This window comes from Phyllobates terribilis, unplaced genomic scaffold (assembly GCF_046119375.1).
Source record: "Phyllobates terribilis strain yellow unplaced genomic scaffold, ASM4611937v1 Scaffold_3__8_contigs__length_932513732, whole genome shotgun sequence".
Taxonomy (NCBI): domain Eukaryota; kingdom Metazoa; phylum Chordata; class Amphibia; order Anura; family Dendrobatidae; genus Phyllobates; species Phyllobates terribilis.
The window spans coordinates 479,101,176-479,173,264 of record NW_027362763.1 but is presented as its reverse complement, the minus strand read 5'-3'; positions in this window follow the sequence as shown (position 1 = coordinate 479,173,264).

Below are 72,089 nucleotides of genomic sequence, written 5' to 3'. Positions count from 1 at the left end.
CATCTGATCCGGTGCCGGGTATTCCCCTCAAAAAGGAATATGTCCCAGGGGGCGCGTCAACTATTCCGGTGATTTACATGCTGGAGCACATGTTAAACAGAATTCGGAGTCAGGTGGTGGCACAAGAGGAGGTGGAGGAAGTAGAGGAGGAGGAGTTGTATGCGGAAGGGCTAACATCTGCAAGGTCCAGACGGTCGGCAGCACCAAGGCGGCAGGCATGTGAGGGTGGGGGAGATGATTTTACCAGGGCGCATGGTAGCAGCCAAACTAGTGAGGAAGGTGCAGGAGCCCAGGAAGAAGTGGAGGACGAACTGATGGAAGACTCATCAGATGAGGGAGACCTTGATCACATTTCTGTTGTGCGAGGTTGGGGGGAGAGGACAGAGGAAGGAAGCATGATTGTTACCTCGCCACCAACACAACAGGGACTTGGTGCTCCTGGATGCGCAACACACATGAGTGCCTTCTTGCTGCACTACCTGCAACATGACCCTCGAATTGTGAGAATTAGAAATAATCCTGACTACTGGGTTGCCACACTGTTAGATCCCCGGTACAAAAGTAAATTTGCAGAAATTATTCCTGCCATAGAAAGGGATGCACGCATGCAGGAGTATCAGCAGAGACTGTTGCAGAATCTTACATGTGCTTTTCCACAAAATACCAGTGGTGCACGTAGTGAATCTCACAGTTCCAACTTGCCAACCGTGGGACCGTCAAGTGTTCAGCACTCAAACCGTAACAGAACCACAGTATCTGCTGGTAACATCAATTTTGCGGAATCATTTCACCAATTTTTTAGCCCATCCTTTGCAAGGCCACAGGAGACAAGAAGTCTGACACATAGTCAACGCCTAGAGACGATGGTACAGGAGTATCTCCAAGTAAACATTGAAGCCACGACTGTGTCACTGGACCCTTGCTTTTTTTGGGCTTCCAATCTGGATAAATGGCCGGAGCTAGCCACTTACGCCTTGGAGATCTTGTCATGCCCCGCAGCCAGCGTTCTGTCTGAACGTGTGTTCAGCGCTGCTGGTGGTGTGCTGACAGATAAGCGCACGCGGCTCTCCACTGATAATGTAGACAGACTCACGTTCATAAAGATGAACAAATCATGGATCCGAAACGACTTTTCTACCCCTGTGTCATCCTGGGGAGAGTAAAAGCTTGATGATTGGTTAAAATCACCCTACCAACCGTTTTAAGCTTTCAAATTACTAATCATGTTTATCTGTATCTTGACTGGAAAATAATTTGGGCTTTGTAGCAGTGTGCAGCACTGATCCTATTAGGCCATCTATAATAAGCTTCACCAGATTTAAAATTAAAAATAATTTTTAGCTGCATCTAGCCCGGAAAATAATTTTGGGGCTCCGAGATGCGCAAGACACATAAGTGCCTTCTTGCTGCACTACCTGCAGCATGACCCTCATATTGTCAGAATTCGAAGTAATCATGACTACTGGGTTGCCACACTCTTAGATCCCCCAAACTTTTCGATCAACCTTTTCATTTTAATAAAGACCAAAAAAATGGTCATTTTTGAAATTATAAGCATTAGCAGGTTGTTAGAAACTGAAATCAAACAGTTTTCAACTCAAAACTTTATTCTAGGTGATGTTACATTTTCACATAGGACCCCTTGTTCGAAAGGAGCTTCTGAACTCTCTCGTCCATTGAATTTGTCAGGTTTTGGATGGTTTCTGCTTCAATTGTTTTGCATGAGGACAGAATACCCTCCCAGAGCTGTTGCTTAGATGTGAACTGCCTCCCGCCATCATAGACACTCCTTTTAATGATGCTCCAAAGGTTCTGAATGGGGTAGAGGTCAGGGGAGCATGGGGGTCACACCATAAGTTTGTCCCCTTTTATGCCCATATCAGCCAGAGATGCAGATGTTTTATGTGCAGCATGAGATGGTGCATTATCATGCAGAAAAATGATCTTGCTGTGAAATACACGGTTCTTCTTCTTGAACCATGGCAGGAAGTGCTGTTTGAGAAAATCCACATACATTATGGAGTTCATCTTTAGCGCCTTCAGGGATCCTAAAGGGGCCGACAATCTCTCTCCCCATGATTCCAGCCCAAAACATTACTCCACCTCCTCCTTGTTGGCGCTGTAGCCGTGTTTGCGTGGGGTGTCCATCAACCAGCCATCCTCCACTCCATTCATCTGGACCATCGAGCGCTGCACGGCACTCATCCGTGAACAAAACAGTTTTGAAATCAGTCTTCATGTAATGTTTGGCCCACTGGAGCCGTTTCTGCTTGTGTGAAGTGGATAGAGGAGGTCGACAGGATGGCGTATGCACAGCTGCAAACCTCTGAAGGACCCTGCATCTTGTTGTTCGGGGGACGTTGGAGGCACAAGCAGCTTCAAAAACTTGTCTGCTGCTATGACAAGGCTTTTTTGCCGCTGCTCTTTCAACCTGACGTAATTGCCTGTAGGAAAGAGTCCTCAATTTGCCCTTATCAGCACGCACACGTGTGTACTGTGAATCAGCTACATACTTCTTGATTGCCAAGACACTTCATCCTGATCATCGCACAATGTTGATTGTAGTCATGCCTTGACCTAAACACTCCACAATTTGTTGCTTCTCAGCAGCCGACACATCCTTTTTCTTTCCCATTTTGGCAGAAAATGTAGGCTGCTTAATAATGTGAGAGAGCCTTCTTAAGTAGTCTTGCCTTTCATTGGACACACCTGCCAAACTAATTAGCACAGGTGTCTGCAATTGCTTACAGTGATATAAAGAGCCCTGACACACATCACCATCAATGAGTTTAACTGACAAACAAACAAATTCTTCCCTTATCACTCCTAAACACTTTTTGCATAATAATTTGGAACGCGGTGTACATGTGCTTTTCCACAAAACACCAGTGGTTCATGTAGTGAATCTTACAGTTCTAACTTGCCAACCGTGGTCTGTATGGAATTGTTCAATAAAGGGCCCAAAATTAAGATAACATAGATGGGAGAGGTCTCTATGAATAGGAATTCCTAAGTATTTGATACCCTGTGAGGGCCAAGCAAAGGGAAAGTTGGACTGGATGGAATCCTATATGGATTTAGGGAGGGAGACATCGAGGGCCTCAGACTTCGCTGCATTGATTTTAAAATTTTACCATGTAACAAAGTGATCTATTTCAGCCATAACAGCAGGGATGGATATATGTGATTGAGTGATATATACTAGGACATCATCAGCAAATAGAGAGCACTTGTACTCGGTGCCTCCCACCTCAATCCACCTAATATTGGGGTTATGGCGAATTGATGAGAGCAGGTGCTCCGTCACTAGGATGTATAAGAGAGGGGACAGAGGACATCCCTGCCTTGTCCCATTGGTGATTGTGAAAGGTGATGAAAATGTTCTGACGCACCCCCTGGGCCTTGGGACACCCGGAGCCGGACCCTTTTTGGTGGATGCTGGTGGTTGTAGTCTTCGTGGCGGCGATCCGGTTCCGTGGCTCAGGGCGGTCAAACCAGTGGCGGAACTATTTATGTGGTTTTGATGTTTAAATGTCCGACTACGCCACCCGTGGATTGCGGTCAGAGTGAACCGCCGCTACAGGGCAGACCGCTAAGGCTGGTGTTGTGGGTGCAGCAGAGCGTAGCATAACTCCCCACGGGAGGAGTATAGCCTCAGGGCAGTGTATGCGGAGGATGGGGGTGATGGTGCAGGGCAGCAGCAGTAACGACACGGAGTCAGTGATGCAGTTCAGGGCCTTTACTCACAGTTCTTATTATCCAGACCACGTCTGCAGGTAACGGCTGCCCACGTCGTACTGTGCTCACCAGGTGAGGGGCTCAGACAACTCCCAGATAACTTTGGAGCGCTTCACAGGACCCCCTTTGTGTGTCCTTTGTCTGGCCTTTCTTACCAACACTTCGGTCCGGCTGCCTCAGGCCTCCTCTTGGTAAACTTGGCGCCAGTTTCCCTGACCCTATGTGGTGCCTTCCTAGCGGGTGGAGCAAGGGGCTGCGCCACATAAAATGTCAGAGCCTCCGGTTTCTAGCTGAGGGTCGTTTCCTGCCTCCACTAGTTCGGGGACCGGTCTCCCCCTTTGGCCTGACCCCTCCACGCAGGTGGATTCGGGCGTGCGGTGGCGACTCGCCCGTCCGCACCCCTGGGATCCCTTCATTCCTCGTTCCTGGAGCCTTCTCCGCTCCTCTTCCTTCCTTCTCCCTCTTGCAGGCCTGGGCCTCTGTTACTAGGCCCGCCTCCGGAGCAGAGCTCATGCAGAGCCCCTGCTCCCTGCCACTTCTGCTCAGACTTCTCTGCACTGAACTAAGATGGTGCCCACCTTTTATACTCCCTTCTCAATGCACCCAGGAACTGCTTCCTCCCTGCTCCTGCACTGCAGGGTTCCCCTTCCTCAGTGTTCCCTCCCCCCACTCCAGCCAGGGACAGGGACTGTCGTGCCCATCTCAGGGGCATATTGGTCGCCCTGCCCCACGGCAATGTGGTGTAATGCATGCAGGTGTCGGGTCCTGATCCACACTCCATCCTTATCTGAGAGTGAGATATCACACCTCTGGGTGAGGTGCAATACGTCTGTAGCAACCGAGCCCTCGGTGCTACAGTTCCATTTATCTTCAGCCTAGGTGACGTATTGTGATACAGGGCCGTGATTTTGGCTATAAAAGGGTCCTCTAGACCCCTACCCCAAGCTTCTTAAGAGAATCATATATGGCGTGCCAGGAGACTCTATGGAATGCTTTCTCAGCATCCAACGAGAGTATCTACTTACAAATTTTTAACTGCATCTAGCCCAGGAAATACTTTGTGCCTAGTAGCAGTGTCTGCTAGTCAGCGGATTATCCCGGCTGTTAAGCAAGCTACATCACCTGTAGTTTGGACACTTAATTTTTTCAAAGGAAATGCTTCGGGACCACGGGATACTCAGTGAAGAGCATCAGGAGGCACCCCAAGGCATAGGGGCTGGGACTGGCACTAGGATGCCTTGCGGTGGACAGCCGAGCTCGATCCTTATGAAAGCTTTTTAACTGCAGCAGCTTTAGTGGACGCTACTGGAGCTGGAATTACGCGGCTGCTGGCATGAGACTTGCCCTCCAATAGATCCTTGTAAATGGATTTAAAGTGTATTCATTCAAATTAGAGGGACAATTTAAATTAAAAAGCTTAGAGCTGCCTCCACCACAGGGGGGCTCTCTCGACCCACCAGCGGACAGGCACCAGTATTGGGAGAGGGGGGCTGGCCGTCAGGGTTCACCGCGGCTCTGGCACAAACCCGGCGACACGGAGGTGGCACGGGCAGGAGCGGACTGGCCGTCTCGGCTTCTCACTTTTTGGATTTTAGAAGGGCATGACATGCCTATATCTGTGTCTCCCCCTCCTTTTACTCCTCCACCTCTTTTCTTTTCGCATGACTATATGTACTTGTCACTTTTCCATGTGTTAGTTGTGTCTTCTGAGCAGTTTGTCAGCTTTTGGACACCTTTGAAGGTGTTTTCTATGTGTTTCTATGTGTTTTTGTTTGCCTGCCATTGGTTTTAACGGTGTTCGAAGGTGTTCGACGAACAGTTCGACGAACAGTTCGGCGAACACACGGGTGTTCGACGAACCGAACCGAACTCGAACACTACGGGGGTGGCTCAACACTAATTATGAGGTTCTTTGAATAATTTATATATCGGTTTTGGGAACGGTGTTTTTTGGAAATTATTTTTTTGGTAAAGTCGTTTAAATATCTTTTAATATCTAGGTATTGAATAATGTCATGGGTGTGTCAGAAGTGACAAACAATCGCCCTGCAGTCGGTTGCAGGAGATCTCTACGTTTGGCATTACAGACATCTTCTTAGAGGCTATCTCTTGGACCCAGTGGCTAACTTCCTCTGGCTAATTAACACCCTGCCTGGGTGTATAAATACTTGCTGTGTTTCAGAGGGAGGTGCGGCGATATTCATTAATACTTGTGAAGGCTATAGCAAGAGAAGTACTTTGTCCTCTCTAGAGCTTGAGGACGTGTGAGCACTTGTCTGGAGTCATCTAAAGCTAAGCAATTTCCCCCGTTTGTGTACCCTTGTTGTCTATAATGTTTAGTGGAGATCGACTAGTGCTCATCTCCTCCCTTCCCTAGACTTAGCCATAGACCAGGGAAAGACAGGGCAAGGCACACGTGCGGCGATTGGTGAAGAGCCAATACAGGGATGTTAGGGAAGACAGGGAGATGCTAGATCAACCTAAGAGGTCTCCACTTCCCCCTTTCCCTAGAGTCTGGACTCCCTTTTCCTCTTCCCTTTGTGTTGCACTCAGTCTTTCCCACACCTTGCGTGACATTATCACCGGCCAAGCACATTTTGAAAAGTTAAAAAAGAACAAAAGACTGACAGTTTCGTTTTTTTTTCCCCCCTTTGTGTATTTTTGAACTTTTGTTTTCCCTTTCTCCCTTGGTAAAGGTACTGTTGCAGAGCTCGCAGAGCAGTTCCACTGTCTGTCCCTGAATGTGAATGACTTTGTGTGGTTGTCTACCAGGAATATAAGATTGAAAGTTCCTTCTTGGAAGCTGTGACCTAGCTTTATTGGTCCCTATAAAATAACCGCCGTCATTAACGAAGCAGTGTTTCGTCTTGAACTTCCTCAGGCCCTTAAGGTCCACAACGTGTTCCACAGGTCCTTACTCAAAAAGTATGTGGAACCTCTTGAGCCCTCACCTCTACCACTGCCCCCAGTAATGGTTGATGGTAATTTGGAGTTCCAAATTTCGAGGATTCTAGATTCTCATCTCCAACAAACGTTCTCTACAATACTTGGTACACTGGAAAGGCTATGGTCCAGAGGAGAGGATGTGGATTTCAGCGGTGAACGCTCCCAGGTTGGTTCGCTCATTCCACACCTCTTATCCTGAGAAACCCGTTCCTGAGTGTCCGGAGGCCACTCGTAGAGGGGGATTACTGTCATGGATGTGTCAGAAGTGACTGACAGTCGCCCTGCAGTTGGTTGCAGGAGATCTCTAAGTTTGGCATTACAGACATTTTCCTAGAGGCTGTCTCTATGACCCACCGGCTACCTTCCTTTGACTAATTAACACCCTGCCTGGATGCATAAATACCTGCTGTGTTTCAGAGGGAGGTGCCGGCAATATTCATTACTACTTGTGAAGGCTTTAGCAAGAGAAGTGTTTCGTCCTCTCTGGAGCTTGAGGATGTGTGCGCATTTGTCTGGAGTCGTCTAAAGCTAAGCCATTTCCCCTTGTTTGGGTCCCCTTGTTGTCTATAATGTTTAGTGGAGATCGACTAGTGCTCATCTCCTCCCTTCCATAGCCTTAGCCATATGCCAGGGAAAGACAGGGTGAGGCATGCATGCGGCGATTGGTGAAGAGTCAATACAGGGATGTTAGGGGAGACAGGGTGACACTAGATCAACCTAGGAGGTCTCCACTTTCCCCCTTTCCCTAGAGTCTTGTCTCCCTTTCCCTCTTCACTTTGTGTTGCACTCAGTCTTTCTCACACCTTGCGTGACAAATAAATTCAATGTCATTAAGATTGTATTTCTCCTGAAGTAGATAGAATGGGGATAATACTTTATCGTTATCGAGGAACAGATTGGATATCAATTTAGTGCCATTTTTTTCCAATCTTGCGTTTAAGTAAGGAATGATTACCTCTAAAATTTCAATTGGAATAGCCAAATCATGACTAAAAGGGTCTGATTTCAATGACTTGTATTGGGATTTCCAGGCTTGAATAGTGGCACTCATAATTGGTGAGATAGGTAGAGGAAGTTTATTGTCGATAAGATGTGCTATTATAAGGTTTTTTTAAGGGGATGTTTTTGTTTAAGGATCTTTCAATGAGCAATCAACCTGTAGTGTTGTTGGATATGAACCAATGATGACTCTGTCTACTTAAATCTGACAGATAGTAATTGGAGAGATTTGGGATCCCCAAACCACAATTTAGCTTCCTCTTCTGGAGTGTTGTTTTACCTACCCTTGGTCTCTTGCTTTTTCAAATGAAATGAGATACTTGGGGTTGGAATCTAGCCAACCAAACTTTTGATACATAGAGAGGTAACACACTGAGTACATATAGGAATTTTGCTAGTACAAAAATCTTATTTGATAGCATCCTTCCCAGCCATGATATTTCATGTTTCATGATAAGATTTTATTATGTAGAGAGGCGGAAGGATTATCTTGATGTACAGCTCTTAAAGTTTGGATGTTTTTAGTAATATCCTCTATTTTTTTTTATTTTTCCCCTTCCTAAATCTAGCCAAGATCTGAATCAGTGTGCCCCCAAGACTGCCTTATGGGCATTCCAAAGGATTTGTGGGTAAATGTTATCCTTATCATTTTCCAAACAGTAATTTAGACCTTTTTCGATAATGTCTCTATTTCTTGTTGTTACATTTCCAACTTGCTGCGCTGTGGGAATTGTTCGCTGGTTCTAGTTTGAATGTAACTAGGGCATGGTCAGAACAGGTGATTGTTCCTATTTTAACTTCTGTCATTCTTGAAGAGAATAGATGTCTGCTAGAACTAAGTCAATTTGTGAGAAAGATTTGTGGCTGTCTAAGTAAAAGGAGTAGTCTCTAGAAGAAGAGTTTAACCATGAAAAGCATCATAAAGATTCGCCCCAATTATCCAACTGTTTAGATTTAATTTTGGGTGTTTAGGTATGGTTGTGGAGTCCAGTTTGCCATCTGGTGTCATACTAAAGTCTCCAAAAATTACGAAGTCACCTCTTTTAATTGGTTCAGAAAGATAAAGAACTTTCCTTAAAAAGGAAATTGATATTTGTTGGGTGCAAAAACATTTATTAAGGTGAGATCAGAGTTGTTTATTTTACATGTTAATATGATGCATCTTCCTTCATGATCAATAATTTGTTCTATTGGTTGGAAACTAACAGTATTTTTAATTAGAAGTACAACTCCAGCTTTCTTTTTTTGGCTTTTTGCCAATATAATGTATGGTAAGTTGGGGTTACTGAATTTAGGGCTATTATTTTGTGCAAATTTAGTCTTTTGTAAGCAAACGATGTCAGCATGTTTTTTTTTTCATTTCTTTCCATACCGAGAACCTTTTACGTAGATAGTTTACACCTTTAACATTTAGAGAGAGAATACTGGTTTCCATGTCAAGAAATACCTCTTAGAAGTCCGGACACAATGGCGTATAAATGCAAATGAACTTTGTATGTTAGGAATAGTCTGCGAAAATAAACTAAAGTGATACAATCACATAAAGAATAAATTACAAAGCCAAAAACAAATCTAAATATTATAAAAACAGTTAAATACATATATGTAACAGCTCCAGGTGCTGCCGAAGGTGGCAAATCGGCAAACGACCGTTTAGGGAAAGTTCAGTCTTAAGCCCATCAAGGAGAATGATAAAGAGTAAAATGAAAGAAAAAAAAAACCCACCTATATTGGATTTCTTCTCTTCTGAGAAACGCCATCACTTCTCCAAAGGGCTTCCGTATGGACTTGGTTTCCTTTGAGAAATCTGAGAAAACTTTGACATTCTCAAAGGGGAACGGTAATTTAAGATTGTCACTCATTAAATTAGTGAGTCTTTCTTTGATCTGAAAGAAATGAAGTCTTAGAATCACATTTCTTGGGAGGTCTTAGGACTGTTTTTGGGCTTGGGTAACCTATGGATTCTGTCAATGATGGCTTCTTTGTGTTGGAGATCTGGAATAGCTGATTTTATAAGGTCATGTACATATGGTAGAAGAGTATTTTAGGTTTTATTTTACAAAATTCCCCTGAATTTCACTTTATTATTTCTACTCCTGTCTTCCAGATCTGCCACCTTTGTTCTTAAGTAATAAAGTTCTTCTCTCATGTCCCTGTGTATGTCAACAATTTCAACGTTAGAATATTCAAGCCATTCATTTCTTTTACCATAGTCATCAATTTTGTGGTTAATACCCTCAATTAACATTTACAGGGTATTAAATTGTCTATCCATATTAAGTTGTAATGTCAGGCTAAAGACTTGGAACATTTCCTTTAAGAACTCAGGGGAAATTATGTTGTCTTTAAGTGGAGTAATATTTGCCCACACTTCCTCCGAGAATGGTGGTGGATGTGAAAGCGAAGTGTGAGATTTTATTGCAGGGGGTTATTCATAATCCCTTCTGAATCTCTGTTGGCTGCTGAAATGGATGGTGGAAGCAGAAGAATATTCTGAAATCTCTCCCTCATGTTAAGAAAAAAAAGATAATACTGTCTCTTTAAGAGGATTTTTTTTCTGTCATCAGAGAGTTTACGTTTTTTTCAGATAGGGTGGAAGCTTGAGTTTCCATTGTAAAGACGCCATCACATGAAGGGGCTCTATACAAGCCACCCATCATATTTATAGAGGGAGGATTTAAACATTACTTGGGGCAAAAAGCATTATGGAGCTGTGATCTTTAATACGCATTGTTTTCACACTGATAGAAGTGTCCTTAGGCTGATCGCATTGTGTGCTCAGCTCCTGCACTGTGGAGGATGACGTCACTCCACATGCTTCCCCTACAGCCGCTGGCGCCATTGCGCTTTGTTCTCCTGCACATATTCAGGAGTACACATTCAGGAGTTGTGTGCCACAACTTGGAGGTCTGGCAGGGAGCCGATTTAAACCCCAGGGGATCGCCAAGGGGTCTGGCCGTGCTCCCTCTCATGCCCGTTGACCTTGAGACTTTAGGGACCCCGAGATCCGACAAAGATCGTGGAGGTGTCAGAAACTTAGGAGAGACACTCATAATTCCCTGGGCAGTCAGTTTAAGGGGGAATTTAGAGTCCTTTGGGGCATATGCTGCTTACCCTGCTGGTGAGAGAGGCTGCTGGTCTCCAGCTTCTTAGGGGAATCCTTCATGAATTTAGGGTCCCTGGAGCTCATGTCACAGGCAGATGAATTCAGAGGTATCCAGTAAATCAAAATAATGCCGATTTTTTTTCTTCTTTTTTTCTTGTTTTTCGTCACTTTTCTGATCTTCAGAAGGAGCTCAGTGAATCTGTGTCTACAGCCACTGCGTGCAGGCTACAACCCCCTAGGTCTTTCTTTGCAAACTCATGCTGTCTGTGGGTCAAAATCTACTGTACCAGTTCAATATATTTCTTGTTTGTCTGTTTACCAGTTCATACAGTACTGTGTCACAGTAAATGGTGGATTTCAATTCACCAAGAAAAGCAGAATCAGTAAAAAAGTGTCTAGGCAGTTATTGTACCGGTATACATATTAAAAAACAGATCTATGATATTCACAAATGAGGTACAGCTATGAATAAATTATAAAGTACTTCTCTTGTTTTTAACCTTTTGTGATATTTGATACAATTAATAAAGATATACGTTTATAATTTATTCATGACTATACATTATTTGTGAATAAGTCTTTTTCAATGCTACTGTATTTATAGTCACATTTATAATAAAAAGTAAAACGTTTCCAGGGTATCATTATTGATACTGCAGTATACACTGCCTATACTCTAATCACATGATACTTTTAAACTGTATATAAGAAGGATTTTTGTCTTCCTAAAGCACCTCTCTGGTGTCTGAATTTTGTCAATGTAAAAAAGTAAATAGTTCCATAGCATTTGGCTCTACGCGGTGTCTGGAAGCCCGGGCTCATAAGCGGAGTTATACTGGTACCCAATCTGTTTTTGAGAGCTGCAGTGCAATGCAACTGGAATCGCGAAGAACCTGACAGTGACACAGATCTGTGTGTGAGAGCCCATCCACCATCGGCACTTGCCAACTTTAATTGTTTGGGGTATGGTGAGTGTGATTCTTTTGGGGATGTCTGCTTTCTATTGGGGTGTCCGCTTTCCTTAATGAAGGGTCCTGCTGTATTTTTTAACTTTTTTAGCTGCCTGTACACTTTTTTATTGAATTGTAACTAGAGCTTATAGTTCAAACATACTCCAAATTCTGAAAAATCATGCTAGGGCTTATTTTCAGGGTAAATCTTATTTTTTGGGAAACAATGTATGTATGTATATATATATATATACAGTGGAGAAAAAAAGTATTTAGTCAGCCACCAAGTGTGCAAGTTTTCCCACTTAAAAAGATGAGAGGCCTGTAATTGACAACATAGGTAGACCTCAACTATGAGATACAAAATGAGAAAACAAATCCTGAAAATCACATTGTCTGATTTGGAAAGACATTTTTTTAAAATTTGGTGGATAATAAGTATTTGGTCAATTACAAACAAGCAAGATTTCTGGCTCTCACAGACTTGTAATTTCATCTTTAAGAGGCTCCTCTGTCCTCCACTCATTACCTGTAGTACTGGCACCTGTTTGAACTTGTTATCAGTATAAAAGACACCTGTCCACAACCTCAAACAGTCACACTCCAAATTCCACTATAATGGAGACCAAAGAGCTGTCGAAGGACATCAGAAATAAAATTGTAGCCCTGCACCAGGCTGGGAAGACTGAATCTGCAATAGGCAAGTAGCTTGGTGTGAAGAAATCAACTGTGGGAGCAATAATTAGAAAATGGAAGACATTCAAGACCACTGATAATCTCCCTTGATCGGGGGCTCCACAAAAGATCTCACCCCATGGGGTCAAAATTATCTCAAGAACGGTGAGCAAAAATCCCAGAACCACACGGGGGGACCTAGTGAATGACCTGCAGAGAGCTGGAACCAACTGTAAAACCAGGATACCATCAGTAACATACTATGCCGCCAGGGACTCAGATCCTGCAGTGCCAGATGTGTCCCCCTGCTTAAGCCATTACATGTCCGTACCAGTCTGAAGTTTGCTAGAGAAAATTTGGATGATCCGGAAGAGTATTGAGGGAATGTAATATGGTCAGATGAAACCAAAGTAGAACTGTTTGGTAGAAACACAACTCGTCGTGTTTGGAGGAGAAAGAATGCTGAGTTGCATCCAATGGACACCATACCTACTGTAAAGCATGGGGGTGGCAAGATCATGCTTTGGGGCTGTTTCTCTGCCAAGGGACCAGGACGACTGATCTGTGTACATGAAAGAATGAATGGGGCCATGTATCCATCAGCAAGGCAATTGAAGATGAAACATAGCTGGGTCTTTCAGCATGACAATGATCCCATGCACACCGTTTACATACCCCGGCAAAATTTTTCCTTTCTTGGCCTTGTTTCAGAGAATATGAATGATAACAAAAAAACTTTTTCTCCACTTATGGTTATTGGTTGGGTGAAGCCATTTATTGTCAAACTACTGTGTTTTCTCTTTTTAAATCTTAATGACAATCAAAAACATCCAAATGACCCTGATCAAAAGTTCACATACCGTGGTGATTTTGGCCTGATAACATGCACAGAATTTGACACAAATGGGTTTGAATGGCTACTAAGGGTAACATCCTCACCTGTGACCTGTTTGCTTGTAATCAGTGTGTGCATAAAAGCTGAGTGAGTTTCTAGGATCCAGACAGACTCTTGCATCTTTCATCCAGCCACTGACGTTTCTGGATTGTGAGTCATGGGGAAAGCAAAAGAATTGTCAACGGATCTACGGGAAAAGGTAGTTGAACTGTATAACACAGGAAGGGGATACAAAAAAATATCCAAGTAATTAATAATGCCAGTCAGCAGCGTTCAAACTGTGATTACTGTATATGTACTGTATATATACACTACCGTTCAAAAGTTTGGGGTCATTTATAAATGTCATTATTTTTGAAAGAAAAGTAAATTTTTTTTCAATGAATCAGAAATACACTCTGTACATTGTTAATGTGGTAAATGACTATTCTAGCTGCAAACGTCTTGTTTTTATTGCAATATCTACATAGGTGTATAGAGGCCCATTTCCAACAACCACCACTCCTGTGTTTTAATGGTACATTGTGTTTGCTAACTGTGTAAGAAGGCTAATGGATGTTTAGAAAACCTTTGCACAAGTACAGTATGTTAGCCCAGCTGAAAACGGTTTGGCTGATTCGAGAAACTATAAAATTGACCTTCCATTGAGCGAGTTGAGAATCTGGAGCATTACATTTGCTTGTTCTATGAAACTCTCAAAACGGGCAGCAAAAGAGAACTTTCATGTGAAACTCGACAGTCTATTCTTGTTCGTAGAAATGAAGGCTATTCCATGCGAGAGATTGCCAAGAAACTGAAGATTTCCAACAACGGTGTGTACTACTCCCTTCAGAGGAGAGCACAAACAGGCTCTAACTAGAGTAGAAAGAGAATTGGACAACTGAGCAACAAGACAAGAACATTAGAGTCTCTAGTTTGAGAAATCGACGCCTCATAGCTTCTCAACTGGCAGCTTCATTAAATAGTACACTCAAAATGCCAGTGTCAATGTCTACAGTGAAGAGTTGACTCCAGGATGCTGGCCTTCTGGGCAAAGTGACAAAGAAAAAGCCATATCTGAGACTGGCTAATAAAAGGAAAAGATTAATATGGGCAAAAGAACACAGACATTGGACAGAGGAAGATTGGAAAAAAGTTTTATGGACAGACGAATCAAAGTTTGAGGTGTTTGGATCAAACAGAAGAACATTTGTGAGACGCAGAACAACTGAAAAGATGCTGGAAGAGTGCCTGACGCCATCTGTCAAGCATGGTGGAGGTAATGTGATGGTCTGGGGTTGCTTTGGTGCTGGTAAAGTGGGAGATTTGTACAAGCTAAATGGGATTTTGAATAAGGAAGGCTATCACTCCATTTTGCAACGCCATGCCATACCCTGTGGACAGCGCTTGATTGGAGCCAATTTCATCCTACAACAGGACAATGACCAAAAGCACACCTCCAAATTATGCATGGACTATTTAGGGAAGAAGCAGGCAGCTGGTATTCTATCTGTAATGGAGTGGCCAGCGCAGTCACCCGATCTCAACCCCATTGAGCTGTTGTGGGAGCAGCTTGACCGTATGGTACGCAAAAATTGCCCATCAAGCCAATCCAACTTGTGGGAGGGGCTTCATGAAGCATGGGGTGAAATTTCTCAAGATTACCTCAGCAAATTAACAGCTAGAATGCCAAATGTCTGCAATGCTGGAATTGCTGCAAAGGGAGCATTCTTTCACGAAAGCATTTATTCTTTCAAATAAAAATCATTATTTCTAACCTTGTCAATGTCTGGACTATATTTTCTAATCATTTTGCAACTCATTTGATAAATAAAAGTATGAGTTTTCATGGAAAACACAAAATTGTCTGGGTGACCCCAAACTTTGGAACGGTAGTGTATATGTACTGTGTATATACACAGTCATGGCCGAAAGTGTTGGCGCCCTTGATATTGCTCCAGAAAATGAAGTATTTCTCTCAGAAAATTATTGCAATTACACATGTTTTGTTATACCCGTTTATTTCCTTTGTGTATATTGGAACAATACAAAAAACAGAGAAAAAAAGGCAAATTGGACATCATTTCACACAAAACCCTAAAGATGGGCTGAACAAAATTGTTGGCACCCTCAACTCAATATTTGTGTCAAGCCCGCAGGTGGCACATGTGGTTCATGGAACCACTGTGCCACGGACCTGACTTACCCTGGAGGGGCGTAACTAAGCAGCTACCTTGGTATTCACTTGAGGCTCTAGTGATGAGGTCAGGCTTGTGCGGCAGGTAGCTGCCAGGTGCCACGCCAGGGTGGGCGTCCGGCAGTAGCAGCTGAACCCAAGAGTCAGAGACGTTAATTCAGATTCCTAAACAGGCAGGATGGCTACTTGGGACAGGAATAGATTGTGCAGACAGGACGGTCACTGAAACAGGTTCAGACTGTGAAAATAGGACAGCCACTTGGGCAGGTTCAGACTATGCAGACAGGATGGCCACTGGGACAAGTTCAGACTATGCAGACTGGGCGGCCACTTGAGAAACAGTTCCGGTACCGCCAATGCAGCCACTTGGTACAGATACCAGGGACACAGTTTCAGGGAAACAAATAACCTAGACACAACTACAGGGACAGTGCAGGATAGAAAGGGGCTGGAAGCAAGGGAAGCTGGATGGAAGCCCCACATGACCGGGATGGGCCACGAGGGTGCAATTTTTGAGATAAAGGATCTGGATTGGGTATTAGAGCAGAGGGGCGGGCAGTTGGTGGTGGGAAGGTGAGTATATCAAGAAAAAGTGCGGGAAATTAGTCAGTCCGGCAGGGAAGTTACAGTAGAAAGGAGGAACAGGTTAAACGGTGGAACACGGGTTGGCCGTACACGGTCAAGGGAACACTGTATAAATGGGCAAACATGCCTCTCTTGGGCTAGAAGCCTACAAATTTAAGTGGGCAGGTAGAAACCAACACTAATTAAAAGCACTCTTGGGCTCATAGGTGGAGTGCAGAGTCAGAAAAGGAGGCAGTCAAAACCTCCATAGTAAATTGCAAAGAACAAAAAACCTGACCAGCACCTCCATATAGTGTGAATAGGTGCACTCTGCAATGACTGCATAACACACAAAAAGAAAGCACCGCAGCACTCTGTAAAGGCCAAAATATATGCAAACACTTAGAACATAAGATCTAAACTGAATTATTGCTAAATAAAATGTACTTACAAAAAATGAAGACTTTTAGCGCATAAATTGGCCAATTCGTGTATGCCCATCAACCACGACAAGGTAGTCCCCGCATCATGGGTAAATAACCTCCTAAACATGCCTCTCTTAGGCTATAAGCCTACAGTATAAATGGGCAAGCATGTCTCTCTTGCGCTGGAAGCCTACAAATTTAAGTGGGCAGGTAGAAACCAACTCTAATTAAAAGCACCCTTGGGCTGATGGGTGGAGTGCAGAGTAAGCAAAAGAGGCAGTCAAAACCTCTATAATAAACTGCAAAGAACAAAAAACCTGACCAGCACCTCCATATAGTATGAACAGGTGCACGCTACAATGACTGCATAACAAACAATAAGAAAGCACAGCAGTACACTGTAAGGGCCAATACATATGCAGACACTGAGAACATAAGAGCTAAACTGCATTATTGCTAAATAAAATGTACTTACAAAAAATGAAGGCTCTTAGCACATAAATTGGCCAATTCATGTATGCCCATCAACCATGACAAGGTAGCCTCTGCATGATGAGTAACTAACCTCCTAAACATGCCTCTTATTGTATATTATGCAGTCATTGTATTGTGCTCCTGTTCACACTATATGGAGGTGCTGGTCAGGTTTTTTGTTCTTTGCAGTTTACTGTGGAGGTTTTGACTGCCTCCTTTTTTGACTCTGCACTCCACCCATCAGCCCAAGGGTGCTTTTAATTTGTGTTGGTTTCTACCTGCCCACTTAAATTTGTAGGTTACTAGCCCAAAAGAGGCATGTTTGCCCATTTATACTGTAGGCTTATAGCCCAAGAGAGGCATGTTTAGGAGGTTAGTTACCCATCATGCAGAGGCTACCTTGAGGTTACCTCATGCAGAGGTTACATGTGCGCGTGCTGTCCCTTTAAGAGTAGGGGAGTGCACTTGTGCACTAAGCGAACCTCCGTGACGCAGTGCGACGTAGATAGGAGATGACAGGGATGCGTATACGTGCTCCCAGCCGGCGTGCTACCGGTCTGAAGAATATCTCTCCACGTGGCTTGCAGGCGGTGCCGGGAATACGGCGTCTGAAGACTGCTCGGGGTGTATGGCGACCCCTTTGTCAGAGCCAGACTGTCAGACGAAGCTACCTGCCTCCCTCCTTCTAAGGCTGCCTATCCCCCACTAAACCTGCCTGACAGAAGCTAAAGCACATGTGGAGCCCAAACGACCAAGCGTCCACACAATTACACCATCATAGCTCAATGATCAGAGCGCGCCACCATGTTTGTGGGTGGGCTATTTAAGGATTAAGCCCTGCCCACCATCGCATTATTGGTGACATCACCCGTGACCAATCAGGCGATGCCTGATCAGCTGACTCCCAAACCACCAATCACGGTCCGCCATGTCACGGGCATGCTCAGTGCAGTGTATCCTGGACTTCGGCTGTAGCAGCCCTGTTTCCCTCCGCAATCTACGCTTCATGTTGCTAGGAACAAAGACCCAAGAGACAACCTGTACATCTCGTGTACCAGCTAGGCGTTGGGACCACTGATGATGCTGAGCAACATCATCCCTGGCTGGACCAGAATGGGAGACCACAGAATCCACTGATGGTTCTGAACCCATTTCAGAGCCAGCAAACACCTAACACCCTGCATGAAGGGGGAAGGAGACACCATGCAGAGGTGCCAGCCATGATGTACAGTTTGGTTCCACACCCTTTGGAATTAATGACTACTATCAACAAGCTTTTTATAACTCTTAACTGGATTTTTTGACCATTCTTCTTTTGCAAACTGCTCCAGGTCTCTCATATTTGAAGGGTGCCTTCTCCCAACAGCAATTTTAAGATCTCTCCACAGGTGTTTAATGGAATTTAGATCCAGACTCATTGCTGGCCACTTCAGAACTCTCCAGCAATGAGTCTGGATCTAAATCATATTAAACACCTGGAGCCGGGAACTCTGATTAGTATTGACATCAGTACCTGGCGCCTGTGAATAGCAGTAACTGAATTTACTGCTATTCACAGTTGCGGATCGAGATTCCGGGAACCCCATGTACTAAGTTGGACCTGTGTGCGAACAATTTTATCTAATAAATTGGTGAACAAGGGACTGTCTCTTGTTTTTGTTTATGTCTTTTTATATTTGTCAGTTATTCTTTTCTGTACTACTTCGGATTTGATGGATTACTTTGGACCTTTCATTATAATCCTGTCTGTAATGATTAATTAGACTACTGACTAGATTTCTGTACTGAACAGGAAGTATGAGTCAAATATTAGGCCTAATGAATAGTGTGAAAATTACAAGATTTCAGATTGTTTTTAAGTCCCGTCTCTTCATGTCACGTACAGGTCCATCTCACGAGATAGGTGCCAGTACAGCCATACAAGAAAGGTAGCGGCTGTTTTATACAGTCAGTACCTGACTCTAACAGCAAGGACTAAAGTTTATTTTCATTATGGACAAAGGCGACAATAGACCTATAGATTAATCCAATTTATTCCTAACAGCAGGAATCAAAGCCTAGTGTTTAAACACTTGCCACTGTCAATCTCTGATAGTGGCATTTAAGAGGTGCCTATAATCACTGTTTTGGTGCCTATTTGGTGCCTTTCAAATTCGGCACGAACATTGCACATTCGGATTAGTGTTCGGGTTCCAGAGCTTTTTGCGGAAAAATCAGCAAAAGTCTACCCCAAACACAACATCCCTGATTTCCCACGCTGTCATCTGCGTGACAGTGCGGGAATCAGGGGCTGTGATCGGCGGTAACATAGCTACCACTGGTCACAGAGCTGCGGGATCATGCTGTCAGTTGTCAGCATGAACCCCCAGCTGTGTAAAAAGCTTACCGTGGGTCATAGGCGCCGGCTGATAGGACTACTACCCCATCATCCGGCGCCTTCTGTCACTGTACACAAGCAGCGCAAGCCCCGCTGAGAGGAGGAGTAATCTCTCATCAGTGGTGCTTGAGCAGTGAAAGTAAAAAAAAAAAGTTATAAATAATTATTTAAATAAAAATAATAAACACATTATTCTCACCTACACCTTGTCCCCGATGTTCTTGTCCCCTGTAAAAAATAAAAAACACCATATACTCACCTTAATGCCTAATCCCCGAAGCCATTGTTTCCTGAAATAAAGAAAAAATAATAAACCACCATAATCATCACCTATCTACCGTAGTCCATATAATAGCGAGTGTCCCACGTCAATGTCACTGATAGCAAAGCCACAGGAGCGCGTTCGCTGCCAGCACTGAGGTCACTGGAGTTCATCAGCTGAAGATCAGCTGAGCGCTCCAGTGCTCTCACTTAAGGCATCAGTGCTGCGTGAAAATGTTCCCATGCAAAACTAATGTCATGAGGTCACCGGAGCTGATCAGCTGATCTTCAGCTGTTTGAACTCCAGTGACCTCACTCCTGCAGCACAGTGCTATACACTGACAGGAGTGATTTTACAAGGGTTAAAAGTTGACCAGCGATTTCTCATTTTTCCACAAAATTTACAAAAACATTTTTTAGGGACCACATCATATTTGAAGTCACTTTGAGGGGTCTTTATGACAGAAAATACCCAAAAGTGACACAATTCTAAAAACTGCACCCCTCAAGGTGCTCAAAACCACATTCAAGAACTTTAATAACCCTTCAGGTGCTTCACAGGAATTTTTGGAATGTGGAAGAAAAAAATTAACATTTAACTTTTTTCACAAAAATGTTACTTTAGACCCAATTTTTTTTATTTTCACAGGGGTAACAGGAAAAATGGACCCCAAAATTTTTTGTGCAATTTCTCTTGAGCGCGCTGATACCCCTAACAAAAAAAAAATTTTGGTTCCAAAATTGTGCTGATGTAAAGTAGACATGTGGGAAATGTTATTTATTAACTATTTTGTGTGACATATCTCTCTGATTTAAGGGCATGTAAATTCAAAATTTGAAAGTTGCAAAATTTTCAAAATTTTCGCCAAATTTCCGATTTTTTCACAAATAAACGCAAGTGATATCGAAGAAATTTTACCACTATCATGAAGTACAATATGTCACGAAAAAACAATCTCAGAATCAGGGGGATCCGTTGAAGCGTTCCTGATTAATTACTTCATAAAGTGACAGTGGTCAGAATTGAAAAAATTGGCCCGGTCACGAAGGCAAAAACAGGCTCTGGTGCGAAGTGGTTTAATAAAGTATTAAAACCATGTGGAATTTTATTTAAAGAAAATACTTTATTCTGGCTGTGTCTTAATTTAAAAAATGTTAAATACCTTACTAAGGGGTTAGTAAGGTTTTTGACATTTCTAACCTGGGCTTCATGTCAGTCGCTAATTCTGTGCAAATGAGAATAAAACTGATCCCTCTACACTGTGACAGCCCTTGAGATATTTGTAGACAGCTATTAAGTCTCCTCTCAGTCTTCTCTTTTGCAAGCTAAACGTTCCCAAATACTCTAACCATTCCTCATAGGACATTGTTGCAGACCGGTCACCATTCTGGTCACTCTTCTCTGAACTTACTCCAGTTTCTTCATGTTTTATTTTAAGATGTGGTGCCCAAAACTGGACACAGTATTCCAGATGAGGCCTGACCAAAGAGGAGTAGAGGGGGATAATTACTTTGTGATCTAGACTGTATACTTCTGTTAATTCATCCCAGAATTGTGTTTGCCTTTTTTTTGCTGCTGCATCACACTCTTGACTCATGTTCAGTCTGTGATCTATTAGTATACCCAAGTCTTTTTCATATGTGCTTTTTCTTAGCCCTATTCCTCCTATTCTGTATATGTTATTTCCATTTTTTGAGCTCAGATGTAGGACTTTGCATTTCTCGTTAAAAAAACATTCAATTAGTTGCTGCCAAATGCAATGTAAAGTCATCAAAACGTCATATCTATCCCAAAATGGTATTAATAAAACAATAACTAGTCCCTCAAAAAAACAAGCTCTTACCCAGCTCCATTAACAAAAAAATGAAAATATTATGGTTCACGGAAAATGCCAACACAAGTATAAAACATTTTTTTTTCAAATATCCATTTTTTTCACCACTAAAATAATAATATTAATAATATTATTAATAATAATAATAATAATAAAAAAGGACAGGTTTGGAATTGCCAGGACCGGGAAAATCTGGAAGCCATGTCATTTTTACCACACAATGTACACTATAAAAACAATTCTCAAAAAATAATGTCAGAGTTGTCTATTTTTTTAAATTTCACCACACTTCTATTTTTTTCCCCGTTATCCAGTACATTATGAGGTGAAATTAATGGTGACAAAAAAAAGTACAACAAACCTTCATACGGTTATGTGGATGGAAAATAAAAAATGACGGCTCATGAAAAAGTGAAAACACGGCAAATGAACTTGTCGAAAAGGGGCTAAAAACAGTCCAGTCTTATAACATGTACTAATTAGGGATCACCGATTCACTATCAATATTTGTGTGCCACTGCCCAGGTTCCCCGTCAGTCTCAATGTTTCCTGTTCCAGGGAAAACTGCTATGGAACTGAATGGCTTCAGGTTCAATTTATAATTCTACTTATTTTTCCCAGTAAACTGGAATAACTTTTTTTTTATGTCCTTTAAGCCTGGGCGGGCATCTCTCTTAAATGTATAAGTTTTTTTTATGATAGCATTATTTCACTATGGTTACATTTACATTGTGATCCCTTTTGTATTCAATGCTTCTTATACCTATTCTTTTTTTATATTTTTGGCCAATAATCCCAAGTTTGCCAGGACAATCCCTTAAACCAGATGGCAAACTATGTTGAAAAGGAGCTAATTTTTGCCTTTGCTTAAATGACTTGAATTTGGTATTGACTGTGGCACTATTCTTGCTGAAAAAATACCAGAACCCACAAATAAAACAGTCAGACTCCTTTTAATTAAGGCAACATTATCCATTATATGAAACATTATCCATTATATGAAATTGAAAGCAACAATCAATGGGAAAAAATATGATTCCAAATATACATCATAAAAGAATTGTGCTTCATGTATTACAATATACAGTGGGTACGGAAAGTATTCAGACCCCTTTAAATTTGTCACGCTTTGTTTCATTGCAGCTATTTGGTGAATTCTAAAAAGTTTGTTTTTTTTCTCATTAAAGTGAACTCTGCACCCCATCTTGAGAGAAAAAAAACAGAAATGTAGAAATTTTTGCAAATTTATTAGAAAAGAAAAACTGAAATATCACATGGTTATACAGTAAGTATTCAGACCCTTTTCTCAGTATTGAGTAGAAACACCCTTTTGAGCTAGTACGGCCATGAGTCTTCTTGGGAATGATGCAACAAGTTTTTCACACCTGGATTTGGGGATCCTCTGCCTTTCTTCCTTGCAGATCCTCTCCAGTTCCATCAGGTTGGATGGTGAACGTTGGTGAACAGCCATTTTCAGGTCTCTACAGAGATGCACAATTGGGTTTAGCTCAGGGATTTGGCTGGACCAGTCAAGAATGGTCACAGAGTTGTTCTCAAACCAATGTTTTGTTATTTTAGCTGTGTTCTTAGGGTCATTGTCTTGTTGGAAGGTGAACCTTCGGCCAAGTCTGAGGTCCAGAGCACTCTGGAAGAGGTTTTCATCCCGGATATCTCTGTACTTGGCCGCTTTAATGTTTCCTTCAATTGCAACCAGTCATCCTTTCCCTGCCGCTGAAAAACACCCCCATAGCATGATGCTGCCACCACCATGTTTCACTGTTGGGATTGTATTGGGCAGGTGATGAGCAGTGCCTCGTTTTCTCCACACATACCGCTTAGAATTATCACCAAAAATTTCTATCTTTGTCTCATCAGACCAGAGAATCTTATTTTTCATAGTCTGGGAGTCCTTCATGTGTTTTTGAGCAAACTCTATGCGGGCTTTCATATGTCTTGCACTGAGGAGAGGCTTCTGTCGGGCCACTCTGCAATAAGGGCCCGACTGGTGGAGAGCTGCAGTGATAGTTGACTTTGTGGAACTTTCTCCCATCTCCCTACTGCATCTCTGGAGCTCAGCCACAGTGATCTTGGGGTTCTTCTTTTCCTCTCTCACCAAGGCTCTTCTCCCACGACAGCTCAACATGGCTGGACGGCCAGTTCTAGGAAGACTTCTGGTGGTCCAAAACTTCTTCCATTTAAGGGTTATGGAGGCCATTGTACTCTTAGGAACTTCGATTAATGCAGAAATTCTTTTATAACCTTAACCAGATCTGTACCTTGCCACAATTCTATCTCTGAGCTCCTTGGGCAGTTCCTTTGAGCTCATGATTCTCATTTGGTCTGACATGCACTGTGAGCTGTGAGGTCTTATATAGACAGGTGTGTGCCTTTCCAAATCAAGTCCTATCAGTTTAATTAAACACAGCTCGACTCCAATGAAGGAGTAGAACCATCTCAAGGAGGATCACAAGGAAATGGACATAATGTGACATAAGTATGAGTGTCTGAGTAAAGTGTCCGAATACTTATGACCATGTGATATTTCAGTTTTTCTTTTTTAATATTTTTTTTTAAAATTTCTACATTTCTGTAGAAATTTCATTTTTTTAGTCAAGATGGGGTGTAGAGTACACTTTAATGAGAAAAAAATGAACTTTTTAGAATTTACCAAATGGCTGCAATGAAACAAAGAGTGAAAAATTTAAAGGGGTCTGAATACTTTCCATACCGACTGTAGTTCTTATATTTTTGCAGTTTGTGGATACTATCCCACATGTTTATAACTTTTTGTTAACTGGTTTTCCATACTTTAGTAGCAATTGGAATATGTAGATATAAGAAATATTTTAGTATCTGTGTAATATTAAAAACTGTATTCATTTTAGCTTGGAAAACATCAGATTAGCTCATTCAGGAATAACATGAGAATCAAGACACCATGATAATTTGGCAGAATTACTTAAAGGCAAGTCATCCTTTGAAAATGTACTAAAACAGATGGGAGAACAGCACTGTGACTCCCATTTAGCTATAATACACCTGTTATTTGGCCACAGTAAAATGTGAAATCTAGCGAAAATTGGGTCTGTTAAGAAGCTTAAACAAGCATTTGCAACAGAATTGTTAAAGAGGCTTTCCAAAAAGTAGAAAATTAGTTACTTTTATTTGGGACAAGCCATCAATATCATATTCATGGGGTCTGATCTTTGCTGACACCTCTTTATCGAGGTTTGGACCCCCTTCTTTGGTTACCAGGCACAGCTTCACACTTTTTTGTAGCAGAGGTGGGTAGGACTGACTTGCAGTGAGCTGCTCTTCCAAGCTTACCACTACGTAAATAAACAGCATGTGCAGCAATAAAGGCACCCCTAATTAATACTTGGTTGCACACCCTTTGGAGTTGCTGACAGCCTACAAATATTTCTTGTAGACATTGTTAAGCTTCTTGCACTTCTCAGCTGGAATTTTCTCCCACTCTTCAGTTTGTTGAAGCTTTTGAATGTTTGCAGGGTTCTTTTTCCCAATGGCAGATTTCAGCTCACCCAAAATATTTTCAATGGGATTGAGGTCAGGATTCATTGCTGGCCATTTTAAAACAGTCCATTTTTTTCTTTTTCAACCATTCCTGTGTACTTTTGGATGTGTGCTTTGGGTAATTATCTTGCTGGAGGACCCATGATCTTTGACTCAAACCATGTTTTCTTACACTGGATAGAATATTTCACTCTAAAATCTCTTAATAATTCTCTGATTTCATGATTCCTGTGATACGGTCAATGCCTCCAGTACCAGATGCAGCAAAGCATCCCCACAACATTATGACTTTATGGATCCTCCACCATGCTTAACTGTTGATAAGGTGTTCTTTTCCTCATTAGCTTCATTGCACTGTCTATAAACTGTTGCTTTGCATTGCCAAAAAGCTACATTTTTGTTTCATCTGTCCACAGAATATTTTCCCAGAAATATTGTGGTTTGTCAAGGTACTCTTTGGCAAAGATCAGCCTTTTTATGTCTTTTCTTCAGCAATGGTTTATTCCTTAGCCTTCGCCCATAAAGCTCTGCTTGGTTTAGTGTGCTATGTATGGTACTTGTTGAAACCATGACTCCAGACTGTTGCAAGTTGGCCTTCAGATCTCTAGATGTTTGACATGGTGTTTTTTGCATCATTTGCACCAACCTTCAACGACATCTCTTGTCAATTTTCCTCTCTTCCCCATGTACAGGGAGGATCTTGACGGTTCCATGCTTGGCAAACTTCTTAATAACATTGCTCAATGTTGAAACTGGGATGCCAAGGTCTTTGGAGAAGGCATTATACCCTTTGCAAGTCTTGTATTTGCTAATAATAGCAGTTCTGATGTCCTCAGACAGCTCCTTTGTCTTCACCATTGTGATAAAGCAACAGGGCCTACCATGTGGTTTTTTAAAACTTTGAAGTCATCATTCATTGGCTTATTCATTAATTCATAAGTCATTCATATATATATATATACATACATATATATATATATATATATATATATATATATATATGTGCAGCGATGCAGCGAAGATGCAAATCCAGTTCAGACCTCAACCAGGTCTGCAAGAGATAATAACCAAAAAATGTAGCACTCCACCAGGCTTTCAAGGCTTTAAAAAGGTTCCAGGGAAAATTGAATGTTGCTTTTGGATATGCACTAATAAAGGCACCTTATTTTTTCTATGGGAATACAGAAAAAGGGATAGTTATGGTGACGCTGTAGTGGCGAGAGATTTTGGTGCTGTGAGGGTTAGGCGCACATGCATCCTGAAGGAGCTGGTAGCAGTACCATTTAAAAGTCAGTTCAGGAGTTGAATGGGTTAATTGTGATTGATATAGTAGGGGGATACTGGTGCTTTGTCAGAAAAGACTGTCATGGGCTTCAGAAGAGGCTTCCTTCTTGGATGACAACCATGTATGCCATTCCTCTGCAGTGTACACCGTATTGAGTCACGGGAAACATTCACCATGGTTTGGCTTTCTACCTCTTTAGCTAACTGCAGTGAACTTGCATTTAAATTTTTTTCAACCCTTATTATCAGTAAACAATTCCATTTAGGTGTTAACTTCTGTGATTAACCTGGGCGTGTCTGTGAGATGGTTGCAGTTCCATCTTTGTTACATTTTTGTATCACTTTTGTCACAATCAATTGTCTGCTGGACACCTGCTTAATGAATAATCAGGCTTATCTGTGGTAAAATTCTTGCTTTTTAGAATTTTGTAGTCTAAACTTTAGCTGTGCTCCTAAGACTTTCATTTTCATTTTTGCAACATGATCTTGAATTCATTTGTTTGGAAGATTACTTTTTGGGGTGTGCAAAATTATAAATCTTGTTTGCGATCAATGGCCCTTGTTTATGAGAGTATTTTGCAGTATGATATCCCATAGAAAATGTTGATTCTGAAAGGAAATTACAGGTTTTCTAAGAAATCTGTTGTGGAGTGTACACATTTATGTGAAACAATATTCTTGCCGCACCAATATTATGATCTTGGTTTATTGGGGGTAAGTTGTACACGTTGTGTGTGGCAGCTTTAATTTTCACATACAGATGATTCTTTGGCTATCTGCAGTCTCTGCAAGAGGAAAATAGGCCAATGAAGTCCAGGCTTGCATACGCTAAGAACTATGATTTTCCATCAGCACATGATGCAGCATCATTTACTCATTTGGAAAAAGCATGGTGGCAGCAATAAGAGTAAGCTTCAAATTTTCCTCCTCCCCCTTTTTTTTAACCCTCATCTTTCTGTCAACCAAGTGGGACCCTTGTGTAGTACCTTGTTGATGTCATCATAAACATCATCATCATCATCATCACTCCAACTACGCTTCCTCCTTCTTCTGCATCACACTGGCAAAAATCCAACACTGTTTGTGTGTCTAGGAAACAGACTTACACTTCAAGTGATCCTCTGATTTGCCAGCTAAACTCTCATCTGGTAAACTTGTTGTTGGTGCAGTCGCTGCTACACTATCTTGTCGGGTGGCTGTCTTTTGAGAAATGATGGTGTGGGACATGCCTCACTGCAAGATACAAAGCCACCATTATTTCTAATATAAAGGGTAACCTCTCTCTGCTCTCATGTGCAGGAGACTGTAGGCCACTTTCTTGACTTGACTTTGAGGTCCTAAGTGCACTGCAGTATAGACATCTGAATTAGCCGCTTTAGCAGGGACAATACATGAGTTTCACAGCTCACTATGTAAATGTTTGTAGCGGCAGCAATGCACTACAGCAACTGAGACAGGTAGTGAAGTCTACATGACAATAACATATGTCTGTTTCCACTGCCAGGCAGCAGTTATCTACCCCCTCGAACAACTTTTCTGGATATATAACCCCATCCAGAACAGCCTTGTGGTACAGCATTGATTCTGCCCACTGACCTTACTCATTTTGCTCATGAAAGGTGAAATGCTGCCAAGTAGTTTACACTTTGGAAAGCCAAGGGAACAAAACCCATCAAGCGGCAACTCTCACACTGGCTAACTCTCTGTGAACTGCAGCTGGAAATTGTAATGAGCGACAATGTCCAGAACATTCTAGCTGTCTTGTGGTTGAGCAAAGTAATTCACGTTCTTGGCCCATGTCTTGAATTTAATAGTGAAACATTTCTTTCAGGAATATACCACTTGTGGAGGGTGGTGGCTATGTGCAGGAAAGTGTCAGCTCATTTCAACCATTCTTATGTAGCAAAGCATGCCCTTTTGGCTTTGTAGACATGAATGAATACATTATCAGAACAATCATCAGTATAGAAATACATGACCTGAACCACCATTAGTACAGAAATACATCCCCAGAACCACCAACAGAACAGAAATACATAACCAGAACCACCAACAGTACATGAATACATCACCAGAGTCAGCATTAATGCAGGAATACAGCACTAGAACAACCATGCCTACATGAATATGTCACCAGAACCATCATTACTACAAGAATACGTCAACAGAACTACCATCGGTAGAGGACTGCTGCACAAGAACGACTATTAGTACAGGAATTTGGCACCAGAACCACCATCAGCTTTTTTGAAAGGTGTATTTGTCGAATGATGACCACAAACACCATCACACGTATCCCATTATCTATAGTGGGGTCTGATTGGTTTCCATTAGGGAATTCATTTTCTGGACACCTTAATTAAAACTAAATCACCCCTATTATAGTTAAACTATATCAGTTTCTAAGACTGTCCTGATATTGTGTAAATGGTGATTAAATCAACTATACAATTTCTCTGCCTGGTTGTCCATTGTTTGTATTCTAAATCCTTCTGCTGCCGCAAGTGCTGATTGCCTATTTTCAGGCAATCATGTACTCCCTGTCTATTATGTTGTCTATACTATAGTACTGCTGCTGCCAGGGCTGCATTTGTTGGATCTAGACTGAAAGACATCTCCTTGCCTGCCCCGTCCTAATATGGATATGGAATCATGTGAATTCTGCAGCCGCCACTGTCACTGCACTGCAGATTTATGTCAGCCACATATTTCCTGACTGCCTACTGTGTTTTATAGTTATGGACTGTACTTTTAATCTGAAATGTACTCTCTTAAGTGTACACAAACATGAAACAGCTCATAACATAGGGCTTATTTTTTAAATGTTTGTTGACAATAAGCCATAACTTCTTCACTCTGATAACACGTAGCCTGTTAATACTTCCTAAAATGGGATAATTTTTGCTAGGCCTAATAAAAAATCTTTTGATTTGTTTACTCATTTTGAGAATAACAAACCTGTTGTGGCTTTTGTGAATGGGATAATTTTTTTCAATATAAGCCTTTACTTATTATTTATTTATTTATTATGCTTTGCTTATAAACTGTTATCATATCAGTACTTTAGAGGCATTATCATCGCATCCCACATTGGGACTCACAATCTAAATTCCCTATCAGTTTGTCTTTGGAGTGTGGGAGGAAATCGGAGAAATCGAAGTAAACTCACACAAATACATAGAGAACATACAAACTCCTTGCAGATGTTGTCCTTGGTGGGATTTGAACCCAGCACTTCAAAGCAACAGTGCTAACCACTGAGCCACCTTGCTTCTACTTCTTTACTTTCAAAAGTACTGAGCTTATTTGTTATTACTTCTACTTTTTAAATTAAGCTATAATATTTGGACACCGGTGTATCTACAATATAAGTGTGTTGTTTAATAGACTCTTATTTACCACCATTAGCCATGTTAAGAGGTCACCTTGATATTATTAAGGATGTGTTTGTGTTAAAGCGCTAAAAAAGGTTTCAATACAGACCTAGAAGACATCCTAGTGCTATATACTTATTTTCAAGACAATTAAAGTATTAGAAACGTTGAGATTTGAAGCTAATTTATTCGTCGGCAATCACATTTTTTATGAAAATTTAGTGAAGTCAAAAGAATCAGCAAAAGAGAAATCTAAATCAAATCAATATTTGGCTAGGATTTCTAAGCAAACTGGGATTTTATGATGTGGTGTTCAAGCCTTTTTGAAGAAACACCAAGATATGGGCACCATTGAAACACAGTGGTTGAGCAAGGAAATTTTATGCAGCAGAAGAAATGTACATCATGCCTATTTCCTTTCTAAATTGGAAAATTATCCAGCAGTGCCATCACCTCATGACTGGAAGCGACCAGTGGGACCCTTCTGCACCCATCAACTGTTTGGAAAAGTTTTTCCAGAAGTGGTCTTCATGGAAGAATTGCAGCCAAAAACCTATATCTTTGACATTGAAACAAGGCCAAGAGACTCAACTGTCCACTAAAACATATGAACTGGGGTACATAAAATGGCAGCAGGTGCTCTGGACTGATGAGTCAAAATTTAAAATATTTTGCTATAACTTCACATACCAGTATGCAGTAAAAGCGTCATACTGTTCAGTTCACAAATCATGAACTTAAAAAATGTTAATTAAATCTATAAACAGTTAAAATATATAAAAGCATGTAATTAATACTTGCAATGAAAGTGCACAATGAAAGATCTAGGGAACCAGGGAAATATAGTTGACCAGTGAGTAAATGACATAGCAGCTAGACCTTTAAATCAGTAACAGCATTTTTAGGGGAGGAAGTTACTACATGTATGGATTCAGATTTCATATTTTACACAAGACACTGTAGTATGAAGTTTATGCAATGTGTCCAAAATCACATATTATTTTATGAAGTAATGGAGACCATGGTATAAGGATCATTATGGCAATATAGGGGTTAAGCAGAAGGATTAAAGGGTAGAAACAGCATCTGCTTGCTGATTCATCCATTTTTCTCAATGTTACCTGGCAGAGATTCCTATCAGGTGTGCAGGAAACGGGTAGACAAGAGCGACAGTCAGCACAATAGAAGTGAACAAAGCGTTGTAGAGAAAAAAACATGCTATGTGCTGAGCTGAGTAAATGCGATATGTGAGTTATGGAGGAAAGGCTTTGGAAAAGGCTGACATAGAACAAAACATACATAAATCCGCTTGTCTCATCAGTTCTTTCTCAGTGAGTAAAATACAGCTATGTGTCTAAATCCCATATCAGGTTCAAAGTAATATAATATCAATGGAAGGCAGATCTGCATATTCCCAAAAAAATGTAAAAAAATTAAAATTAGACTTTAATATAAATTATTAAAAGATTAACAATGCAGAGTGTACAGACTGACTTATATTTACTAGAGCAAAAATAGTGGATAACCACAATGTATTATCCCTTATAGTATGATATTATATTAATATTAGAAAACAATTTTTAAATATTGGAGCAAAGTGTATACTTTTGTAAATTTTTCTGTTATGTAATCTATAATATAAGAAATGGCTGAAGTGCTCCCTCAAGTTGCAATAATAATTTGTTTTGGGAAGATAATTGTCAGCTTGAGACCAAACTAGTAATTAGTTTCAAAGCCTTGAAAAAAAAAAAACCTAAGATAACTAAAATAAAATGGAGGTCACGGTGGCCTCGCCGGCCGGTGGGCTATCCTCAGCAGAATAAAAATGGGAATGTTCTGTAAGGGATGCAGGATCAGCCCATCTCAATCCGCAATGTCCAGACCTCAGGTGCAAGAGGAAAAAAAACTTGCTTTTACTGGAGCAGTTGATGATGATTATTACAGCCCTCCACAGTTATTCATGATTTCGTAATGTGTGACTATAGGCCCGTTGTGCCCATTGAAACCCTTCAACTTATCTATTAAATAAAAACACAACACACTGTGTGACGCTGGAATGTTAAGGCCGCAGCAGCCTTGTTTATTCAATAAACTATAATAACAACATTGTTAAATAACCAGCAAAAGGAGGGGGGGAGTTGAAGGTTGAATCCCCATTTAAAATGTGATGCAACGACAGCTATTCCCCACCGCCCCCAGCCGCACCGCACTAGCTCAGGGCACCCAGCTGTCTACTGCCCGAACCAAGTTGTCACGCTGGGACCTAGTGTAAAAGTGAGGAAGGATGTAACCTTCCTTTGGCACTGAAGTAGTTAAAGAAAATGTTCCCGTAGTTAGACCTCTCTGAACTGTTGTTAGGCCAAGCTAAGGGGTTAGCTGCAGTGGTCCAGTCTGTAGAGTAGATGGGGAACTTGGTGCCATGGTCAGACATTGAGTATGTCTACTGTAGAGTTTAGGTTAACCTAATTCCTTGTGGGCTGCAGTACTTGTAACCAGCCACAAGATGCCACTGTTGGGTACAGCTGTTAGTGACGCGCCCCCTGGGCCTGTGTTGTGTAGCGTTGCGCACGCGGGGAATACCCGGAGCCGGATCTGTCGGGGTTAGTAGTCCTCGTGGCGGTGACCCGGTCCGTGCCCAGGGTGTCAAACTAAGTGGCGGAATTTAGCAGAAGATGTTTTAGTGTTCGACTACGCCACCCGTTGAATGCGGTTATGAAGCCGCCGCTGCAGGGCAGACCACTGAGGCCGGTGGTACAGTTGTGCAGTGTGGGTAGTATAACCCCCAACGGGAGGGGTATGGCCTCAGGGCAGCAGACGTGGATGATGGGGATAGCAGAATTGCACGCAGGCACCAGGAACCACTCAGAGACGGTGCGGTGTAGTTCAGGGTCTTTACTGGTGGCAAAGGTAGACCCTCCCGGGAGTACTGGCTAGCGATCGGGGCCTGGTCAGTCCGTGAGCAGATAGGATCTCCCCCGGCCAGGCGGAGTTGTAGGCCTCCCCAACTAATTGTACTCTTCCTGGCTACCTTGCTAGAAGCGGGTAAAAGTAGCCCACGTCCCTGAGTGTACCGTGTGGTGCTCACCCGTATGGCCGGTGACTCGGGGCCTTCTGGTAGCCTCCGCTCCACGACGGCGGTGCTGGTCCCTTGCGTGTGACCGTGCCTTCGGGTTTCTTGGCCAGAGGACCTGAAATCCCCTGCCGGACGGTTTCTGCTGCTGGGTATGGAACAGTCCCCACAGCCTCGGACTCCGTGTCCGGTGAGATCTCTTCAGTCAGGACGAGCTCTACAGCTTCCAGTCCTGGACCCCTTTTATCACTGCTCCCACAGAGCTCCTGATCTTGCTCTCCCTGCATCTGCTCCACTCCAGACCAGACTGTGTCTCTGTCTGGGACTCCTCTTCTTCTCTTCTTTTTTTTTTTCCTAACCCCACCTCAGCCCCAGTTTATATAGGGGAAGTTCTTCCCCTCCCAGGACTGGGCAGGAGGTGTGGCATGCTTAGGGTTCCTGACCAGGAGACCTCCCACCTGCTCACAGACGTAATATTGCTATTACTGTGGTAACCAGAACCCTGGGGTGCCACATTCCCGCTTAGTAAAATTTAGTACTCCGGGACTAAACATATTTTTGAAAACATAACAGGGTATAAACAGGAACAATACAATAAGGAAAAACACGTTAGGGTGGTCAGAAGGGCCTGCAACCGGGTGCAATTTTTGAAGCAAAAAGTGGGGCCAATTTAACCAGAGAACGGGGAGCCGTAACCAGGTAGGGGTCTGTCCTGCCCCGAGTCTTTAACAGTCTATTGTCCGTTCCTGGGTTACGCTCCAAACATATATACAACAGAGTTCCGGTTAATCCACAAAAGACACCTATAAAATAACTGGAAAAACATAATTATTTACAAGCAACAGTAAACAGGTAAATACCAATAAGACAGTCTGAACACTTTAGATCCTCCAACGTATGGGCAACTGGCCTCTATTGGCCCTAGTAGACCTACGGAGCTTACTGACCGGTCCTGAGCTACAGGGTGTAGGAGCTGTCAAAGGTAAGCTGGGCAGCTGTCTACGGACTCTTTGGCTCACTAGGGGCACGGCAGGCTCACTATAAGCAGAGGGTCGATTCTCCTGGTCTGCTTGTGTGGGGTCTTCTGCCTCCTGGACCGGCTGCTCTTCCAGCTCTACCTGTTTTTCCGTAGGCACTTGGGATGCTGGCTGGAGGAAGGTGAGGACGGGTACCACAACAGCGCCATTTACCTGTGTCCAAGACCGAGGGAAGTCTCCGAGTACAGTACTGACCATCTCTTCCCTTTCCTCTGCGGGTCGAGGGTTTTCTTGATCTTCTTCAGGGTTTCGTAGCTGCTCGGGACACTTCTTCAGGTGATCTCGGGAGACAATGGCTGTGGTTTCTCCTCCATCCTTACTGATTGTGCAGATTTTTGGGTTTTCATGGCTTGATGGCAGTACGGTGTACGGGTCCTTCTCCCACTGGTCGTCCAACTTGTGGAGCCGTCTTTTCCTCTTCAAGACCTGCTCTCCAGGTACCAGGGGAACAGCGGGAGCACACTGGTTGTAAGTCTTCTCCTGTCTTTCTCTTGCTTGACGGAGACTTCGCTCAACGCTCTCCTGTACTTTCCGGTACTGCTGCTGCCTCTCTGTGTCCCAGTCTGCTTCTGGTGAAGTGTCCTCTGGTGTCAGGACTCCCATATCCAGATCAACAGGCAGCTTACCAGGTCTTGCTCTCATTAGGTAAGCCGGGGTACAGTTGGTAGAACCTACAGGGATGTGGTTGTATAGGTCCACCAGATCAGGCAGTTTCTCAGGCCACAGACTGCGTTCTTCCAGGGGCAATGTTTTCAGAAGGTCTATCACCACCTGGTTCATCTTCTCGCAAAGTCCATTGGTTTGCGGATGATAGGGTGTTGTTCTTATCTTCCGGCAGCCATACAGAGTGCAGAACTCTTGGAAGACTTCCGCTTCAAAGGCAGGTCCTTGGTCCGTCAGCACCTGCTCTGGGTATCCGTGTGGACGACAGAAGTGCTGCTGGAAGGCTCTAGCTGCTGTTTGAGCCGTTAAGTCCTTGACGGGGACTACAACCAAGAACCGGGAGTAGTGATCCACGATGGTTAACGCATAGACGTAGCCACTTCTGCTGGGGGTCAGTTTTACATGGTCCAAGGCTACCAGTTCCAACGGCTGCCTGGTGACGATGGACTGCAGGGGAGTCTTCTGGCTGGCACGGTCCTTCCTTCTTAGGTTGCATGGGCCACAGTCTCTGCACCACCTCTCGATGGTCCCTCTCATGCCTACCCAGTGGAACCGCCCGCGCAGCAGGAACTCCAGCTTCTTCCATCCGAAGTGCCCAGCTCCGTCGTGGTATGCCTCCAGTACCATAGCTGCGTCTCTTCTTGGCACCACTACTTGCCAGATCAGTTCGTGCATCCGGGAGTTAACCATTCTGCGGCACAACTTCCCCTTGTAAAGAAACAGTCGACTCTTCTCAGCCCACAGTTGCTTGGTCTCCTCCGGAGCGTCTGGGTCAAGGTGGGCATCTGGCCGAGTCAGCATCTCCTTCAATAGTCGGACGGCGGGGTCACTGTCTTGTGTTTCCGCCCAGTGGTAATGAGGTAAGGGGTTGAACGTAGCGGATTGCTTACCCCTTACACGGTGGGAATACTGGGTAGTCCCATGACGGTGAAACGCGGGGAGTTCAACTTCTTCCAGTTCCTCTGGATCTTCCCCTACGTCCGGTAGGTTTGGCATTCTGGACAAGGCATCCGCGTTGGTATTGGAGCGTCCTGCCCGGTATTTGATCGTGAACTCATAGTTGGACAGGCGGGCCATCCATCTCTGCTCCAGGGCACCGAGTCTTGCAGTGTCCAGGTGTGTCAACGGGTTGTTATCCGTGTACACAGTGAACCGGGAAGAGGCGAGGTAGTGCTTAAAGCGTTCGGTGACTGCCCACACCACTGCCAGGAACTCTAGCTTGAATGAGCTGTAATTCTCAGGGTTTCTTTCAGTAGGTCGCAGTTTTCGGCTGGCATAAGCAATTACCCGTTCTCTCCCCTGCTGGATCTGGGACAGTACGGCTCCTAGCCCGATGTTACTTGTGTCGGTGTAGAGGATAAAGGGCTGGCTGTAATCAGGGTACGCCAGGATTTCATCCCCCGTGAGGGCCATCTTCAGCTGGCGGAAGGACTCTTCTTCCAGCTTCTCCCATCTGAAGGGCGGCTTCTGGTTCTTGGCCTTCCTGGACTGGCCTATCAGGAGGTCCTGCATAGGAGCTGCCTTTTTGGTGAAACCGGGAATGAATCTTCGGTAGTAGCCTACCAACCCGAGGAACTGCCGCACTTCCTTTACGCTGGAGGGTCTTGGCCATTCCTTAATCGCGGTGATCTTATCAGGGTCGGGAGCCACTCCGTCAGCACTCACCACGTGTCCCAGGTACTGCACTTTTGGTTTTAGCAGGTGACACTTCGACGGTTTCACCTTCAGACTGTAGTTTGCCAGGGCTTCGAACACTTCCGCCAGGTGTTTCAGGTGGTCCTCGTAGGTTTTGGAATAAACTATAACATCGTCCAGGTACAGCAGGACCGTCTCAAAGTTCCGGTGTCCCAGACAGCATTCCATCAATCGTTGGAAGGTTCCTGGTGCGTTGCAGAGTCCGAACGGCATGCAGGTAAACTCGCTAAGTCCCATCGGGGTGGTGAATGCGGTCTTCTCCCGGTCCGCCTCTGCGACAGGAACCTGCCAGTACCCGCTAGTGAGATCCAAAGTGGAGAAGAAGTTAGCAGATTTTAAAGCAGCCAAAGACTCCTCTATCCTTGGTAAGGGGTACGCATCTTTGTGTGTGATACGGTTGATTTTCCGGTAATCTACACACATTCTCATGGTGTTGTCTTTTTTTTTAACCAAGACTAGTGGAGCTGCCCAGGGGCTACAGCTATCCCTGATTACCCCAGCCTCCTTCATGTCTCTAAGCATCCCCTTGGCGTGTTGGTAGTGTGCAGGGGGTACGGGACGATACCTTTCCTTTATGGGAGGATGATCTCCCGTGGGGATGTGATGTTCCACTCCCTTTACTCGCCCGAAGTCCAGCGGGTGTTTACTGAACACTCTCTCGTATTCCTGGATCACCCGGTAGACTCCCTGCTTTTGGTGAGCAGGTGTGGAGTCAGTACCCAAATGCAGTTGCTGACACCAGTCCTCCATTTGTTGCTTAGAGCCGTTACCTTCCTCTGGATGAGATGGAGGCAAGGGTTCCACGGACTGTACAGAATTTTGGTTGATGGTATACAATTTGGCTAGCGTAGAATACCGGGGCAGGTACACTTCCCTCTTCCCGATATTTATTATGCGAACGGGCACCCTCCCATGGCGTACATCAACTACCCCCCGTGCTGTCAAAATGGTGGGCCTACTATCTGAGTAGACTGGTTCTACCATTGCCTGGTAATCTCTACCTCTCAGACCAATAGCTGCCCGGCACCAAATCATCATTTCACTTTTCGGGGGCATGGCAATAGGGAAAGGGTCACACATTCTCACGCTACCAATCTCACCACCGGAGAGTTCCACTTGTTGCCGTCGCATCAGTGCCCGGATCTCTTTTTGGAGCACTCGCTGCTGGCCGGAGCTGGCGTTCTTGGCAACCTGCTGTAAAATGAGAATCACCTCTGCAAGACAATTTTCACATTAGTTCCTAGAGTTATCTTTGGGTGACTCTCGCGCTTGTCAATGTCCACAATGATCAGTCCCTGTGCTGCCAGTTCGACTTTACCGATTTTAATGGTCATCTCTTTAAATCCGATCTGTGGCACGGGCTGACCATTGCTGGCGATGATACTCAAGTCGTCGTCTGGGTAGCGGGTTATATCCGAGTCATTCCAGTACTGCTTGAAGAGCACGTACGGGATGGTGGTGACCTGTGACCCGGTGTCAAGTAGGGCACTCATAGGAATGCCATCCAGTACTACAGGCAAGACTGGACGTCCTCCCACGTATTTGTCACGCCAGTTCGATGGGCCTGGTGATCTTATTCCTAGGGGTTGGCCCTCTACCCCAGGTTGTGCCAGTTTAAAGGACAGTACCTTGCCATATGTCCGGGTTGATTGCAGCGGCGGCAGATGGGTTGTCCGTCCTCGTTGTATCGGTCACTGGGTCTTCCTCTGGCCGGTGGGGTCCTCCTTGGTCGGCGCCACGGGATATCCTCCGGTCCGGATGCCAGCTGGATCTTCCCTGGAGTAGAAACCTGTAAAGACTGCACAGTTCGGGTTAGCGCGGTAACGCTTTTAGTTAGCTCTTGGACCTGATGGTGCAGGTCTGTAGCCGGGTCATTGTTTAAAGCCTGCGCATCAGCTCCCACAGGCCCTGCCGACAAGGGCGCCGTCTCCTGGTGGTAAGTGGTAGTAGGGCGTTTGTTGGTCACAGCGCTACCTGGTGCTGGTTCTCGGAGCACCCGGATGGCTCTGTCCTTGAACTGTGCAAAGTCCAGATGAGGGTCCTGTACGGCCATTGCCCGCAACTGGGTTCGGTGGGCATTGCAATGTAGACCCTCTATAAATTGTTCAGTCAACAGCTTGTCTTCGTTCCCTACGCCGTCAGGGTCGGCCTGCTTAATGGCTCTCAGGGCCTCTTGTAGGTTTAGTGCATAGTCCCTTATATTCTCATGTGCTCGCTGCTTGCACCCGTAGAATCTAAGCTTGATCTCGGCTGAGGTACGGGTATCAAAGGTGTCCTTCAGCAGGGCTAGTATCTCTGCGACAGTCCTCCTCCTCCCAAGTGGCCAGGACTTTACCTCCCTTTGGGCTGCCCCTGTTAATTGAGCCACCAGGATGCTCACTTTTTGCTCTTCTGTGAGGGGGTACACCTGGAAGAGGCTATCCAGCCTTTCTCTGAAGTCATTTAGGGTATGGGACTCCCCTGAGTACTGGGGTAGCCAGGCTGCCCCCGGGATGTAGGGCATGGTGAAAGGCATGACCGCAGCAGCGGTGGTGCTGGCGGTGGCTGTGGCAGTGAAGCTCTCCTCCGTATCCGACATCCTCCTCCCCCCCTAGTGGACCGTGGCCTACCTTGCGATGATCCTCTTCCGTAGGCCGCGGCTCCGCAGTGGATCGTCAGGGTTGAGGACCTTCCGTCGCGCTCCTGTGACGTCGGCATCTGCTGGGCTCCTTCCAGGACCTTACGCAACGTCCGGACGTGAGGCGGGGCTTCAGTTCTCGCGCGCTTTCGGAGTCCACGCCCCTCTTCTTCCCACGCGGCGTCCCCGAGATGGCGTCCAATGGCGGGAAAACTCCACGGATGGCGGGAAGAAGGCAAAAGATGGCGTCGGATGGCGGGAAAACTCCACGGATGGCGGGAAGAAGGCAAAAGATGGCGTCGGATGGCGGGAATCTTCACCACAGGTAAGTTTAACAGTCTTTTTCAGGCACGCAGTACCCGGTGGTTGCGGGCACGAGATCCTGCCGACTACGCCAAAGTTGACGCGCCCCCTGGGCCTGTGTTGTGTAGCGTTGCGCACGCGGGGAATACCCGGAGCCGGATCTGTCGGGGTTAGTAGTCCTCGTGGCGGTGACCCGGTCCGTGCCCAGGGTGTCAAACTAAGTGGCGGAATTTAGCAGAAGATGTTATAGTGTTCGACTACGCCACCCGTTGAATGCGGTTATGAAGCCGCCGCTGCAGGGCAGACCGCTGAGGTCGGTGGTACAGTTGTGCAGCGTGGGTAGTATAACCCCCAACGGGAGGGGTATGGCCTCAGGGCAGCAGACGTGGATGATGGGGATAGCAGAATTGCACGCAGGCACCAGGAACCACTCAGAGACGGTGCGGTGTAGTTCAGGGTCTTTACTGGTGGCAAAGGTAGACCCTCCCGGGAGTACTGGCTAGCGATCGGGGCCTGGTCAGTCTGTGAGCAGATAGGATCTCCCCCGGCCAGGCGGAGTTGTAGGCCTCCCCAACTAATTGTACTCTTCCTGGCTACCTTGCTAGAAGCGGGAAAAAGTAGCCCACGTCCCTGAGTGTACCGTGTGGTGCTCACCCGTATGGCCGGTGACTCGGGGCCTTCTGGTAGCCTCCGCTCCACGACAGCGGTGCTGGTCCCTTGCGTGTGACCGTGCCTTCGGGTTTCTTGGCCAGAGGACCTGAAATCCCCTGCCGGACGGTTTCTGCTGCTGGGTATGGAACAGTCCCCACAGCCTCGGACTCCGTGTCCGGTGAGATCTCTTCAGTCAGGACGAGCTCTACAGCTTCCAGTCCTGGACCCCTTTTATCACTGCTCCCACAGAGCTCCTGATCTTGCTCTCCCTGCATCTGCTCCACTCCAGACCAGACTGTGTCTCTGTCTGGGACTCCTCTTCTTCTCTTCTTTTTCTTTTTTCCTAACCCCACCTCAGCCCCAGTTTATATAGGGGAAGTTCTTCCCCTCCCAGGACTGGGCAGGAGGTGTGGCATGCTTAGGGTTCCTGACCAGGAGACCTCCCACCTGCTCACAGACGTAATATTGCTATTACTGTGGTAACCAGAACCCTGGGGTGCCACATTAGTAAGAGTCTGCTAGCAGGGTGATAGTGAGGAGTTAATTGAGTAAAAGGACAGCTCATAGAGGGTGGGAGCTCTAGGAAAAACCTGTGGTGTTTTCAGAAAGAACTCAGTGAGAGTTTGGACAGAGAACTGTATGGGCAGCCTAATTATATGGTGGCTGCTAGGGTAGACTGGAAGTCCGTTCCCCAGACAGTAGGATCACCAGTGTGAAGGTCTCCCTACGCAAGAGTCCTGTTAGCCTGCCAGAGAAAATCAACAGAGGTATTGAGGACCCGGGGCACTTTCAGTCTGCAGGCAGCAGAGGAAGATAGGACTCCAGGCTAAGACGTGGGGGAGATATAGGATCCGGATACACTGTCGATTGAGAGGAAGAGTCTCTTGGGCTAGAGATTAGAGTCACAGAGATGCTTCACTTAAAGAGTGAACCAGGGCTGAAGATGTAGCCAGCACTTGTGAGGGAGATGATAACCTGTCGGACCTTATCCATTATATCTGCCTGTAAATATTGTACATATTCCTCTTCCCCAAGTAAAGTCCAACTTATGGTTAAGAACTTTGTGTCCTCTGAAATTATTACTGCCCTGGTCCCAGAAGAGAAATGTCTGGAGACAGCGGCGACCAGATGGTGTGAAGTAAGTGAAGAATGTCACATGCACAGCCACACATCAGAGGGAGGACACGAATTGTCTGTAAGGTACCAAAGCGAGCAGGGGCCACAACTCGCCCACGACTACCTTGCTGGGGCACCTTACACCAGCCCAGTAGGGACCCGCCTCCACTTTAAACCTTCCAACATCTCGGGAATCAATCCCGGCACTGGACTTCCACCGTCCTTCAGTGCAGCCATCTCCTTCAAAATCCCCCTCCTTTTACACCGATTGCTGTGACAATTAAAATGCAATTGCATTAACCAAAACATATGATAGGGGTGGGAGGGCGGAATGTTTCACCTCTGAGCACCACAGAGAAATGGCCATCCCCCAAGGGCACCCCCTTTTATCTAGATCCCTGCAGGACCACCTACCAGTCTATCACGTAAGCCTAATTCAAACAGCTACCTACTGCTCCTCCTCCCAAACACTCCCCCACAAACCCCACTCTAGACACTTTAACCCCTAACTGCCAACTATTTGGGCCTTGCAGCCCTATTAAGTCATGTGGCTCTCCCCTCTAGCCCCTTGATAAAGGGCGCAGTCCGGGCCTTTACTTGACTTTTTAATGTGTGACTATAGGCCCGTTGTGCCCATTGAAACCCTTCAACTTATCTATTAAATAAAAACACAACACATTGCGTGACGTTGGAATGTTAAGGCCACAGCAGCCTCTTTTATTCAATAAACTAAAATAACAACATTCTTAAATAGCCAGCAAAAGGAGGGGGGAGTTGAAGGTTGAATCCCCATTTAAAACATGATGCAACGACAGCTATTCCCCACCGCCCCCAGCCACACTGCACCGCACCGGCTCAGGGGCACCCAGCTGTCTGCTGCCAGAACCAAGTTGTCCGGCTGGGACCTAGCTCTGTAGGGACCCGCCTCCACTTCAAACCTTCCAACATCTCGGGAATCAATCCCGGCACTGGACTTCCACCGTCCTTCAGTGCAGCCACCTCCTTCAAAACCCCACTCCTTTTACGCCACAACAAGCAAGCATGAAACCTTATGCGTGCGAGTCCCGCCACACCAAAACCTCTTTTTCGACTCCTTCCATCAAGGCAAGGGCCCACATATCGATCCCAATAGTATTCAAGTGAACACCATCCGGTCTAAGGAACTCCCATGAAGGAACTTCCATCTCCCGATGTCGAACCATGACGCCACCATTCCTTGCAATGAACCGAGAAACTTCTCTATTAACTTTACTCCGTGCTCTATTAATCCTTTCTACTGAGCTCGCATTTCTCCAAGCCAGCCGTGCCACAATCTCAGACCATACGATAATCAAACCAGGGTAAGTTGCCAATAATCTAAGGCAATCATACTTTATGTCCCGAATCAACTCCCGTGATGCCCTGGCGCCCAGATCATTACCTCCAGCATGTATAACCAAAACAGTCTATCCAAACTCACATGAAAATGTAGTTTAGGCATTACCCTGCTCCATTGCAAACCCCTGATACCGATCCATCAGACCACTGCAGATTCCTTTGCTAACTCCAACTGGCGGCCCAATGGTCTCGCGTCTGCACGAATAGCTCCCCAATAGACATAGGAATGTCCTAACACCCATACCAAAACGGGGTTTCCTGCAACGATGATAATAGGTGATAACTAGTGTTGATCGAACATGCTCGACACTGCTCGGTACTCGCCCGAGCATCACGCTACTCGGGATGTTCGGTGAGCACCGAGCATTTCCGGGTTACTCGGGCGGGAACTCGGGTCTCCGCCCTGCATGTTTGGTGCTCTTTACAGAGCCAATGAACATGCAGGGATTGCCAGCCAGTCACTGTAATGCCGCAGCCATGTTGGTTGTGGGCATTACATTGATTGGCTGGCCGCACAGCGTCACCTCGAGTATTTAAAACCGGGCGTCGCCATCTTGGACACAGATGTCCGGGATTAGCTAGTGTAGGGAAAGTGCTGCAGAGCTAGGGAGAGATTTATACTGCGAAATAGGTAGTGTAGGGTCTCTAAAGGCTGCCAGATCAAACAAACAGTCCTTCTCAGGACTAATATCCATCCCAGATATCAGGCAGGCAGGCAGGCAGGCTGTATAGGAGACACAGTGGTTATACCAGCAAACGCTGCATTACAGTCCTGTGTGCTCCTGTTGCTGAAATTTCTGGACTTAGCTCCAGGTCTGGGGGCCAGGAAAAATCCTTTTGTTCTCATCTAAATCCTCTTTTTTTTTTCTCCTTCACGCTGTACAAATACCTGTCTTATTAACCTTTTGGTGCCCCCCCAAAAAAAAATAAAAAAGTGTGTCTGTGACAGTTCAGACACAAATATATCTGTTTAAAAGAGTCTGGTGTAGGCCAGAGAAATAGAAGTGTGGTTTTGCAGTTCCACGGTTCAAACCTCTGTATTATCCACTTTTGGGCCATTTTTACCAAAAAAAAAACAGTTTGAGTGTGTCACTCACTGTTCAGCCGCAAATATATCTATTTAAAAAAGTCTGGTATACAACAGTAAATTATAACTGTGGTTTAGCCGTTCCACGGTGAAAAATCTCTATTATCCTGCTTTTGGCATTTTTTGCCGTAAAGAAAAACAGTAATAGTGTCTCCTGATTGTTCAGACACAAATATATCTGTTGAAAATAGTCTAGTGAAGGCCAGAGAAATAGAAGTGTAGTTTTGCAGTTCCACGGTTCAAACCTCTGTATTATCCACTTTTGGGCCATTTTTATAAAAAAAAAAAAAAATCAGTTTGAGTGTGTCTCTCACTGTTCAGCCGCAAATATATCTATTTAAAAAAGTCTGGTATACACCAGTAAATTATAACTGTGGTTTAGCCGTTCCAAGGTGAAAAATCTCTATTATCCTGCATTTGGCATTTTTTGCCGTAAAGAAAAACAGTACTAGTGTCTCCTGATTGTTCAGACACAAATATATCTGTTGAAAATAGTCTGGTGTAGGCCCGAGAAATAGAAGTGTGGTTTTTCAGTTCCACGGTTCAAACCTCTGTATTATCCTGCTTTTGGCATTTTTTGCCGTAAAGAAAAACAGTAATAGTGTCTCCTGATTGTTCAGACACCAATATATCTGTTTAAAAGACTCTGGTATACACCAGTAAATTATAACTGTGCTTTTGCCGTCCCACTGTAAAAAATCTCTATTATCCAGCTTTTGGTATTTTTTCCGTAAAGAAAAACAGTAATAGTGTCTCCTGATTGTTCAGACACAAATATATCTGTTGAAAATAGTCTGGTGTAGGCCCGAGAAATAGAAGTGTGGTTTTGCAGTTCCACGGTTCAAACCTCTGTAGTATCCTGCTTTTGGCATTTTTTGCCATCAAGAAAAACAGTAATAGTGTCTCCTGATTGTTCAGACACAAATATATCTGTTGAAAATAGTCTAGTGAAGGCCAGAGAAGTAGAAGTGTGATTTTGCAGTTCCACGGTTCAAACCTCTGTATTATCCACTTTTGGGCCATTTTTATAAAAAAAAAAAAAAAAACAGTTTGAGTGTGTCTTTCACTGTTCAGCCGCAAATATATCTATTTAAAAAAGTCTGGTATACACTAGTAAATTATAACTGTGGTTTAGCCGTTCCACGGTGAAAAATCTCTATTATCCTGCTTTTGGCATTTTTTGCCGTAAAGAAAAACAGTACTAGTGTCTAGAGATGAGTGTTGTTCGACTCGAACTGTTCGCCAATCTCAAATTCGAGCTGTTTTGGGCGGTGTTCGAGCCGTTCAGCGAACACGAACGATTTGAGAAAAATTCGGCTGTTCGAGGTTATGTTCGATAACTGTTCGTGCACCAAAATCATAACTGGATTTTTTCTCAGTAATGATGAAAATTAATGTTAATACGCAGTTTGAGTGTACAGCGGGGTGGGGGGAGGGGCAGGGGATGGATCTCTGCAGGAATAATGAAGATCTCCATTTTTTTTTCTCTTTCCCGCATTTACAGTGGGGAGGTGCAATCTGTCAGCCTATCAGCAGCGCACACACGGAGCGAAGTGCTTTTTTTCACACAAGCAAGGGCATGTGTCATTGGCAGTGTATGTCACATGTCCTTGCCCTATAAGACCAAGCCATTTTCCCCGTCGCCACCATTTTCTCACTGCTGCAGCTGCGTGTTAGACGGCACCGCTGTTGCTGTGTGCGCTATACCTTGTTAATTTCAAGCCAATTTTCGCACAAATCTACAGATAGCTTGGGAGTAGGGAATAGTTGTGATTGCAGTCCTTTTAAGGACTAGGTTACAGCATTTCCTACGACTTTTATCAGGCAGGTCTGTGCTCTTAAATAGATAGATTGTGGGAGTAAAGACTAATTGTAATTGCAGTCCTTTTCAGGACTAGGTTACATCAGTTCCTATCAGTTTTTGCCAGGCAGGTCTGTGCCAGTGCTGTGCAAGTTTTTTTCACAGCATTTCCCTGAATCTAGCAAAGCTAATCCTTTTTGGCCTATTGCAGAGTGTGTTAGTCAGTGGAGTAGCCTATCTGTGTTGCAAGATATACAACCTGTGTATAGAATACCAATTTTTTTACTGCACCTAGTGAAGTAAAATCTTTTGGGCATAGCATCATTCTATTAGTCCATCTATACTGACCTCCATCAGGTTGCAAATTGAATATATTTTTTTTCTGCATCTAGCTCTGAAAAAATATTTGGGCTTCTAGCAGTGTGTGGGACTTGTTCTATTAGTCCATCTATACTGACCTCCATCAGGTTGCAAACTGAATAAAATTTTTTCTGCATCTAGCTCTGAAAAAATATTTGGCCTTCTAGCAGTGTGTGGGACTTGTTCTATTAGTCCATCTATACTGATCTCCATCAGGTTGCAAATTAAAAATAATTTTTATCTGCATCTAGCTCTGAAAAAATATTTGGCCTTCTAGCAGTGTGTGGGACTTTCTCTATTAGTCCATCTATACTGACCTCCATCAGGTTGCAAATTAAAAATAATTTATATCTGCATCTAGCTCTGAAAAAATATTTGGCCTTCTAGCAGTGTGTGGGACTTTCTCTATTAGTCCATCTATACTGACCTTCATCAGGTTGCAAATTAAAAATAATTTTTTGTCTGCATCTAGCTCTGAAAAAATATTTGGCCTTCTAGCAGTGTGTGGGACTTTCTCTATTAGTCCATCTACACTGACCTCCATCAGGTTGCAAATTCAAAATAATTTTTTGTCTGCATCTAGCTCTGAAAAAATATTTAGCCTTCTAGCAGTGTGTGGGACTTTCTCTATTAGTCCATCTATACTGACCTCCATCAGGTTGCAAATTAAAAATAATTTTTTGTCTGCATCTAGCTCTGAAAAAATATTTGGCCTTCTAGCAGTGTGTGGGACTTTCTCTATTAGTCCATCTATACTGACCTCCATCAGGTTGCAAATTAAAAATAATTTATATCTGCATCTAGCACTGAAAAAATATTTGGCCTTCTAGCAGTGTGTGGGACTTTCTCTATTAGTCCATCTATACTGACCTTCATCAGGTTGCAAATTAAAAATAATTTTTTGTCTGCATCTAGCTCTGAAAAAATATTTGGCCTTCTAGCAGTGTGTGGGACTTTCTCTATTAGTCCATCTACACTGACCTCCATCAGGTTGCAAATTCAAAATAATTTTTTGTCTGCATCTAGCTCTGAAAAAATATTTAGCCTTCTAGCAGTGTGTGGGACTTTCTCTATTAGTCCATCTATACTGACCTCCATCAGGTTGCAAATTAAAAATAATTTTTTGTCTGCATCTAGCTCTGAAAAAATATTTGGCCTTCTAGCAGTGTGTGGGACTTTCTCTATTAGTCCATCTATACTGACCTCCATCAGGTTGCAAACTGAATATATTTTTTTTCTGCATCTACCAATGAAAAAATATTGGGCTTCTAGCTGTGTGTGGGACTTGTTCTATTAATCCATCTATACAGACCTCCATCAGGTTGCAAACTGAATATAATTTTTTTCTGCATCTACCTCTGAAAAAATATTTGGGCTTCTAGCTGTGTGTGGGACTTGTTCTATTAGTCCATCTATACTGACCTCCATCAGGTTGCAAACTGAATATAATTTTTTTCTGCATCTAGCTCTGAAAAAATATTTGGCCTTCTAGCAGTGTGTGGGACTTTCTCTATTAGTCCATCTATACTGACCTCCATCAGGTTGCAAATTAAAAATAATTTATATCTGCATCTAGCTCTGAAAAAATATTTGGCCTTCTAGCAGTGTGTGGGACTTTCTCTATTAGTCCATCTATACTGACCTTCATCAGGTTGCAAATTAAAAATAATTTTTTGTCTGCATCTAGCTCTGAAAAAATATTTGGCCTTCTAGCAGTGTGTGGGACTTTCTCTATTAGTCCATCTACACTGACCTCCATCAGGTTGCAAATTCAAAATAATTTTTTGTCTGCATCTAGCTCTGAAAAAATATTTAGCCTTCTAGCAGTGAGTGGGACTTTCTCTATTAGTCCATCTATACTGACCTCCATCAGGTTGCAAACTGAATATATTTTTTTTCTGCATCTACCAATGAAAAAATATTGGGCTTCTAGCTGTGTGTGGGACTTGTTCTATTAATCCATCTATACAGACCTCCATCAGGTTGCAAACTGAATATAATTTTTTTCTGCATCTACCTCTGAAAAAATATTTGGGCTTCTAGCTGTGTGTGGGACTTGTTCTATTAGTCCATCTATACTGACCTCCATCAGGTTGCAAACTGAATATAATTTTTTTCTGCATCTAGCTCTGAAAAAATATTTGGCCTTCTAGCAGTGTGTGGGACTTTCTCTATTAGTCCATCTATACTGACCTCCATCAGGTTGCAAATTAAAAATAATTTATATCTGCATCTAGCTCTGAAAAAATATTTGGCCTTCTAGCAGTGTGTGGGACTTTCTCTATTAGTCCATCTATACTGACCTCCATCAGGTTGCAAATTAAAAATAATTTTTTGTCTGCATCTAGCTCTGAAAAAATATTTGGCCTTCTAGCAGTGTGTGGGACTTTCTCTATTTGTCCATCTATACTGACCTCCATCAGGTTGCAAACTGAATATATTTTTTTTCTGCATCTACCTCTGAAAAAATATTGGGCTTCTAGCTGTGTGTGGGACTTGTTCTACTAATCCATCTATACAGACCTCCATCAGGTTGCAAACTAAATATAATTTTTTTCTGCATCTAGCTCTGAAAAAATATTTGGCCTTCTAGCAGTGTGTGGGACTTGTTCTATTAATCCATCTATACTGACCTCCATCAGGTTGCCAATTAAAAATAATTTTTATCTGCATCTAGCTCAAAAAAATATTTGGCCTTCTAGCAGTGTGTGGGACTTTCTCTATTAGTCCATCTATACTGACCTCCATCAGGTTGCAAATTAAAAATAATTTTTTGTCTGCATCTAGCTCTGAAAAAATATTTGGCCTTCTAGCAGTGTGTGGGACTTTCTCTATTAGTGCATCTATACTGACCTCCATCAGGCTGCAAATTAAAAATAATTTTTATCTGCATCTACCTCTGAAAAAATATTTGGCCTTCTAGCTGTGTGTGGGACTTGTTCTATTAGTCCATCTATACTGACCTCCATCAGGTTGCAAACTGAATATAATTTTTTTCTGCATCTAGCTCTGAAAAAATATTTGGCCTTCTAGCAGTGTGTGGGACTTTCTCTATTAGTCCATCTATACTGACCTCCATCAGGTTGCAAATTAAAAATAATTTTTTGTCTGCATCTAGCTCTGAAAAAATATTTGGCCTTCTAGCAGTGTGTGGGACTTTCTCTATTAGTCCATCTATACTGACCTCCATCAGGTTGCAAACTGAATATATTTTTTTTCTGCATCTACCTCTGAAAAAATATTTGGGCTTCTAGCTGTATGTAGGACTTGTTCTATTAGTCCATCTATACTGACCTCCATCAGGTTGCAAACTGAATACAATTTTTTTCTGCATCTACCTCTGAAAAAATATTTGGCCTTCTAGCTGTGTGTGGGACTTGTTCTATTAGTCCATCTATACTGACCTCCATCAGGTTGCAAATTGAATATAATTTTTTTCTGCATCTAACCCAGCCAATAATTTTGGCCTAATACCACAGTTTGGTCACTCAGCTCTGCTCGGTTCCCATCCATTGTTTTTTTGTGCAAACAACTCCAGAGTTGTGAATTAGTTAACCACCAAAATGAGTGGAAAAAGGCCTGCTGCTGGTGGAAAGGGGAATAGGCGTGTTGGGAAGGGGAAAAAAGGTTGTGTCCGTGGGGTAGGTGTTAAAGCAACAGTAACATCTGCAGAAGAAAGACCATCTTCCAGCCAAACTAAAATGTCTACTTCTTTTAGCGGACAATGTGATAAGATCCCTTTCTTACTGCCACGCCAATCGCTACAAATTCCAGATGAGGCACAAAAACAGCAGGTGCTTCAACGGATATCAAGTGCTCCTTTAAGTGGGCTCTCCTCCACATCAACTTCAACATCACAAATACTCCAGTCCTCAAAGGTGTCACCCCAATCGCACTTGCTTCCTCACAGCTCCCAAATCTCCAGCTGCCCGTCTGAGTATGAGGTAGAACAGATGGTTGAGTCTGCAGAGCTGTTTACTCATACTATAGCCTGGGAATCAGAGGTCGACTCCAGCACTTCTGTGAATCCAGACGAGGAAATGATCTGCACTGATGCCCAGAAGCTTTATGAGTCGGATCCAGGACCAGACGCAGAAGGTTCTGACCATAATGTAGACCCTCATTCCCAAACTGTAACTCCTGTTGGTGGAGACAATGAGGAAGACGATGATGAGACTCAAATACCTGATTGGAGCGACAACTTTAGTTTTTTTGTCAGGGCAGGAACAGGTTGGCTCTGAGGACGACGGGTGTGATAACGCACAGGGCGATGATGATGAGGTTGGAGACCCCACTTACTGTCAACCCACAGTCAGCCAAGAGATGAGGTCAGCAGAGGAGGTGGAGGAAGATGCTAGTGACGACGAGGTCAGGTTGCGCCTTACTGGACAGAGACGTAGTACTGGAAGCACGTCAACAACTGCATCCTCAAACACAACTCTGCCTCTCACCACAAGTCGTGGTGGCTCTTCAGGTCGCATGGGTGCTAAGCCTTGCATAGCCTGGGCATTTTTTCTGATCGATAAAGATGACCCAACTCGTGTTATCTGTAACATTTGTCAGCAAAAGCTAAGTAGAGGCCAAAAAAATACATAGTTTGAGTACTTCATGCATGAACCGGCACATGGACATGAAGCATAAGTTGCAGTGTGCTACAATGCGGCCTAGCCGGCCGGGCCAACCACCGTCTGCCATGTCTTGTGCATCCGCGGCCTCTTCATCCTCTGTGACTGGGGGGACAGCAGTCACACCTGTTTTGGGGCGCAGACCTGCCACCTCTTTACCCGCAACAGCCAGCGTGATTGGCAGGTCATCATTTTCTTTGGAGGTGGTAACACCAGCTGGTGTTGAGCGCTGTCCGACATCGATAGCACCACCTTTGGATCAAGGCAACCTAACATGTCCGCCTGCATCTTCCTCACAGACCGGCAGTTTGCCGGGGACACCCTTATCAACCCCGTCTAAGCACAATAGCCAGCCCTCGGTCCCTCAGATGTGGACAAGTAAAAGACCATTTCCTCCTAGCCATGAGAAAGCTAAGAGGTTGAATTTCACCATCTGCAAGCTCTTGGCTACAGAAATGCTGCCTTTCCGCCTGGTGGACACAGAGGATTTTCGAGACCTTATGTCCGTCGCAGTGCCCCAGTACCAGATGCCCAGTCGGCACTACTTCTCAAAGAAAGGTGTGCCTGCGCTCCACCAGCATGTCGCACACAACATCACCGCTTCTTTGAGAAACTCTGTGTGTGACAGGGTGCATTGCACCACAGACACTTGGACGAGTAGGCATGGACAGGGGCGTTACATGTCGCTGACTGGGCACTGGGTAACTATGGTGACAGCAGGACAAGGGGCTGCTGTCCAAGTCTTGCCATCCCCACGAGTTGTGCGTCAATCCTCTTTATGTCAAAGTTCCTCCACTGCTTCTGCCTCCTCAACCTCCTCTCGGTCTTCCACCTGCACCCAAAGCCTGTCTGGTCATGCCACAAGCTTTCTAACTGCGCAGAAGGGATACTGCACACCTCCTTACTATGCTGGCAGTAGGGCTCAACGTCATCAGGCGGTTTTTACTTTGAAATGTCTGGGAAATGTGAGTCACACAGCTGAGGAGTTGTGGTCAGCTCTGGAGAACCAATTTCATGAATGGTTGTCTCCACTGGACCTGAAACCAGGGAAGGCCGTGTGCGACAATGCTGCAAACCTGGGTGTGGCCCTTCGCCGGGGCAATGTCACACACGTGCCTTGTATGGCTCACGTGTTGAACCTGGTTGTCCAGCAATTTTTAGCCCACTATCCCAGACTAGATGGCCTTCTGCAGAGGGCACGGTCGCTGTGTGCTCACTTCCGCCGTTCGCATCCCGCAGCTCAGCGACTTACATCTCTACAGAAGTCGTTGGGCCTGCCACTTCACCAGCTAAAATGCGATGTGCCTACCCGGTGGAATTCAACTCTGCACATGTTGCAGCGACTGTGGCAGCACCGACAAGCCCTGGTGCAATACGTTCTGACGTATAGCCTGGGCCAACGAGATCCAGAGGTGGGGCAAATCACGCTGGAGGAGTGGTCTCAGATCAGGGACCTATGCACCCTTCTGCACAGTTTTGAAATGGCGACGAAGATGTTTAGTGCTGACGATGCCATTATCAGCATGACTATTCCGGTGATTTACATGCTGGAGCACATGTTAAACAGAATTCGGAGTCAGGTGGTGGCACAAGAGGAGGTGGAGGAAGTAGAGGAGGAGGAGTTGTATGCGGAAGGGCTAACATCTGCAAGGTCCAGACGGTCGGCAGCACCAAGGCGGCAGGCATGTGAGGGTGGGGGAGATGGTTTTACCAGGGCGCATGGTAGCAGCCAAACTAGTGAGGAAGGTGCAGGAGCCCAGGAAGAAGTGGAGGACAAACTGATGGAAGACTCATCAGATGAGGGAGACCTTGATCACATTTCTGTTGTGCGAGGTTGGGGGGAGAGGACAGAGGAAGGAAGCATGATTGTTACCTCGCCACCAACACAACAGGGACTTGGTGCTCCTGGATGCGCAACACACATGAGTGCCTTCTTGCTGCACTACCTGCAACATGACCCTCGAATTGTGAGAATTAGAAATAATCCTGACTACTGGGTTGCCACACTGTTAGATCCCCGGTACAAAAGTAAATTTGCAGAAATTATTCCTGCCATAGAAAGGGATGCACGCATGCAGGAGTATCAGCAGAGACTGTTGCAGAATCTTACATGTGCTTTTCCACAAAATACCAGTGGTGCACGTAGTGAATCTCACAGTTCCAACTTGCCAACCGTGGGACCGTCAAGTGTTCAGCACTCAAACCGTAACAGAAACACAGTATCTGCTGGTAACATCAATTTTGCGGAATCATTTCACCACTTTTTTAGCCCATCCTTTGCAAGGCCACAGGAGACAAGAAGTCTGACACATAGTCAACGCCTAGAGACGATGGTCCAGGAGTATCTCCAAGTAAACATTGAAGCCATGACTGTGTCACTGGACCCTTGCTCTTTTTGGGCTTCCAATCTGGATAAATGGCCGGAGCTAGCCACTTACGCCTTGGAGATCTTGTCATGCCCCGCAGCCAGCGTTCTGTCTGAACGTGTGTTCAGCGCTGCTGGTGGTGTGCTGACAGATAAGCGCACGCGGCTCTCCACTGATAATGTAGACAGACTCACGTTCATAAAGATGAACAAATCATGGTTCCGAAACGACTTTTCTACCCCTGTGTCATCCTGGGGAGAGTAAAAGCTTGATGATTGGTTAAAATCACCCTACCAACCGTTTTAAGCTTTCAAATTACTAATCATGTTTATCTGTATCTTGGCTGGAAAATAATTTGGGCTTTGTAGCAGTGTGCAGCACTGATTCTATTAGGCCATCTATAATAAGCTCCACCAGATTTAAAATTACTAATCATGTTTATCTGTATCTTGACTGGAAAATAATTTGGGCTTTGTAGCAGTGTGCAGCACTGATCCTATTAGGCCATCTATACTAAGCTCCACCAGATTTAAAATTAATAATAATTTTTAGCTGCATCTAGCCCGGAAAATAATTTTGGGGCTCCGAGATGCGCAAGACACATAAGTGCCTTCTTGCTGCACTACCTGCAACATGACCCTCATATTGTCAGAATTCGAAGTAATCATGACTACTGGGTTGCCACACTCTTAGATCCCCCAAACTTTTCGATCAACCTTTTCATTTTAATAAAGACCAAAAAAATGGTCATTTTTGAAATTATAAGCATTAGCAGGTTATTTGAAACTGAAATCAAACAGTTTTCAACTCAAAACTTTATTCTAGGTGATGTTACATTTTCACATAGGACCCCTTGTTCGAAAGGAGCTTCTGAACTCTCTCGTCCATTGAATTTGTCAGGTTTTGGATGGTTTCTGCTTCAATTGTTTTGCATGAGGACAGAATACCCTCCCAGAGCTGTTGCTTAGATGTGAACTGCCTCCCGCCATCATAGACACTCCTTTTGATGATGCTCCAGAGGTTCTGAATGGGGTAGTCGTCAGGGGAGCATGGGGGTCACACCATAAGTTTGTCCCCTTTTATGCCCATATCAGCCAGAGATGCAGATGTTTTATGTGCAGCATGAGATGGTGCATTATCATGCAAAAAAATGATCTTGCTGTGAAATACACGGTTCTTCTTCTTGAACCATGGCAGGAAGTGCTGTTTGAGAAAATCCACATACATTATGGAGTTCATCTTTAGCGCCTTCAGGGATCCTAAAGGGGCCGACAATCTCTCTCCCCATGATTCCAGCCCAAATCATTACTCCACCTCCTCCTTGTTGGCGCTGTAGCCGTGTTTGCGTGGGGTGTCCATCAACCAGCCATCCTCCACTCCATCCATCTGGACCATCAAGCGCTGCACGGCACTCATCCATGAACAAAACAGTTTTGAAATCAGTCTTCATGTAATGTTTGGCCCACTGGAGCCGTTTCTGCTTGTGTGAAGTGGATAGAGGAGGTCGACAGGATGGCGTATGCACAGCTGCAGACCTCTGAAGGACCCTGCATCTTGTTGTTCGGGGGACGTTGGAGGCACCAGCAGCTTCAAAAACTTGTCTGCTGCTATGACAAGGTTTTTTTGCCGCTGCTCTTTTAACCTGACGTAATTGCCTGTAGGAAAGAGTCCTCAATTTGCCCTTATCAGCACGCACACGTGTGTACTGTGAATCAGCTACATACTTCTTGATTGCCAAGACACTTCATCCTGATCATCGCACAATGTTGATTGTAGTCATGCCTTGACCTAAACACTCCACAATTTGTTGCTTCTCAGCAGCCGACACATCCTTTTTCTTTCCCATTTTGGCAGAAAATGTAGGCTGCTTAATAATGTGAGACAGCCTTCTTAAGTAGTCTTGCCTTTTATTGGACACACCTGCCAAACTAATTAGCACAGGTGTCTGCAAATGCTTACAGTGATATAAAGAGCCCTGACACACATCACCATCAATGAGTTTAACTGACAAACAAACAAATTCTTCCCTTATCACTCCTAAACACTTTTTGCATAATAATTTGGAACACAGTGTACATGTGCTTTTCCACAAAACACCAGTGGTTCACGTAGTGAATCTTACAGTTCTAACTTGCCAACCGTGGTCTGTATGGAGTTGTTCAATAAAGGGCCCAAAATTAAGATAACATAGATGGGAGAGGTCGCTATGAATAGGAATTCCTAAGTATTTGATACCCTGTGAGGGCCAGGCAAAGGGAAAGTTGGACTGGATGGAATCCTATATGGATTTGGGGAGGGAGACATCGAGGGCCTCAGACTTCGCTGCATTGATTTTAAAATTTGACCATGTAACAAAGTGATCTATTTCAGCCATAACAGCATGGATGGATATATGTGATTGAGTGATATATACTAGGACATCATCAGCAAATAGAGAGCACTTGTACTCGGTGCCTCCCACCTCAATCCACCTAATATTGGGGTTATGGCGAATTGATGAGAGCAGGTGCTCCGTCACTAGGATGTATAAGAGAGGGGACAGAGGACATCCCTGCCTTGTCCCATTGGTGATCGTGAAAGGTGATGAAAATGTTCTGATGCACCCCCTGGGCCTTGGGACACCCGGAGCCAGACCCTTTTTGGTGGATGCTGGTGGTTGTAGTCTTCGTGGAGGCGACCCGGTTCCGTGGCTCAGGGTGGTCAAACCAGTGGCGGAACTATTTATGTGGTTTTGATGTTTAAATGTCCGACTACGCCACCCGTGGATTGCGGTCAGAGTGAACCGCCGCTGCAGGGCAGACCGCTGAGGCTGGTGTTGTGGGTGCAGCAGAGCGTAGCATAACTCCCCACGGGAGGAGTATAGCTTCAGGGCAGTGTATGCGGAGGATGAGGGTGATGGTGCAGGGCAGCAGCAGTAACGACACGGAGTCAGTGATGCAGTCCAGGGCCTTTACTCACAGTTCTTATTATCCAGACCACGTCTGCAGGTAACGGCTGCCCACGTCATACTGTGCTCATCAGGTGAGGGGCTCAGACAACTCCCAGATAACTTTGGAGCGCTTCACAGGACCCCCTTTGTGTGTCCTTTGTCTGGCCTTTCTTACCAACCCTTCTGTCCGGCTGCCTCGGGCCTCCTCTTGGTAAACTTGGCGCCAGTTTCCCTGACCCTATGTGGTGCCTTCCTAGCGGGTGTAGCGAGGGGCTGCGCCACATAAAATGTCACAGCCTCCGGTTTCTAGCTGAGGGTCGTTTCCTGCCTCCACTAGTTTCGGGGACCGGTCTCCCCCTTTGGCCTGACCCCTCCACGCAGGTGGATTCGGGCGTGCGGTGGCGACTCGCCCGTCCGCACCCCTGGGATCCCTTCATTCCTCATTCCTGGAGACTTCTCTGCTCCTCTTCCTTCCTTCTCCCTCTTCCAGGCCTGGGCCTCTGTTACTAGGCCCGCCTCCGGAGCAGAGCTCATGCAGAGCCCCTGCTCCCTGCCACTTTTGCTCAGACTTCTCTGCACTGAACTAAGATGGTGCCCACCTTTTATACTCCCTTCTCAATGCACCCAGGAACTGCTTCCTCCCTGCTCCTGCACTACAGGGTTCCCCTTCCTCAGTGTTCCCTCCCCCCACTCCAGCCAGGGACAGGGACTGTCGTGCCCATCTCAGAGGCATATTGGTCACCCTGCCCCACGGCAATGTGGTGTAATGCATGCAGGTGTCGGGTCCTGATCCACACTCCATCCTTACCTGAGAGTGAGATATCACACCTCTGGGTGAGGTGCAATACCTCTGTAGCAAGCGAGCCCTCAGGGTGCTACAGTTCCATTTATCTTCAGCCTAGGTGACGTATTGTGATACAGGGCCGTGATTTTGGCTATAAAAGGGTCCCCTAGACCCCTACCCCAAGCTTTTTAAGAGAATCATATATGGCGTGCCAGGAGACTCTATGGAATGCTTTCTCAGCATCCAACGAGAGTATCTAATTACAAATTTTTAACTGCATCTAGCCCAGGAAATACTTTGTGCCTAGTAGCAGTGTCTGCTAGTCAGCGGATTATCCCGGCTGTTAAGCAAGCTACACCACCTGTAGTTTGGACACTTAATTTTTTCAAAGGAAATGCTTCGGGACCACGGGATACTCAGTGAAGAGCATCAGGAGGCACCCCAAGGCATAGGGGCTGGGACTGGCAGTAGGATGCCTTGCGGTGGACAGCCGAGCTCGATCCTTATAAAAGCTTTTTAACTGCAGCAGCTTTAGTGGACACTACTGGAGCTGGAATTACGCGGCTGCTGGCATGAGACTTGCCCTCCAATAGATCCTTGTAAATGGATTTAAAGTGTATTCATTCAAATTAGAGAGACAATTTAAATTAAAAAGCTTAGAGCTGCCTCCACCACAGGGGGCTCGCTCGACCCACCAGCGGACAGGCACCAGTAATGGGAGAGGGGGGCTGGCCGTCAGGGTTCACCGCGGCTCTGGCACAAACTCGGCGACACGGAGGTGGCACGGGCAGTAGCGGACTGAACGTGTCGGCTTCTCACTTTTTGGATTTTAGAAGGGCATGACATGCCTATATCTGTGTCTCCCCCTCCTTTTACTCCTCCACCTCTTTTCTTTTCGCATGACTATATGTACTTGTCACTTTTCCATGTGTTAGTTGTGTCTTCTGAGCAGTTTGTCAGCTTTTGGACACCTTTGAAGGTGTTTTCTATGTGTTTCTATGTGTTTTTGTTTGCCTGCCATTGGTTTTAACGGTGTTCGAAGGTGTTCGACGAACAGTTCGACGAACAGTTCGGCGAACACACGGGTGTTCGACGAACCGAACTCGAACACTACGGGGGTGGCTCAACACTACTAGTGTCTCCTGATTGTTCAGACACAAGTATATCTGTTGAAAATAGTCTGGTTTAGGCCCGAGAAATAGAAGTGTGGTTTTGCAGTTCCACGGTTCAAACCTCTGTATTATCCTGCTTTTGTCATTTTTTGCCGTAAAGAAAAACAGTAATAGTGTCTCCTGATTGTTCAGACACCAATATATCTGTTTAAAAGACTCTGGTATACACCAGTAAATTATAACTGTGCTTTTGTTGTCCCACTGTAAAAAATCTCTATTATCCAGCTTTTGGTATTTTTTCCGTAAAGAAAAACAATAATAGTGTCTCCTGATTGTTCAGACACAAATATATCTGTTGAAAATAGTCTGGTTTAGGCCCGAGAAATAGAAGTGTGGTTTTGCAGTTCCACGGTTCAAACCTCTGTATTATCCTGCTTTTGTCATTTTTTGCCGTAAAGAAAAACAGTAATAGTGTCTCCTGATTGTTCAGACACAAATATATCTGTTGAAAATAGTCTGGTGCAGGCCCGAGAAATAGAACTGTGGTTTTTCTCTTCCACGGTTGTAATCTACTTTTTATTACCCTTTTTCCATTGATAGTGCGACTGTAAGCTATTTTACTTCATTTACAATGGGCAAGGCGCGTGGCAAGGAACGTGGAACTGGACGTTCTGGTGATGGTGAGTGCAGAGGACGGGGCCGTGTCCAAGGTGAAACTGTGCCACAACCAGCAGCCACATCTTTTCCCTCCCAGTTCTTGACCGAATTACTAGGGAAGCACAGAACAACACCAGTATTGCGACCTGATCAGTGTGAACAGGTTATTAATTTTATAGCAGATAATAGTTACAGTTACCTGGCCAACACCAGCCGGTCAGTCTTCCACACGGTCGAATGTTAGTAGCCGAGAGTCTCGACCGCATACTCCTCCTCACCCTGATGCTCCTTCCTCACACCATGCCGAGTGTCGTCAGACAGCAACTGATCCCATACTTGGACACTCTGAAGAGCTGTTCACTGGTCCATTTCCAGATTTGTGCCCCTCGCCTGCTCTGTTTGAAGTGGTGGAAGAGGAGATCCCACGTAGCGATGCCTAAGTATTTGAAGAGCCACGGCCACAGGAAGTCGACGCTGGCAATTTGTCACAAGAGGTGGACGATGACGAGACACAATTGCCAGGAAGTGTGGAGGAGGATTGTGGTGCGCAAGTGGAAGAGGAGGAGGTGGTGTATGATCTAGTAACTGACCCAATGTGGCAGGAGGACATGCAGAGTGAGGCCAGAAGCACCCAGGGTGAGGGAGGCAGAGTACCCCAACAGGCAGGAAGAAGCAGTGTGGTCGCGGCACACAGAAGGCAGGCAACAGTTCCCCTTAACACCAACACGAGGGACGTTGCCAGTACAACCTGTAGGTCTTCCAGAGTCTGGAATTTTTTTAAAGACTCTGCTGATAACCCCAAAAAGGCCATTTGTACCACCTGCCATGCCAGCATCAGCAGGAGTGACAAAACTACCAGCCTGACCACCACCAGCATGATCAGGCACATGTCAGCAAAGCACCCGACTTTGTGAGGTGAACCCCAGGGTCCACGACCAGTGTCAGCGGGTGTCACCACTGCTTCTTCCACTGTTGTGCGCGCAATAGAACCCCCTGTTGTGTGTGCAAGGCAATCCCCTGTCCATACTGCATGCAAAGATGCCCCCTCCTCTCAGTCTTCACTTGTTATGGCAGTTTCTCAAGAAACAGCATCAACATCCACGTCCACGTCCCACCACAGCATTCAATTGTCCATATCTCAGACCCTTGAACGAAAGCGGAAATTCGCAGCCAACGCCCCACAGTCCTAAATTCGCACATTTCACGACTGCTTGCGTTGGAAATGCTGCCTTTTAGGCTGGTGGAGACGGAATCCTTCCGCAACCTTATGGCGGTGGCAGCCCCTCAGTACTCGGTCCCCAGCCGACACTATTTTGCCCGGTGTGCCATCCCCGCACTACACAAGCACGTATCCCAAAACATCTGCCGTGCCCTCAACAACGCAGTTACTGGGAGAGTACACCTGACAACGGACATGTGGACAAGTGCTTGTGGCCAGGGATTGTACATCTCCCTGACGGCACACTGGGTAAATATAGTGGAAGCCGGGACCCAGTCGGACCTTTGGACGGAACACATCCTCCCCACACTGAGGATTGCGGGCCCTATGTCAGTCAGAGTTTCCCCCACAGTGTACAGCTCCTGCGCATCATCCTCCTCCTCCTCCTCATGTTCAGCCTCCATCTCAGATATCACATCAGTTACAAGTTGGAAGCACTGCAGTACTGCTTCAGCCAAGCGGCAACAGGCTGTGCTGAAACTCATAAGCTTAGGTGATAAACCTCACACTGCTTGTGAGTTGTGGACAGCTGTGAAAGAGCAGGCCGATCTGTGGCTGAGACCGCTGAACCTACATACAGGCATAGTCGTGTGTGACAATGGCCGTAACCTGGTGGCGGCTCTGAGGTGAGGCGAGATCACACACGTGCCATGCCTGGCTCATGTGCTTAACCTCGTGGTTCAGCGGTTTCTTAAATCGTGCCCCGAGTTGCCAGATCTGCTCGTGAAAGTAGGCCGCCTATCAGCTCTTTTTTGCAAGTCGGCTACAGCTTCCGCCGCCCCTTGCTGTGTTGCAGCAGCATTTGTAGCTACCATCACACCGACTGGTGTGTGATGTCCCCACACGTTGGAACTCTACCCTCCACATGTTGCAAAGGATTTGTGAGCAGAAGAGAGCAGTTGTGGAGTACCAGCTGCAACAAGGCTGTCGCTATTCAGGTCAGACTCCACACATAAGACCTCAGGAGTGGACCTGGATGTCTGACTTATGTACCATCTTGACAAACTTTGAGGAGTCCACCAAGATGGTGATTGGCGATGACGCCATCATTAGGGTCAGTGTAGCATCGGCATCTCTGCCCCCTGCCAGGCAGAGACGCCGTCCCTCTCACCTCGTCGCTCCCCACGCTCCCCGCTCGGCGTCCTCCAGCGCTCCTCTTCCTGCCGCTGCCGGCGCGTGCAGCTTCCCGGGCACTGTGTTTAGGGCGCGCGCTCCCTCTCTCTTAAAGGGGCCGCGCGCGCCGTCCTAAGGAGTCCCCGGCCAATAGCCGGAGGACCTCCCATATAGAAGTCACCTCCTCCAAAATGGAGTTGCCCGAGCAACAGTTGTCGCCCAGTATACTTACCTATGCTTCAGCCCTCAGGTCCCACTGCTAGCCTGACTAGTCCTGCCTGTTACCTGCCTGTTACCTGCTTGTTACCTGCTGTGCCTGCCAGCCCGCTTAGCTGGAAGCACCTGCCTGTTACCTGCCTGCTACCTGCCAGCCCGCTTACCTGGAAGCACCTGCCTGCTACCTGCTTGTTCCCTGCCGTGCCTGCCAGCCCGCTTACCTGGAAGCACCTGCCTGCTACCTGCCTGTTACCTGCCAGCCCGCTTACCTGGAAGCACCCGCCGTCACTTGCCGTGACCACCTGCCAGCCTACCTAGAGACTCCTGCCATCACTTGCCGTGTCTACCTGAAAGCCTACCTGGAGGCTTCTGCCCGCCAGCCTGCCTGCTGTGCCTACCTGCTGTTCCGAGAAAGAAGGAATTGTGCGGTGTTAGTGAAGCGTTAGAACAACTAGACCGGGGATTAGGTTATAACACACAAACCTTTTATTGTTTAGTACGCTCTCTAACGTACCAGTGGTGTTAGAGAGTGTACTAAACAATAAAAGGTTTGTGTGTTATAACCTAATCCCCTTTCTAGTTGTTCTAGCGCTTCACTAACACCGCACAATTCCTTCTTTCTTGATTGCTAATCTCCCCTGTGGAAAGCGGTGGAAGCAGATCTGTTTACAACTAGCCTACTACAGGACCTGCCGTGATGTCATTGTGGAACGCCCACTTCGGTCACACGGTCCTGGTCATGTGACCGCTGAAGCAGACAGAAGCTCCCTACAGCAGTTCCTGCTAAGCTGCGGTAATCTTACAGACTCCCACCTGGAAGCGTTTTCCCTTGTTGTGCGGGGCTCCTTTGCACAACAGGACCAGGTGAGTGGTCACAATACACCCCCCTTCATCCCCCCCCCCAAACCTCAGGCTCTTCACCATTGGCGCTCCAACTGCTTTTGTTTTCCATACCTGCTGTTCCGGTCAGTCCCTGCCATCTGTGCCGTGGGAGTCACCCGCTCCCTTACAAGGTCGTCCCCAGAGTAGCACCTGGTCCCTGTGCTCGGTCCCTCCCTGGTCACGGAGTCGTTAGCCGCTGTACGACCAGGGTCGGTCCGAGTTTATACTTAGTTACGCCCCTCTAGGTCACTCCTTGCACCGTAGCACAGAGGTTCCACCTCCCGGATCCGTAACAGTCAGCATTCCACCTGTCTGTCTTTTGCAACGCTCTCTGCAGAGAATTTAAGAGGAGACATTGCAGCCAGAGTATGATGAGATGGATGAAGAAGCCGTAGCGTTCGATTACACACAGCTCAGCCTCATCTCATCCCAATGTGCATTGGGGGACAATGAGGGAGAGGAGGAGGAGGAGGAGGAAGAACAGGAGATTGTATAATGCACTGTAGACGGTAGTACCTGTACAACTGTCATACCGTCGGTTCAGCGTGGGTGGCCTGAGGACAGGGGGGAGGAGGAGGAGGAGAGCATGGTCAGTCGTCATCTTGGTGAGGACACGGAAGTCTTGCCCGTTACCAGTCTGGCATGCATGGCTGACTTAATGTTACGCTGCCTTAACCGTGACCCTCGCGTTGTCAAAATGTTGGGTGACAGTCATTACTGGTTGGTGACACTTTTAGACCCCCGCTACAAGGAGAACTTTCACTCTCTTATTCCTGAGGTGGAGAGGTCTACAAAAATGGGGCAGTACCAGAAGGCCCTTGCTGCAGAACTCTTAAAAAAATTCCCATCTGAACACGCTAGCGGCAGAGGTCACAGTTTGTTGCCCAACCAAGGCGTACATGCGAGAGAGATGCAACTCCAATCCAGCAGAGGCAGGGGAACACTGTCAACGTTCTGGGACAGTTTTCTCACACCCTCCCTTCGGACAGACCCTGAGGCGCGGGGTACTCTCACAAGGAGTGGAAAGTTTCAAAAGATGGTGAGGGAGTACCTTGCCGACAGTACCAGCATCCTCTGTGATTCCTCTGTGCCTTTTAATTATTGGGTATACAGGCTGGACACTTGGAATGAACTCGCTCTGTATGCCTTGGAGGTCCAGGCCTGCCCTGCCGCTAGCGTGTTATCGGAGCGTGTTTTTAGTGCCGCTGGGGGAATTATAACTGATAAGTGCACTCGCCTGTCAACTGACAATTCTGACAAGCTGACCCTTATCAAAATGAACAAGGGCTGGATTGGGCCAGACTTCTCATTACCACCAAATGACAGCAGAGTAACATAAAGTCAAATCCACTGTGTTATTTAGGGAGGTGTATTCACATGCACCGCTTCACACCCACACATGGTAATACGCTTCCTCATTTTGGCTGTTTTATGCTCTTCTCCTTATCCTCAGCCTCCACCACCACTATACCACCAGGGTGACCGTGGTCCGTGTTGCCATTATTGAAAGTTCCTCTGTCCTTATTTTTGGCAGCTTTTGCTTGGAAGGCATAAGCCTAAGACTATGGGAGACCCACTCCCCAATAATGGGAATAATATTTTTAAGATGCTGTACTGTATGGCTCTTGTAAGGGGCATTAAAACCGTCTTGTTAAGCTACTGTGACCTCCACGTCTCTTCCGAGGGGCAATAAAACCGACTTGTTAAGCTAATGCGACCTCCACGTCTCTTCTGAGGGGCATTAAAACCGTCTTGTTAAGCTACTGCGACCTCCACGTCTCTTCCAAGGGGCATTGAAATGTTGTTTTTAATTAACTCCACGACTCTTCGAACGGGCATTGCATTTCCTTCTAATTTTTGGCAGCTTTTGCTTAGAAGGCATAAGCAAAGACTATGGGAGACCCACTCCCCAATAATGGGAATAATATTTTTAAGATGCTGTACTGTATGGCTCTTGTAAGGGGCATTAAAACCGTCTTGTTAAGCTACTGCGACCTCCACGTCTCTTCCGAGGGGCATTAAAATGGTCTTGTTAAGCTACTGCGACCTCTACCACTTTTCCAAGGGGAATTAAAACCGTCTTGTTAAGCTACTGCGACCTCCACCACTTTTTCAAGGGGCTTTAAAAATGTCTTGTAAAGCTACTGTGACCTCCACGTCTCTTCCAAGGGGCATTAAAACCGTCTTGTTAAGCTACTGTGACCTCCTCGTCTCTTCCGAGGGGCATTGAAATGTTGTTTTTAATTACCTCTAACCTCCACGACTCTTCCAACGGGCATTGCATTTCCTCCTAATTTTAGTCAGCTTTTGCTTTTCAATGCAAAGGCGAAAACTAACGGAGACCCACTCCCCAATAATGGGTAGAAGGTTTTTAGTACGCTGTAATCCACGTCTGTTTCAAGGGGCATTGCAGTTCCTCATAATTTTTGGAAAGCCTTCCATTCACTGCTTAGGCCAAGACTGTACAGGAGACCCAGTTGCTATAAATGGAAAAAACAGTTTAGTTAAGGCCCTCTGACCTCCATGTCACTTCCAAGGGGCATTGGAGTGCCTCGAAATGTTTGGTAGGCATTGCACTCACTGTATGCCCTATAACTGTGTAGCAGAACCGCTCCTTTTGTTACAGAAACATATCCTACAAGACATGTGTGGTTGACTGGCCTGATATTGATGTGAATGGTCCCTGTTCCTCCTGCTCTTTCTCCTTTGCCACCACCTCATCCATCATTTATCACCTGAAGCTTTGTTTTAACGGCAGTCATAGAACTGGGATAGTAGCAGGAAAACATCCAGCAATCCTCGGAGGAGGTAGGATATGCGCCAAAACTCTGACCACCTAAGGCCTAGCCGCTACTACATACATGCGCTTGCATTCCAAGAAAACAAAGCAGATGCTAACTTCTATCATCATCATGCTCCTCACCTTGGAATTCTCAACACCCCTGATGGAGAAGCCAGGGCCCACCGGAGGAGTCTGGTTCTCTGGTGGGCTCGTCCAATGCTGCCCTAAAGCAGGCCAGTTTAAGAAAAGTGTGTGGGTCGGTAACAGGAGAAATAGGGGCGGCTGGGGACCGTTTATGGACACCCGGCCACCCCCATGTGGCTGAGAACCGAATGTGGACTCCCGGCCGCCCCCTGGTGGCTGGGGACCGAGCGTGGACACCAGGCCGCCGGGCGGTTCGGGACTGAGTATGGATAAAAGGGCCGCCGACGCAGCCATGACATGGTGGCCGGCGTCTGCCTCCACAGGCCTAAAAGGCCCAATTTCAAGTGCAAGCAAGCAGTATGGTATTGCAGTCTGCGCGTGGGTGGGTGGTTGGCTGCATATTTGCGCTTGCATTGCAAGGAATGGGGGAGGTACAATTGAACACTGCCCTGGGACAAGGACTTGCACGGGGATAGTTGCAAGTCTGCATCTTCTGATGCGGCAAGGAAGACTTCTGTTGGGCACACTTTTAGGCAGTGACCTGGGTGTCAGAGATGCTTCCAGGGGTCTTCCCCATGCTCTTCCCATGTCTTTTCAGCACTGTATGCATGTGTCACACAGCACATGGCCAGATAAGGTTGTAAAATGTTAAAATTACATTTCCCGTTGAATGCATTTGTCACGGTTGAAAGCAATACAAAAGTGCAAAAACGCATGAAAAATGCTACTTGTGAACATAGCCCAAGGTGTGGAGGAGTAGTTTTGTTTTGGGTTATTTATTTTACCTTATACCCAAGTCTTTACCCTGGAAAGGAAATTCTTTAACATATTTCACAGGAAAACCGTTTCAGTTTCGTGTTTGAACGTTTTACTGTGAGCCCGTAAAAGTGGCTTAATACCTCTGACCACGTTGTTGACAGCAGTGACCTGGTGGTCAGAAATGCTTCCAGGGGCGATCCCCATGCTGCCCCCATGTCTTTTGAGCACTGTCACTATCGTTTTGGTCACTTTTTAGGCTTTCCACAGAATGCTAGGGGGGGCCACCGCAAAATGCTCGGGTCTCCCATAGTGTGAAGGATTTTTCCTGGTTTGGCAGAATAAATATACTAAAAATTAACATCCTACCTAAACTCTTATACCTCTTCCAAACCATTCCCGTGGTAATTCCCTCAAATTTTTGGAAAAGACTACGCAGTAGCTTTTGCTGATTTATCTGGGCAAGTGGGTGTCCACGCATTCGGGGGGACGTTCTGATCAGACACAAACAAAAGGGGGGCCTTAGCCTTCCGGATTGTAGAAGGTATTACATGGCAGCACTACACGCTAGAATCCTGGACTTCTTCCATCATTCGGAGGGGAAATTGTGGGTCAAAATAGCTCAATCCATTTGTCCTAAAGCTCTTACCACTCTCCCATGGTGCGCCCATTTAACTGTCCCCTCTCTTGGCCTCATGTCATATAGTACTTATGCCACTGCTTTGGCTTTGAGATCCCAAAAAAAAGCTTATCCTCAATCGACCCCCAGGGCCCCTTGCTCCCAATTTCAGATAATCCAGATTTCCCACCAGGACTATCTGCAAATAGAGTCTCCATTTTTTCCCAAAATTGTGGCACAGACACCACTTAAGTGGCATCAGTAATCACAGAGTTGCTTAAAATGGTTGGTGAGGTGATTTTCCAAAATCCTCAAGCTTTTAGTCTCCCCAGAATGACACAGGTGGGGCAGATGGTGGTTGTCCCGGCCCGCTAGGCCGCATTGTAGCACAGTGAGCTTCGCACTGCAACTTATGCCTTATATCCGTGTGACGGTTCATTCATGAAGTACTCAAACTATGGATTTTTTGGCCTCTACTTATCTTTTGGTGACAAATGTTACAGATAACACGAGTTGGGTCATCCTTATCGATCTGCAAAAATGCACAGGCTATGCAAGGTTTAGAGCCCATGCGACTCTGCTACTAGCAATACTATCAAATGATTGGCTGGGTTAGATGGAGAGCATCTGGGTTTGGTTGGGGGTCCCCACAGTCTGCCTAGGCTAGATGCAGTTAAAAATTATTATTAGATACACAGGCGGTGCAGCTTGCTCCGCAGCTGGGCTAATACGCCCAAAGTATTGGTAGACTCTATATTAAATAAGGAAAGATTCACTGACTGTGGTGGCCCCTCCGTGGGCCGTGGCGATTGGTGGAGATTTGGTGGATGATTATAGGAGAAAGATCCTTAATAGAGAAAGTTGGTGGATTTATACTTTAAATACACGTGTACCAGCAGGTTTAAACATCAGACATGATTTGATGTATCATTATGAATGATCATTTATAGATTATTATTATATATATGTTCCTTTTTTCTTCTTTTCTTTTTCTTTTGGAATATTTACATTTATATGCATTGTTTCTATGCTATACGATTTTAACATGGCATGTGTGTTTAAATTTCTGATTAACTCAGCCTTGAACAGGTGCATAGCAGGACATGACATATAAATACCACTTCCTTGCTGTTTTTTTTGCTATGCAATGATTAAGAACCTTTAGTTCAAAACGCGTTTGCTGTTCTTCTCCAAGGTGGACTTTTAAAATATTTTTTGTATGACCCAATAAAAAGTGGATTTTAGAAGATTTGTTCAGCTGGATCTTCCTGGTTCCTCATGTTCGTCTGGTAGCACTCCTGGCTCCGTGCTGTTGATCTTCTAGGTGGGTGAGCTGATTTTTTCCTTTCTTTTTCTGCCATGTGGCGATTGGTCATCCACTTTCGCTGCCCCTTACTCAACGAATTCACAAACATCTCCCGTCGGTTTGGAGTCCCATTATGCCCAACCAAAAACATAGGCTCCACAACTAAAAAAAATCGTTCTTAGGCATCGAAATCGACACCACAGCAAGGTTGTTCCGCCTCCCATGGGAAAAAATACCAAAACATTACACCTGATCTAGGTTTTTTGCGCAGTATGGAAAGTAACACTACAGCAGATGCAAGTATTACTAGGTCTCCTCGTGTTTGCGAGCCGGGTGATGCCAGTCGGAAGGGTTTTTTTTCTTCATTTATCGCCCCCAAACAAAAGGGGCATCTAAACCGAGTCATACAATCAGAATCAGCAGGCGGCCTCGGGCGGACTTAGAGGTGTGGAAAACCTTCTTATAATCATTCAACGGTCACACGTTATTTATGTCAGCAGAACAGTCTAACATTCAACTAAGATTATTCACCGGGGCGGCAGAATCAGGCGGCTATGCAGCGATACTAAATAACCAATGGTGCACAAGCTTATGGCCTCCGTATTGGGCAGAACAAGTGCTGACAAAAAAACAGACAGTCCTGGAACTGTTTCCAATAGTGGTAGCAATAGAAATATGGGGCGCACGCCTGGCTAACAAAAATATACTCTTCTTAAAAAAAAACACCAGCCTAGCGCACTTCATTAATAATATGGCATCATCGTCTCTCCCAGTGCTAGGCCTACTACGTCGGCTAGCATTCCTGTGCCTAAAACACAATGTATTGGTCCGCGCTAGCCACGATGCTGAGAGGTCTAACGCTGCTGCTAAGGCTTTATCACAATTCAATTGGCAGATTTTCACAGAGCTCCTCCCCAACGCCCACCCATCGGGCAACAGTTGCGCAGCCTCCCTATGGGATCTAGTGGAGAATAGTTGATGCCATTAATCAGAGCGTCAGTTGCCCCGTCGATGTGGCAAGCATACGGTAAGGCATGGGGACAGTGGACACGACTAGTAGCAGGCAGACCGGTTGACCAATGTGAACAAGCCAGATTACAAGTCACCATAGAATTTCTCCACCAGCTAATGATGAGGGGCATATCAGGGGCGTCAGCGCAGCGGTGGCTGACCGGAGTAGCATTTCACTTCCAACTATTGAATTGGGGACATGTGACAAAGAGATTCATCATCAGACAATCCATAAAAGGGTGGAAAAGGGGTCAGCCAAGTCAGGAGTGTAGACGTCCAGTCCCGTGTCACTAAAACTGATTTCTTACATCATATCCCTAACACCATTAACATGATACTTACAATTCGAAGCAACACTACTGTCTACTGTATTTGCGATCGCCTTCTTCGGGGCGCTATGCATAAGCGAATTAGTCCCTCAATCCAAAATTAACACCAGTGGAGGCTTATTACACCAGGACGTAGTCATAGTCAATAATGCAATACGTCTACACATACGCAAATCGAAAACGGTTCCAGTGGGCAGGGGCACTTGGGTACTTCTACAATCCACAAATGGTATGCTGAGTCGGGTAACAATAGTAAAAACATATATAACCATCAGATCACAAAGTAATTTCTTCCTATCACACATTGATGGAACGCCATTATCAAGATACCAGTTCCAAGCTATATTTAATAAATGCATAACATCGGCAGGGAACCACCCCAAAGATTATGGGACACACTCATTCCGCATAGGCGCGGCCACGGAAGCAGCAAGAGCAGGACTGTCACAAACGGAAGTTCAGAGGATAGGGAGATGGCGATCCACGTGTTTGGCGAGATACATAAGACCGGACTTGTTATCCTAACATGGTTTGCTTCTTTTACAGGTGACGCTAAGCCAACAGTGTGGGTGATAGGCCACTTGTATATATATTGGGCAGAAAAAAGGGCGAAAGTCCGCCCAGGCGGGAGGAAATTAGAGTTTCATAACACATATTTCAACTAGAGAGGTATTAGAGGCCTGCAATGGCCACAGGTACTAATGGAGGAAATCAAGGTAAGGAGAGAGGCAAGAGGTCCGGTCATCTTAGTTATACAGGCCGGGGGAAACGACCTAGGTTATCACAAGAGCGCATAACTAATGGCAATAACGAAACTAGACACTGAGCGCTTCAGAGAATTTTTTACAAAAATAGTCAGAGATTGTGCCGAGCGTGGTATGGCAAGGTGCCCGAGACATCACGGCCATCGAATGGACAAGGTGACTAATAAATATTTGGATGCCAAAATTTATAAGAGACAGAGGCGGACAACTGGAAGGAGATAAAGCAGGCCTCATACGGCCTGACTGTGTTCACTTAATGTATATTGGACTGGACATATTCCTGTCAGGACTCCAGGACGGAGTGGAACAAGCGTTAAGAGTGATGGATGGGGGTCAGAGTCCTGCATACGAGTACGCAGGATCCTCCATGGCCTGGAAATAGAAAGGACATTTTGGAGAATTACACTTGTTGGCCAACTTGCCGTTGTGGAGACTGGAGACACAGGGCATGCTGCAACAAGCTGAATTATTTTAGAAATAAAATGCCTTTCTAATGTAATGAGTATAAACAGTTAATAAAGCTGTGACCGATCCTCACCCATCCAGTTGTAAGAGTTACATGATTGTATTGTCAATGAAAGGGGGGCGGTAGGGGGCTGAGCGTCTGGGTTTGGTTGGGGGTCACCACAGTCTGCCTAGGCTAGATGCAGTTAACAATCATTATTAGATACACAGGCGGTGCAGCTTGCTTCGCAGCTGGGTTAGTACGCTGACTAGCAGACAATGAAGCTTTGGAGCAGACATCTGAGTAAACAGCTCTTCAGACTCAACCATCTGTGTTACCCCAAGCCATAGTATATGTAGTTTCTTATGGTTAAAAGGCGGGGGGGGGGGGAGACCCAACCCACCTGTAATTGACGATGCCAACGTCACGTAACACACAGCAAGAGGACTCCAAAAAGAGTCTCCATTTTTTCAAAAAATTTGTGCCACACACACCACTTAATTGCCCCAGAGTTGCTTAAAACAGTTGGCGAGGTGCTTTTAACAAATCCTCAAGCTTTTACTCTCCCCAAGATGACACAGGGGTAGAAAAGTCCTTGTGGATCCATGATTTGTTCATCTTTATGAACGTGAGTCTGTCTACATTGTCAGTGGACAGCCGCGTGCATTTATCTGTCAGCACACCACCAGAAGCGCTTAACACACGTTCAGAGAGAACGCTGGCTGTGGGGCATGACAAGATCTCCAAGGCGTGAGTGACGAGCTCCGGCCATTTATCCAGATTGGAAGCCCAAAAATAGCAGGGGTCCAGTGACACAGTCATGGCTTCGATGTTCACTTGGAGATACTCCTGTACCATCCTCTCTAGGCGTTGACTATGTGTCTGACTTCTTGTCTCCTGTGGCCTTGCAAAGGATGGGCTAAAAAAGTGGTGAAAGGATTCCGCAAAATTGCTGTTACTAGCAGATACTATATTTCTGTTACGGTTTGAGTGCTGAAGACTCGACAGTCCCACGGTTGGCAAGTTAGAACTGTGAGATTCACTACGTGCACCACTGGTGTTTTGTGGAAAAGCACATGTAAGATTCTGCAACAGTCTCTGCTGATACTCCTGCATGCGTGAATCCCTTTCTACGGCAGGAATTATTTAGGCAAATTTACTTTTGCACCGGGGATCTAAGAGTGTGGCTACCCAGTAGTCAGAATTATTTTGAATTCTGACAATTCGAGGGTCATGTTGCAGGTAGTGCAGTAAGAAGGCACTCATGTGTCTGGCGCATCCAGGAGCACCAAGTCCTTGTTATGTTGGTTGCGAGGTAAGAATCATGCTTCCTTCCTCTGCCCTCTCCCCCCAACCTCGCACAACAGAAATGTGATCAAGGTCTCCCTCATCTGATGAGTCTTCCATGCCCATCGCCAGTTCGTCCTCCACTTCTTCCTGGGCTCCTGCACCTCCCTCACTAGTTTGGCTGCTACCATGCGCCCTGGTTAATCCCTCTCCCCCACCCTCCCATGCCTGCCGCCTTGGTGCTGCCGACCGTCTGGACCTTGCAGATATTAGCCCTTCCGCATACAACTCCTCCTCCTCTACTTCCTCCACCTCCTCTTGTCCCACCACCTGACTCCGAATTCTGTTTAACATGTGCTCCAGCATGTAAATCACCGGAACAGTCATGCTGATAATGGCATCGTCAGCACGAAACATCTTCGTCGCCATTTCAAAACTGTGCAAAAGGGTGCATAGGTCCCTGATCTGAGATCACTCCTCCAGCGTGTTTTGCCCCACCTCTGGATCTCATTGGCCCAGGCTATAAGTCAGAACGTATTGCAACAGGGCTTGTCGGTGCTGCCACAGTTCCTGCAACATGTACACAGTTGAATTCCACCATGTTGGCACATCGCATTTTTGCCGGTGAAGTGGCAGGCCCAACGACTTCTGTAGAGATGTAAGTCGCTGAGCTGCGGGATGCGAACGTCGGAAGTGAGCACACAGCGACCGTGCCCTCTGCAGAATGCCATCTAGTCCGGGATAGTGGGCTAAAAATTGCTGGACAACCAGGTTCAACACGTGAGCCATACAAGGCACGTGTGTGACATTGCCCCGGTGAAGGGCCGAACCCAGGTTTGCAGCATTGTCGCACACGGCCTTCCCTGGTTGCAGGTCCAGTGGAGACAACCATTCATGAAACTGGTTCTCCAGAGCTGACCACAACTCCTCAGTTGTGTGACTCAAATTTCCCAATCATTTCACAGTAAAAACTGCCTGATGACGTTGAGCCCTGCTGCCAGCATAGTAGGGAGGTGTGCAGGATCCCTTCTGCGCAGTTAGAAAGTGGGCGGCATGACCAGACAGGCTTTGGGTGCAGGTGGAGGACCGAGAAGAGGTTGAGGAGGCAGAAGCAGTGGAGGAACTTCAAGATAAAGAGGATTGACGCACAACTCGTGGAGACGGCAAGACTTGGACAGAAGCCCCTTGTCCTGCTGTCACCATAGTTATCCAGTGCCCAGTCATCGACATGTAACGCCCCTGTCCATGCCTACTCGTCCAAGTGTCTGAGATGAAATGCACCCTGTCACACATAGAGTTTCTCAAAGAAGCGGTGATGTTGTGTGCGACATGCTGGTGGAGCGCAGGCACACC